At 31.5% G+C, this 72,089-nt stretch overlaps 4 protein-coding genes, 1 long non-coding RNA gene and 1 other non-coding gene across 6 annotated transcripts; 3 read left to right on the top strand and 3 right to left on the bottom strand.

Moving 5' to 3' along the window:
• Positions 1-4,754: 4,754 nt before the first annotated feature.
• LOC108485397 (F-box protein GID2-like) lies at positions 4,755-5,742 on the bottom strand. The gene has a single exon (XM_017789229.2). The coding sequence runs from the start codon at positions 5,518-5,520 to the stop codon at positions 5,029-5,031; it is 492 nt and encodes a 163-aa protein (XP_017644718.1). The 5' UTR covers positions 5,521-5,742; the 3' UTR covers positions 4,755-5,028.
• Positions 5,743-15,189: 9,447 nt separating this feature from the next.
• On the top strand, positions 15,190-15,296 carry LOC128294632 (small nucleolar RNA R71). Its single transcript, XR_008284940.1, has one exon. It is a non-coding gene; the product is annotated as a small nucleolar RNA R71 (small nucleolar RNA).
• Positions 15,297-18,475: 3,179 nt separating this feature from the next.
• On the top strand, positions 18,476-20,858 carry LOC128293919 (uncharacterized). The gene is made up of 2 exons (XR_008284056.1): positions 18,476-18,572; positions 20,648-20,858. It is a non-coding gene; the product is annotated as an uncharacterized LOC128293919 (long non-coding RNA).
• A 39,578-nt stretch (positions 20,859-60,436) lies between these two features.
• Positions 60,437-61,444, top strand: LOC108484863 (transcriptional regulator TAC1-like). The gene has a single exon (XM_017788753.2). The coding sequence runs from the start codon at positions 60,593-60,595 to the stop codon at positions 61,097-61,099; it is 507 nt and encodes a 168-aa protein (XP_017644242.1). The 5' UTR covers positions 60,437-60,592; the 3' UTR covers positions 61,100-61,444.
• Positions 61,445-61,509: 65 nt separating this feature from the next.
• Positions 61,510-63,869, bottom strand: LOC108484673 (putative cyclin-A3-1). Its single transcript, XM_017788548.2, has 7 exons — positions 63,252-63,869; positions 62,931-63,163; positions 62,770-62,845; positions 62,566-62,676; positions 62,324-62,473; positions 62,104-62,238; positions 61,510-62,014 (listed from the first exon to the last, which is right to left on the bottom strand). The coding sequence occupies exons 1-7, from the start codon at positions 63,603-63,605 to the stop codon at positions 61,901-61,903; spliced, it is 1,173 nt and encodes a 390-aa protein (XP_017644037.1). The 5' UTR covers positions 63,606-63,869; the 3' UTR covers positions 61,510-61,900.
• A 3,061-nt stretch (positions 63,870-66,930) lies between these two features.
• Positions 66,931-67,660, bottom strand: LOC108485649 (peamaclein). Its single transcript, XM_017789502.2, has 2 exons — positions 67,485-67,660; positions 66,931-67,268 (listed from the first exon to the last, which is right to left on the bottom strand). The coding sequence occupies exons 1-2, from the start codon at positions 67,564-67,566 to the stop codon at positions 67,084-67,086; spliced, it is 267 nt and encodes an 88-aa protein (XP_017644991.1). The 5' UTR covers positions 67,567-67,660; the 3' UTR covers positions 66,931-67,083.
• Between the last annotated feature and the right edge of the window lie 4,429 nt (positions 67,661-72,089).

The raw sequence follows: 72,089 nt of genomic DNA, 5'->3' as shown, positions 1-72,089 counted from the left end.
AAATACTTCAACAACTTCAAGCTCTCCATAAGGCAAATGGCCAATTGGATGCTTACACAATTAACCCTCATTTGGAATTTGACTAAAATTGAACTTTCCATTAGAGTTTACCATACACCAAAGAAGTAAAAGAAGTTGGAGGAGCATGCTAAACAATGACATATTTTTAGGGTTTGAATTCAATCTACAAGTTTCTACTTTATTTGTCATGAAAATATCCCTTTGGATCCTACAAGGAAATTGCCAAATATGTTCCCAATTCATGCATGTCCAAGCAGCCAGCCAGCCTCCACCAGTCTCCACAAACACAAAGGAATAAATACAAGTAATAGTGACAAAATTTTGGTTTCAAAGTTGATGGTTTAAGCATAGAATGGAAAAATTAGTCAAATTATAACAGTTGGTTTGATGGATAATGGCTATGCTTGACACCATTTTATGTGGAAAAAGCTTGGGACCTAACACCAATAAACCATGGAATTCCAAGCAAAGTTGGAGGGTTTTTTATTTATTTACTAAAGTAGTACATGAGTGAGGAGAAAAATCAATTTTTGAAAAATCGATTTACTTTAAAGAGAAAAGCAAAAACGATTTTTAAGAAATCGATTTTCTAATTTCTATGCATTGGTCAAATTGGTTGAAAATTTGGTTTTTTTAATACTGATGTTCTAATTTCTATGCATGACTCAAATAATATTAGAAAGAAAAATCAAGATGTATGTTTTATATTAATCATATTGTAAGAAAATGATTTCCTCTCCACTCATAAAATATGCACTACTTCGATAAACAATAAAAAGGATGGATTAGATTGATAATTCTTTTATTAGTTTTTGTTAATAATAAAATTTCATTCCTCTTTCTTTCTCATAAGAGAAGAAAAGAAGAAGAAGAGAAAGTAGCTAATAAAGATGAGTGCTTGATCAAAATAAGTTGAATTAAGTGAAAATTTTTTGAATTAATCGAGTTTATAAGTTCTATTTTATCATTTTAACTCATTTTGATTCTTTTAATCAAGTCGAGTGAAGTGAGATTCGAGTTGAATAAATTCGTTGAAGTCAAATAAAAAAAATTAAACCGGCTATATTGAAATCTTATTAACAATATGATTAGATTCCAAGTTAAAGAACATAAATACCATATGTAGTTGAAAACTCTTTTAAAATAAAACAAGAGAAAAAAAAGAAATAATTAGTATGATAAAATTTGATAATTTACTTCTTCTTAAGTCATAAAATTTATCATTTTAGATTTTAAAAAAATATAATTTAACATTTTTAAATATGTTTAATAATTTTATTTTTAACTACTCTATATTTATAAAAAAATTGGAAAAATATATATTTATAAATATTTTGATTTTTTTTAAATTTGGTTGGAATGGACCAATCTACACATTTTCAAAATTGTCAAGGACCCAACATGTATTTACATCAATTTGTTATACAAGTTATTCAAATTATTCGAGTTGTAAAATTCAACTCAACTCAAACTGGAAAAACTGAAATACTTTTTCGAGTGATTTAAAAAACCAAACAACTCAAATAACTTAATTTAATTAACTCGAAATTAAAAAAATATTTTTTTTCAAATCAAATTGAATTTTACTTACACCTAATAGTCAAAATGTTAAATTAAACTTGACACCAATGAGAGTCAAGATCCAAATTCAAGCTTAAATAAATAAGACAAAGCTCGTCTCCCATGAGTGTCAAGGTCTTAAGTCAGACTTGTCATCTGGCATTCTCCTTCCTCGTCCCCTCTTTAATCCCGAAAAATTTCAATAGTCAACCTCTATATTAAACTTGATAACTACGAGTGTTAACGTACTCTTATAAAAGAAATGTATTATATTTAATAACTTTTGTAAAACCTAAGTTAGGAAATAATAAAAATTCCCAATATTAAAGTTAAATATATATATATAATTATATCTCACCAATAAAATTATGAAAATATTTAAATGAGATTAGTAATATAACTTGTAATTATATTTTTAAAAACACAATAAATATCCTAAAATAAAATACTATTATTATATAAAGATAATTTTAAAACTTAAATCATGCACCAATATATTTGAAAAGTTATAGAGTAATTATTATTTATAACTACTTGAACTTTTACCCTCCTATTACACTTAATTTAAGGGACATATTAATTACCGTAATTACTCAAATATACTACAGATATGTAATTACTAGATAACTTTTAAATAAAACCTAAATTTTGAGTTTCAGTCAAAATTTACCTCCTTCTTTTTTTTAAGTATTCTTCGTTTTATATATATATATTGAAAATTCATGATTACGATCTTAATAAAATTATCTCCAATGTTTCAACGTCCATGTCCATATAATTATAACTTTAAAAGTTGAAACTCTTATTAACTAAGATGGGGATTGGGTGGGAGGTATCTATGCATGTGAGACCCAGAACCTGGCGTCGCGTCACACCATAAGGGCCACTCATCAGATGGGCGATTAGAGCCCATTTCAAGCAACAACATTGTTCAAGCTAAGCTTGGACCAATTCATACTCTACTAGATTTATAAATTATTATTTTCGTATTATCTTTTATTATTGTAATTGTGATAAATTAATAATTCATATTTAGTTTCCTTTTTTGGTGTTGTGTAAATGGTCTATGTAAGATTTCCAAAAACTTAAACATCAAACTTAAATCAATCTTGAAAGCCCTTTTCGTTTTTCAGCGAGCCGACCTTTGGATTGGCATCGTGGATGTTACGATTATGGCTTAGGATTTTCCCTTCCGCTTTGGCTCCTCTCTTGAGGGAGGTTCTTTGACAAAGACTTGTGTTTTTTCAAATTTGCTACAACTTGGTTTGCTCAAGTTTTCGAGTCTGAGCCGACTCATTTTTTCTACATAATGTGATAGATCTAATGTATTTATGGCTTCGAAGGATTTTCCAAGATGAACAAAATCGTCAATGGCAATACAACACACCAATTAACATTTATTTCTAGTGGCTGATGCCTTACGATGGAGTTGGAAGTCCATGATTTGGCTTGTTATTCCTAACGGTGACATTTTTTTCGACATTTTTCCCTAGGATCAAGTATTTCTTTAGGCTGTATTTCCAACATAATGGAGCTTTATGAGTCATTGTACGTCAACACGAGGTATATGTGGCATATCATGTATCATTATTTGGTTATTCCATTAGCAATGTCAATTTTTAATTGTACAAATGGATGAATTTTTTAATAGAAATAACTGATTTATTCTTTGATTTAACATAGATGGAATAAAATATAATTTGACCACTAATACAGAACCTCTATAATACTTTTACCGAGCTATTCTTTAGTAAACTTTGAAAAAAGAATTCTAAGTGGATTGCTTATATTTACATAGTCATGAATCCTAATAAAAAATGAAATAGAGGAATAAAGAAAGCAAACAAATTATTTTTCCCTTTCTTCTTAACGTATTCGTAGATTTGTCTTTTTCATATAAAAGAGTACAATACTAAGTATTAAACATGTAAAACAAGTTAGGTTAGCTTTAACTCAAGTCCACATGCTTTTCAACTTGATAGCTATAGCTTTTAAGGCTTGAGCTTTCTTGAAGCTATAAATCACATTCATTATTGATTCCAACTACGCAGGAGAAAATGACAAAATTAGGGGTCCTATTCCAATACCAACAATCTGGCCTATCAAACATGGGAACTCCCTCACATGCATCCCAACTAGCTATGACATTTTGGTGCCTAATATGGTGTTTAACTTTGTTGATTCAAGCAGCTACCCATAAATCCATAAAATCCCACTGTTTGTTGAGGGTTAATTTCTTTGAATGTACTTAAATTATGATCCAAATTTTAAATTAGTTTTTGAAGTTTAAAATGTGTTAATTGAGCCATAAAGTATCAATGTCACATTGATCAAGTATTTCTGATCATTTAGTCATTAACTTGAAATATGTTAATTGAATCTAATTGGTTAAAAATTAGATAACCAGGATCAAGGTGGCAAGTCAGAGGCTCCCAAAAATGATAATTTCTTATTTGATATCTTCAAAATTTGTAAAATTATTAATATGACGATAAAATTTATAATTCATTTTCACCTTGAAAATAACCTTTTTAAATTTTATCAAAATTATATATATTTTAACATGTTTAATTCGACCGCATATTTACAATATTATCCGTATATTTTAAATATGTTCCATGTCTAATCTGAAATGACATTTAATGTCTAAATTGGTTAAGATGACAAAAGGACCAGCGGTACATTGTGAACTCAATTAGAAAGTTTTAAAATTATTTAAAAAGTTTTAAAATTACAGGACCAATTTAAAATCCTGAGTAAATTAACCCCATTCTTAACTATTGCAATCTAACCACTTTTTATCTCTAGATTGAGAAAAAAAAAAAACAAACCCAGATTCTCACCCATGGAATGCAGCCAAAAAACCAAGCAGAAACCCTGAAACTGGTTTTTTGGAAACTGGCATCTAAAATGCAATGAAGAAAAAACAAAGTACTAAACCCCAAAATTATGGGGTCTCTTACAATCTGGTCATTGGAAAAGAAATGGCAGATAAAAATTTTTGCAGTATAATCATAACAAAAACTACCAATTGGAGCCTTGTTTTTCCTTTTTCTGCCTAAACAAGCTAATCTTCCCACATCAAATCCAATCAATACCCCCCATTCACTCTTTACCCCACAAACTCATAAATGTGTTGCAAAGAACACTTTGGAAACAACAATGGAACATAATTTTTATGGAACAATTGTTTCATTTCATAATTTAACATTAGCACAGAGTAACAGATATAGTGTTCACAAAAAACCCCAAAGCTTAAGTACAAAAATTCCATAAAAAAAGAGAGAATAAAATCCCAAACAAAAATAGAGGAAATCAAATACAACAACAAAAAACAAGCAAAACCCAAAGCTAGAAAAGTGAAATTAAAGTGATATATTTATATTTTGATCCATTTATTATATAAAACTATAATAGTAGTAATTAATTAATTAATTAGAATTAGAATTATCTGCCTCTGTTATTCATCTTCTCATAAAACTGAATAGAGAGAAGAGAGAGACATAGATTAACCTCATCTTTCCCCCACCGTGCCGGCGGTTTGGAGTTGATAATCTTGGGCGGAGACCAGGCGGAAGCAGAAGCGGCTTGTGGCTTGGAAAACGTCCAAAGGTAACGGGAGTGGAGCTGACGGAAGCCGCCGAGAGGCAAAACGACAGATCTAAGCTGTTGGGTTCCACAACCGATGTTAGCCCAGTGCCTGGTGCAGATCAGCTCCCAAAGCCGCTCGTCTTTGGCGGTTTGGCGCCATAGACGGCTTACACAAGAAGCCCTAGCCAAAGTCCTTGCATCGACGTGTTTGAAAACTTCGTACAAAAGATTTTCATCTAAATTCATCAACCCAGATTTTGTATCCTCAGGTTCTTCATCTTCTTCTTTGATTTTCTTCAATTTGTGGTCGGAGACGGTTGCCTGAGAATCCGGGGTCCTTCGTTTCATTGAAGGAAAGTTAAAAAAGGCTTTGATTTTTTTTTGGGGTTTTTTCTTTCTAAAATCGTTTGAGATTTGAGTTTCAGAATTGGAAATAACGAAGGAAAGAGAGGGTGGAGTGGGTGAGGGTAATTTGGGATGATTTTGTTGGGTATCGAAGAAGACAAAGAGGATAAATGAATGTGGTGTTGAGAGCTGCTGACAAAATGGGGTATTTGTTTAAATTTTAATGGGGAAACTTTAATAAATATCTTGATAAAAAAAAACTTTAATAAATATATAACAAACACGGTAGTAAAAAAAATTATGCTTTGAATTGGTTAACCCTCAATTTAGTTGGAATTTATATTATTACTAGTTTAAAACTAGTAAAATGTGAGTTGAAATACGTTAAAACACGTTTATTCTCCTGGCCAAGATTGAGGATAGGTTATAAATAGGGCTTGTAAAAAAAATGATGTTTTGTAATATTGATATTGCTTCAAGTTTTGTAAAGGGTTCTTAAAAAAAAAGGTTTTGGGAAGGGAGAATCATAGATTAGGAATAAGCTGTGGGTAGTTTTAAGTACTGTAAAAAAAATTTAATGTTTTGTAAGATTAATGTCGGTTAAAGTTTTGTGAATGGAGAGAATAGCACTGAAAAAGTTTTGTCACATTTGATAGTTTAACTCGATTTAATTTCAGATTTGTCGAGGTTCAATATAATTACTGAATATCTAAGGGTCTAAAATAAACATATAATAAATATATCTATTTTGAAAACTAAATTGAATTTATTTTAAGGTAGACTATAAAAATAGTCACTCAATTATGCACTTAGTTCTATTTTAGTTACCTAACTATTAATTTTGAAATTAAATATTTTAGTCATTCTTCCATTAGATGTTGTTAACTTAGCAATGAAAATCTAATGTGAGCTTTTTTAATGGTCTAATAACAAATTTAGCTCTCCAATGTTTACATAATTTATCAATTTATCCTAAATTAAAAAATTCAACAAATTCTATCAAAAAAAAAACTCAACCCTCACTCACACATGATAATACATACCCCCTAGCCCTTTCGTCAACCACCATACATGACAAATCACTATTTTCAACTCACCTTCACCATCATCATTTCATCTTCTCTAAACACCAAACAAACACTGAAGCTTCTATCATCTTACCACCCTTATTATCTTACCACCCTTCTTTCAACCCAAAATAAGTAGTCAAATTCGGTTGAAACGACTGTAAACCTCACAAACTCACAATCTCACCCTTTGTTGATGATGTCACCACTACCTCTTTCCTCTCAACTCCTACGCACCACTCCCACCAACCATTTACCTGAGACCTATCGTGCACCAAGCTTCACTCATCTTTCACCATCTAACTTCTGACCCCTAATCCAAAATCAACTCTAAAATACTTTAAAATCTCAACATCCACAACACCCTTAATACACGATAGTCACAAAACACCCAATAAACTAACAACCACCAAGATAAAAGAAGAAGAAGAAGAAGAATAGACAATAACAAAAAAAAAAGAAGTTTCTCTACTTTGAAGAGGATTACCGAGTTCTATCTAAGGAACTCATATTGGCTTGGTCTGGTTCAAGTGGTTCAAGTTCATCTCTCAATGATCTCAACAGTCAAAAGTTAGCTACTGACTAGGGAAGCAAGAGAAGGTTAGTATTTAGCGGAAAAGCAAGAGTTAGTCTCGGCGGTGCAACCATCAGAGAAGCAATAATAATTGGTGGCGATGACACAAAGTGAATAGTAGTTATAGGTTTTTTAGAAAAAGAGAGAGAAAGAGGTAGAAAAATGACATAGTAAGTAGAGAGGAGATCGTCGGTGGTGCTAGTAGCTAATTAGGTTGAGTTTAAGATGATGCGTCATGTATAGTGGTTGACAAAAGGGTCGAGAGTGTACTGCTAATAGTGAGACAGAGTTTAGTTATTTCTTGAGAAAATTTGTTGAATTTTTTTTAATTTAGAATCAAATTGATAAAATGTGTAAACATTGGACAGCTAAATTTGTTATTAGGCCAATAAAAAATCCCATGTTAGATTTCTATTACTTAGTTAACAATAACTAATGAAAAAGCGAGTAAATTTTTAATTCCGAAAAGTTTAGTGACTAAATAAAAAAATTAATAGTTGGGTGACTAAAATAGAATCAAGTGCATATTTGGGTAACTATTCTTATAGTTTACCATTTTTTATGCTTTGGTAAAACTCAAGCGAACTTATCATCTTCTAAACCACTCTCTGAGGTAGGATTGTGCACTATGTCAAACAATTGTAACTGTCCAAATTTGACCTTTTCATTTCATCTGAAGAATCATGGATCCTTTATTTTGATACTTCTAATTATGTGACATGTTCTTCTAATATATTTTTTTATCTTATACTCTATATTCTAGTATTTATACAATTACAATTGTAGATGACCCTTTAGTTATTGTTGTTGGAATAGGTTTAATACAATTCTTTAAATATCTTACCCTTCATTTTGATTCACATGTCCCAGCTTTGAAATGTAGTCCATTGTCTCTTGGTAAACTCATGTTTTACAATAATTATGAGGTTAATTTTTTGAGGTTGGTATGTTTGTTGTCTAAGTTAGTTTTGGCACTTTAGGCAAGTGACCCATAATATTTTTAAGGTTGGATTTTATCTTTTGACTATTAGTTAATTATTCTTGCTTATGCTAGTTTGATTATGTGAATTGGTTGATTAAGTGTTGATGCATGAAAGGTTATGATTCAGTAATGTTTGAATGTGTTTAGATGGTTCAATTTGATAATTATATTTTGAGGTAAGTTTGGGTTTAATTTAGTAAGGTTTTACACACTTAGAAGTGAAATTTTTTAACCATTTGGTCAGTGAGTCTTGAGACCGCTAGAACAAATTTCATTTAAATTTTGCATTCAAGTGCATGAGGTCTCGAGACATAGTTGTATAGTCTCGAGACATGTTCCTAAATCTCGAGACAAGTGGTCATTATTTCGAGACAATTGTTCCTAAGTTTCGAGACAGAATAACATCAAAGCTAAATAGATTTTTCCTTGCTCCAAATCTCGAGATAGGAACCCCTGTCTCGAGACATTCAAACACCGAAGCAAAAATAGGAGAACGGGGGAGACTGGTGTCACATCTCGAAAATCGGGCTAGATGAAATTGGAATAGTGGACCAAGAGATTGTCACTTTCTGCCCTTTTATTATAAACTCGTAAATTTATTTTAAGGATGAGTAATTGGCTTAATGGTTAAGAAGTAGTGTAATTTTTATTGAGACCTAAGTTCAAATCCTTTTGTGTGTGAAAATCTTTTTTTTCTAAATTTTTGCTCACTTCCTTAGGTGTGTCATCCAAGTCTATAGAAACCCTAGGTCTAAATATCAATTTTTATAACAGAAATCAACCTTTTCATTTTATTCTTTTCTCCTTGTCGCCCAACCTTTCTTCCCCTCAATTTATCTCTGATTTTCTTTCATCATTCCTTTCCTTTTTCCTACCACTGTTGTCGCCACCCCTATATTCCTTTTTTTTTTTTTGCATTTTTCACGAATCCGTTATCACATAATTGAATTGGAAAGGGCAAGTTTATTAAGGTCAATATGATTTAACTCTTTTTTATTCCTTTCATTCTCTATTTCCTTATGCTGACGGAATAAGTAATCTTATGAATTAACTTTTGGCAAAGGTTCAGATCTGAATCTCTTAGATCTTTAGTGAAGAAGGTGGTCATCTGCATCTTTCGAGCGATCAAATAGAGCAAGTGAAATTGGTTAGTTTTTATTCCCTTGTTTAAGTCGAACTCTATATAATATCCTAGGATTGTTGTGATGGTCGCTAAACTAACTAAAAATGTGACTTAAGGCAAGCGCACCTATCGAATAGTAGTATAGTTATGGTGAGACCGGAAATATCGTATCCACGAGGACTAAAAGTATAGTAATTACTATCTTTTTATTATCTAGCCTAAAAATTAAAAGAATGTTTACCTAAAACTAATTATCTAATTAGTTAAGATTACGACAAAGATTAAGGTTGGAAAATACTTTTGAAAAACCAATTGAGAAGACAATACCTAAGAAAGAATCCATCTAGACTTCACTTATTACCTTTGAATTAGACGATTTATTCACTTGGAATTAGACGATTTATTCACTTGACTTATTCCATAGAAATCTCTGATTTATGTTAATATCCCTTTCGAGACTAAAAACAACTTACTCTAGGTTGATTAATTGAAATCTCTTTCTAATTAAAACTCTATAGTCGCATTAACTTGATCTATAGATTCTCTTATTAGATTTGACTCTAATCCGGCAGATTGATGTCATCCTATCTCTAGGATTGCATGCAACTCCGCTTAATTATGAATGATCTACTCTTAAACAGGGACTTTTCCTCCACTGAATAAGCACATCAAAAACCTGAATTAATATCCTGGAATATTAAAACAAGGATTAAAACTCACAATTAAGAATAAGAACAAATATTTATCATATAAATCAAAAAGTAATAAGATTCGTCTTAGGTTTCATCTCCCTTATGTATTTAGGGAGTTTAGTTCATGATAATAATGGAAAACATCTCAAAGTATGGAAAACAACAAAACATAAAGAAACCCAAAGAACTTCTAGGAAATTGGATGGAAATCTTCGGTCTTGATGTAGATCCTGCCTCCGAGGTGATTCCGATGGTTGTTCTTGATTGCTTCCCTGCCTTCTACTCTGCGTGTCCCCCTTAATCCTCTTCTAGGGTGTTTATATAGGCTTTCGAATGCCCAAAATTAGCTTTTTTTGAGTAGAACTAGACTTGGGCTAGACAGGGACACGACCGTGTGGCACGCTCGTATGGCACGCTCGTGTGAAGGTGCTCAGGCCGTGTGCAATTCTGACTTGGATTAATGTCGACACGTCCATGACACACGGGCGTGTGGTATACCCGTGTGTCACACACAAGCGTATGGATCACCCGTGTGGAAGTGCCTAGGCCGTGTGTCATGCTGAATTAGTCCTATTTTATCTGTTTTTGGCCCGTTTCTCACTCTTTTTGCTAGCATAAGCTCTCTTGAGTATAAAACATGAAATTAAAGGATTAGGAGCATCAAATTCAAAGAAACCAAGGAAAAATCATCCATAAATATGCCAAGCATAGGGTAAAAATATGTATATATTATGGTTTATCAAATATCCACACACTTAAGCATTTGCTTACCCTCAAGTAAAATCCTCAACTCACAAATAAAATAATCCTTCTTAACTTATAATTTTCATCAATAATGTTCGAAATAATCCACAAGTAATCATACATTAAGAGCTTAACTAAAAGAACATTAAGGTTTCAAACAATCCAAATTGAACATTTCAATCATAAAATCGTAGGTATCCCCTTTTATCTAAGTAATTACATTTAATTCCAATCAACAAAGGTTGACATCCTCACTAAAGATTCACTTAAATCACTCAAAGTGTTTAAGGTTCAATAATTAAGCACTTAATAGTCAAACATGAAAAGTTATTACCATAGGCTTGCATGAAAATCAAATCTCCACCACTATAATGAGATGATACACAAATCAAACGGTCTTTAACCGGGTTGTAATAGGGCTCCGGTTAAAGGTGTGGACAAAGGCTAAAAAAAAGGGGTTAGAATTGAGATTAATTTAATAAATTACCAAACTTAGAAAAAATAAAGCTAATTACTGAATTACAAACAAGTGCCAGAATTAACATTATCCAAAACTAATAAATGGAGCTTTTCTCTCAATACGATAACTTATCCAAGCTCTTTAGAACAATATGTAATTTGAATGAATATACGATTTTTTTTTAAGAATAAGAACACTAATGGGAAATACATAATAAGAAATAATTCAGTAACTGAAATGAATGAACATAATTAGGTAATTAATCAAATTAAGTCTCGATAAAAAGGGAAAAATTCTTAATAAATCAAAAAGGGATAAGTTGTGGGTTTAAATTAAGGGGTAAAGTCGAGAATTAATAGTTAAGGCTCAAAGGGGTTCACTAGGGGTCAATTATGTGGGTAGGCTTTTTATGGGGTAAATAGGTTGGAACCTAAGTGCCTTTATCATTTTAGTACATTAGATCAAAGGTGTGGTTTCGACATGTATAATCGATGCAAGTTCTAAAATAGCAAATCAATGTTGACATTCTCATAAAAACAATCAGTGAGCAAGAAAGATTTATGCTTTAAAAGGCTCAAAATCTCACGAAATTTATGGGTATTTGATATCAATCCTGTAGATTCAAAACTTCAAGATCATACATCGATTAGGGGGAACAACCTAGAAATTTTAATTCTCAAAAGTCGACTTATCATGCTTGATCCTCTAGTGTCTTAAAGTTTAAACAATCAATGCACAGTTGCCTATGATTTAATTCAAAACATATCAATAAAAATCATAAATCAATCAAGATTCACTTTAATAATGATATGAAAAAATTATTTGAGAACAAGATAAAAATTCAGAGATTTTCTAATAATCACATAAATAACCTCCCCACACTTAAGATGTACATTGTCCTTAATGTGTAGAGTAGATAATAGCAATATAAGCATAATATCAAAAGAGAGTAAGAGAAGCGAAATTGTACTGAATTTGGATGTAATCCTTGGAAGAGCGCAAGCAAGAATTGTAGAGAAAACAGAATAAAAGGCATGATTCTGAGTTACTAATAAGAAAATAAACACCACTGTGGAAGAGAATTAAGGGATTACTTGATAATCATTATAAAGAAAAACATGGTTCAGAATAGAAAATATAAGTCTTCAAAAATAAATAAGACACAAAATAGAATGGACTTAAATGTCTTCATCATCAGATGTCTTGTGGGTCGACAGTGCCGAAGGAGAGATGTGGAGGTAGTGGCAATCTGTCAAAGAGTGGCATCAATGTTGTTGAACCGCTCAAAGCACTGCTGCTCAAAGTGAGTGAATCGCTTGGATAAATCTGTCAAAGTGGCAGCAGGAGGTCGGTGACTCGATGGTAGCGGTGGGGGTGGCTCCTCACAAGGGGGAGAAAAATTTGAGAGGAAGAAGACAAAATAGAAATTAGGTTTAGAGGTTTTAAAGGGGACACGATCATGTAAGGCTCGTGTTGGGCCACACGGCCGTGTCATACACCCGTGTGGTTTGATTATTGCCTGTGTTAGTTGTGAAATTTTTATGACTATGTGCCACACGGCCTAGGGACAAGCCCATGTGTCTAGGCCGTGTGGTTCTCACGGTCTTGCGATCTTCGTTGTTCGCTTCTCCCACGCCTGTGTGGTATCTCACACCCCATGTGTCCAAACACGGGCCGTGTGCCTTGCATGTGTAACTCTCTGACTTGTTTGGAAATTGAAAATTTTTTGCTCCAGTTTTCACACGGCCTAGGACACGCCCGTGTGTCCAGGCCGTGTGCTTCACACGGTCGTGTCACACGCCCGTGTGGATTTATCGCAAGCCATGTGGCTTGATATTTGGGAATTTTGTAGCCCTGTTTCCACACGGCCAAGGACACGCCCGTGTGTCCAGACCGTATGGGTTCCTGTTCCTGCATAAAAAATAATAAAAATAGCTAAAATAGACTAGTTAGTAGTGTTAGTGCTCGAGTTACCTCCCGAGAAGCGCTTATTTAGAGTCTAAGCTCGACTTACCTCTCATTTGCATAGTTACGGCAGATCACAGAGTCGAGACTCCTCCTTCTTACTATCAATTCTATTATCCACATAAAGTCTAAGTCAAGTAATATTTACTTTAAAAGTGTAGAATTGAGAATGATTTACCTCGACTGTACCATATAGAAAAACATTCAGTACCGTGAAAGGAGTCGCTCCATTTGTATTAAGCTCTAAAGTAACAATTCAGGGGTCCTTTTCATCTAACAATACTTTATCCCCAACCTTAAATTGCTTTGTTTCATCCTTATGCTCATCATGGTGTTGCTTAGATTCACCGCGTGCTTTTGGCTTCTCCTTGGCATGTGTTCTCCATTTGTTTAGTTCATCAATTTATAATCTTCGTTCCTCGTGGGTCACTCTATTTTTGGGGTATGGATTAGAATGAAGCTCCATCACGTTCTTCCTAGGGGTTTCCTGACAAGAAGTTTGAGCCATAATATTTCTCTAGTTAACAGAATTTTAACAATCGTCTCGATTACTAGATATATTAGCAGAATCACGAGCTTGAAGTGTAATCATGTCATCTCCTACACGAAGTATCAATTCACCTGTACCAACATCTATGATAGTTTTAGCAGTTGCTATAAAGGGCCCTCCTAAAATTAAAGGTACGTCACTATCCTCATCCATGTCTAGAACAACAAAGTCAACTTGGAATATAAATTTATCAATTTTGACAAGCACGTCTTTAATAATACCCCTAAGAATTTTAATTGTTTTATCTGCTAATTGAATGCTCATCCTAGTTTGTTTGGGCTTCCTAAGACTAAGTTGCTTAAACATTTTATAGGGCATGACATTAATACTCGCCCCTAAATCAGCTAACACATTATTAACATTTAAACTACCAATTAAGTAAGGAATCATAAAACTCTCTGGATCTTTTAACTTGTTGGGTAGCTTATTCTGTAGAATGACTGAGCAAACTGTGTTTAGTTCCACATGCGACGCATCATCTAACTTTTTTTTATTAGCTAAGAGCTCCTTTAAAAATTGCACTGCGTTTGGCATCTGCGAAAGAGCTTCAATAAATGGTAAGTTAATATACAATTTTTTTAATAATTTAAGGAATTTACCGAATTGTTCGTCCATGTGGTCTCTCCTTGTCACTTTAAGGTATGATACACGAGGTTTATATTCCTTGCTTACCGGCTTCTGTGTACCATTGCTTGTATCAACATTACCCTTATTTTTCATATTGTCTTGCCTCGGTTTTGGTTCAGCTTCAACTAACCTTTCATCATTATGCCAGTAATGGCATGAAGTTGCTCCATTGGGTTAGTTTTAATGTTACTTGGTAGGCCACCTTATGGTCGTTCAGAGATTAGCTTAGCGAGGTGTCCTATTTGAGTTTCGAGCCCTTGAATCGACGCTTGTTGATTCTTAAGCATTGTTTCAGTATTCTAAAAACTAGTTTCCGACACCGAGATAAATTTTGTAAGCATCTCTTCAAGGTTCGATTTCTTCTCTTATTGGTAAAGTGGTTGTTGAAAGCTTAGGGGATGTTGTGGCCTTTGATTTCCTTGACCACCCCACGAGAAATTGGGATGGTTCCTCTAACCTGCATTATAAGTGTTACTATATTGGTTATTTTGAGGTCTAGAGTTATTACCCATGTAGTTGACTTGTTCCTCCTCGGTGCTAGGGTTGAAGGATAGATATTCTGTGTTGTGTACTCCTCCTCCATTTGAATCACACCTTATCACTGGATGTACCTAAGTAGAACCATACAAACCATCAATCTTTTTATTTAAAAGTTCTACCTGGTTAGACAACATGGTGATCGCGTTGAGGTTGAAAACACCGGTTGCTTTTGTCGGCTTCGTTCGCGTGACTTGCCACTGATAGTTATTTAGTGACATCTCTTCAATAAATTCCTAAGCCGCTTTACGTGTTTTGTTGTTTAAAGTTTCACCGGCGGCTGCATCGATAAGTTACCTTGTTGAGGGGTTCACACCATTGTAAAAAGTCTGAACCAGAAGCCATAAAGGTAACCCATGGTGAGGGCACCTTCGCAATAAGTCATTGTATCTCTCCCATGCATCATAAAGAGTTTCTAGATCCATCTGCACAAAAGAAGAAATATCATTCCTTAATTTAGCTATTTTAGCCGGTGGAAAATATTTAAGCAAAAATTTTTCGGTCATTTGTTCCTAAGTAGTGATTGACCCTCTTGGTAACGAGTTTAACCATTGTTTAGCCTTATTTCTCAATGAAAAGGGAAGTAACCGAAGGCGAATGGCATCGTCAGAAATGCCATTGATCTTAAAGGTGTCGCAGAATTTCAGAAAATTTTCCACATGAGTGTTTGGATCCTCGTCTCGCAAACCATCAAATTGAACAAGTTAAAGTAGGTTTAGCATAATCATACATAGTACGAGGAGCAAGATTCTGATTTACTGGATTTGCAGCAACCACAGGAGGTAGCGGATTATTCTGATTTTCAGCCATCTCCTCGGTTATGGTGTGAATATCGTCTTCTTGCCTTCTCTTCTATATATTGTAGGCTTCGCATTATTTCTTTTCGGTTTCTACGAGCTGTGCTTTCAATCTCACTATCAAAAAGTAGAGAACCTGGCGGGTTTCTTCTAGTCATAAACTATAAAAACCTATCAGAAGTAAATAAAAGAAAATTTAGTCAAAAAGTAGAGAACCTGGCGGGTTTCTTCTAGTCATAAACTATAAAAACCTATCAGAAGTAAATAAAAGAAAATTTAGTAATATAAGCAAAACAAAATTAAATTGCAATAAAAAAAATGGCTAAAGTAATAAAAATTAAGCGTTCCTAATATCTTAGTCCCTGGCAACGGCGCCAAAAACTTGATGGTCGCTAAACTAATTAAAAATTTAACTTAAGGCAAGCGCACTTATCGAATAGTAGTATAATTATGGTGAGATCGAAAATATCGTATCCTCGAGGACTAAAAGTACTAGTAATTACTATATTTTTATTATCTAACCTAAAAATTAAGAGAATGTTTACCTAAAACTAATTATCTAATTAGCTAAGATTACGACAGAGATTAAGGTTGGAAAATACTTTTGAAAAATCGATTGAGAAGACAATACCCAAGAAAAAATCTACCCAGACTTTACTTATTACCTTTGAATTAGACGATTTATTCACTTGACTTATTCCGTAGAAATCCCTGATTTATGTTAATATCCCTTTCGAGACTAAAAACAACTGACTCTAGGTTGATTAATTGAAATCTCTTTCTAATTAAAACCCCTATAGTCACATTAACTCGATCTATAGATTCCTTTATTAGATTTGACTCTAATCCGGCAAATTTATGTCATCCTATCTCTAGGATTACATGCAACCCTGCTTAATTATGAATGATCTACTCTTAAACAGGGACTTTTCCTCCACTGAATAAGCACATCAAAAACCTGAATTAATATCCTAAAATATTAAAGCAATGATTAAAACTCACAATTAAGAATAAGAACAAATATTTATCATATAAATCAAAAAGTAATAAGATTCGTCTTAGGTTTCATCTCCCTTAGGTATTTATGGAGTTTAGTTCATGATAATTGTAACACCCCCTACCCGTATTCCGAGCCTAGAATAGGGTACAAGGCATTACCAAACTTAATATGATCAATCATGTAAAAAAATCAGCCATAAATTTTTTTCTAAATTAAAAACTTTCATACATATGTTTAACATCACTTATATGGGCCTACAGGGCCCAAAACATACATTTAGGGTGGTTCGGAACCAAACCGTAAACATATGAAACTTTTGCAACACTTAAAAAATTTTCACACTTTGGAGAGTCACACGCTCATGTTTTCAACCCGTGTAACTCTCTGTTTATAACTTCATCACCCTTGTCAGTCGTACACTTCATATAAATAACAAGAAATGTGTATGGGCTTAATTCTCATTCAGTTTCTCATATATATATATATATACACAATTTCACGTTATGTAATCGTACAACATATATCAGCTATATCTCTGTAAGCTAAATATATTTTCGTAACAACTTATCTTGATTTCAGACTATTTCATATTTAAGCTTAAATAACCAAAGTATTTGAAATATCATCTTTATGCAAATAGTACACATGAGGTATATAATTCTATAATTATGAATAAACACATTTATCAAACATTTTCCATATTCATATATCAATGTCTCATGTCTCCATATATCAATAACTGTCATTTTCATGAATTCCGAATTCAATTTCATAATTATTTGTCTCGTGTTCAATTTATTCCATATAGGAATTTTATTCATTAAAACATTTGAATCATCAATACATATGGACAGTACATTCAAGATGAACAATTATATAATCACAAATGAATTCATTTATCAATCTACTCGTATCTTATCAACTCGTACTTCCTTGTATCACATAATTCCATGTAACACTTACCAAACTTTGTCAAATTAGTGAACGTCTTACGGAATTGAGTACTTCGTTTTCTCGATGCCATAGTTCAACTATGGTCTTACACATCTTCACATAATGATGTTATAGCCCAGCTATGGTCTTACACATATTCATATATCGATGCCATAGCCTAGCTATGGTCTTACACGAATCACATATCTCACTGATGTCATATCCCAGATATGGTCTTATACAGTAGCATATATCACACCGATGCCATATACCAGATATGGTCTTATACGGAAATCACTTGTCACTTGTCACTTGTAGCTGAAGCTACCACTATTCACTGATCAGGTAGCCGGAGCTACCACTTTTCACTGATCAGGTAACAGAACCTACCACTTTTCACTGATCAGGTAGCTGAAGCTACCACTTTTTACTTGTCATTTTTCATTGATCAGATAAGTGTAGCCGAAGCTATCACTTATCACTTTCACTTTTCCTTGATCAGATAAGTGTAGCCGAAGCTATCACTTATTGTAACGACCCGAATTTTACCGTTACCGAAAAAGTGTATTTTCGGGTATCCGTTTCTGAAAAATGGATTCATAAATATTTATTAAAAATATTTACGAAGTCAATTGAGTGGTTAATTAGAGTTTAATTAAGTAATTTTAGTTTAATTAAGAGTAATTAGGAAAACTGACTAAATTGAATAAAGGATGAAAGTTGAATTGTAGATTAAAAGAAAATGAAGAGGACCAAAATGGCAATTATGCCATTTGTCCTAAGTGAGTGACATAAACATAAAAATCTGAGATTTTTATGTGTTAAAATATATATTAAATTATTATTATATTATAGTATATTATATTATATATTATACTATATAAATAAGTAAAGAAACATAAGAAACAGAATGAAAGCAAACGAAACAGAGAAGAAACAGGGGAGAAAGAAAGAAAGAAAAAGAAAAAGGAAAATTTGGGTTTCAAGGCTCAAAGTTTAATTTGGTAAGTCAATTAAGTCATTTCTTCTTAAATTTTGATGTTTTAGAAGCTTTGGAACAAGACTTTGATGAAATTAAGTTGATATTTTGAGAGTTTATAGATTTTCAAGTATAGTTCATGTTGAATAGAATAGTGAATTAAGGGTTTAATTGAGTAAATTTCAAGCTAGAATTGATAATAGGATCAAATTGTAAAGTAAGTTATAAGTTTTATGTTGAAGGGACTAAATTGATGAAATTTTGAAATTAGGAAAGTATGCTGGAAATTTAATATTTTGTACTAAATTGAATTTAGTTAGAATTAAATTGAAATTAAAGTAAATCAACATTTTGTACTAAGACTATTTTGAACAGCAGCAGTAGTCTAAGTTTGAAAAATCACCAAAAATTGTATAAATTGAATTAGAGGATGAATAAAATATGAAATTAAATATTATTGAGTCTAGTTTCTTATAGAAGAAACGATATAAGCAATTGAATTGTAAATTATGAGATATAATGAATTTTGTGAGACAAGGTCAGAATGAATTCGGGTTCCCCTGTTCTGACTTTGGAAAATCACCAAAAATTGAATAAAAATAATTAGAGGCTTAAAGTTATATGTTTAGAATCCCTAATGAGTCTATTTTCATTACAAATCAACAAGAATGTTATCCGAGTTCTGTACTGTGAGATAATTAATTTTTAGTGAAGAAGGGACGAAACTATCAGACAACAGAATAGGGGTGAATTTAAAGAATAAACTGTACTTAATGGCTGAACCAAAAATTCTGAAAATTTTATTGTAAGAATATTTGTGAGTCTAGTTTCAGGAAAAATTAGCGGATCTTAATTTAGAATTCTATAAATCAAGATATGAATTAGTAATGTATTAATGATTATGAATTGTATTAATTTCGTAGTCAATGTGGTACCGAAATCTTGGCTAAGAAAGGACAAGACAAAGTCAACGGAGTTAGCTCAAAATTACGGTTTGTATTTCTATAATCCGAACCTAATACTTAATTGTTGAATTTATTTCTTAATATGTATATTAAGTGTTTTGAAGTAAGAATTATTGTGTTTTGCAAATGAAATGGATTGATATAGTATGTGATTAATTTATTGAATTTATATTGATTGAATTACGTATATATATATAGATATATATATTGAATATTGAATATATATTGATTATTTGAATTGAATTGAAATATAAATTGTTTGAAAATTTTAAATATGAGATTTGTGATATTTGGATATTTGTTATTGAAAAGTGAATTGAATTGTATTGAATTATGAATTTATGTGATTAATTAAAATGTGTATTGATTAAAAAATTGAAAGTGAATTGAATACCCTATTAATGATGTCGGGCTGAGTCGGATATAATTGGCATGCCATAGGATTGGAAGTGTTCAGGATTCTTCGACCTCGAGTCGATGAGACACTGGGTGTCACTATATTTCTTCGATAGATTCGATGAGGTCTTGGGTACCAACTTTACTTGGCTAGGCCGATGAGACACTGGGTGTCAAATATTGCTTGAACTATCCGATGAGGCAATTTGGGTGCCATATTGGTGTGTTTGGTTGGATCCGTGTATCCGCCAAGGTCCGAGTCTTGTTAATAGGGGTAAATAAGTGAAAAGATAAGTCGAGTGAATTTGATTGATTGAGCTATTGGAATGAAATGAGAAATTGAATTGAGAATTGAAATTGAGATATGAGATTGAAAACATGAACCAAAAGGTTCATGAAATGAGTGAAGTTCAAATGGATGATGATTGATGATAGAATGAATTAAAATGGTATATTGTTAAGAAGTAAAGTGTGAAAACAAGTGAATTGTGAATATATTGTATAGAATTTATACGGTAAGTAAATGAAAAGAATTGAACAAATATGTTATTGTGTTTGTTATATGACTTGTATAGAATTTATATGGTAAGTAATTGAAATTTTATCTATAAAACAAATAAATGAATACTTAAAATTGTTATTGTGATTTTAAGTTTAATTGTTATATTATTAAGTGTTCGGATTATGGAAATACCACTGAGTATACCATACTCAGCGTACGGTTTGTTTCCGTGCGCAGGTTTAGTAAAGATAGAACGTTGAATCAGCATCCTAGTTCGATCCCGAATTCATTAAGGTAAAGTGTGTTAATTATTGGTAATGGCATGTACCTAGGACGTTTTATGAGAGTCATTTAGGTTGTAGATATACTCATGAAATGAGTAAATTATGGTTGGCAACGGTATGTAGTATGAATTTGAAATTTACTAAAAATTTGTAGTGATTCTAAATTAGTCCCGAATTGAATTTACTGTTCATATTGGACCGCGAGGGCCCATTAAAGGGACGACATCTTAAAACTAGGATGTGTGTAAATATTTATTTTAATTAATGACCGAAATTGGACTGTACTGACTGGTAATGTCTCGTAACCCTGTTCCGATGACGGTATAGGGTTAGGGGGCGTTACACTTATCACTTGTTGCCATGGTCCAACCATGGTCTTTTCCTTCAATTCATCTTGTCACTGAACTAAAATGCTCAATTTGATCATTTATTCAATTTTCATGCTTTTACATTATTCACGATTTTATCATCAATACATATGAAATAACACATCATGAAATTCATAAAATTAACAAATAACCACTAAAATTTAGCCATATAAACTCACAAGTTCAATTTTTGTATTATAACGATAATCATAATTTCATAATAAATATACCAAATAAAACATTATATCAATTCTAATCCAACACTTATCGATTAGAATCGGGCATGTGATCAATTTATACACGAGTCATTCATATATTTTTGTATATTTTCCTGCTCCTCCTCTCCATCCACATCCTTAGTATAAACAACACACTTGTAGGTAACATTATCCATAATTTTCACTATCTACTTATGTGAATATTCAAGCTGTCCATCTGTGTCATAGTCGCTAAATTATTTTTATCTTGAGATACAGAAGTCCAAATTAAGATCCATAAATTTTCCCAGAAACTAGACTTATATTTATTCTTACCATAAAAATTTCATAATTTTTGGTTGGGCCAATTAATACAGTTTATTCATTGAAGTCTCCCCTGTTCTGCTGTCTAACAGTTCCGACCCTTCTTCACTAAAAATTAATTATCTTCTTGTACAAGATTCGAATGATGTCCTCGTTTGTTTCTATTGAAAATAGACTCATTCAGGATTCTAAACATATAAATTTAAGCCTCTAATTATTTTTACCCAATTTTTGATGATTTTATAAATTCAGAACAAGGGAACCCGAAATCATTCTGACCTTGTCTCACAAAAGTTATTGTATCTCATGATTTACAATTCCATTGCTTACATAATTCTTTTATAAGAAACTAGACTCAATAAGGTTTAATTTCATATTTTATTCATCCTCTAATTCGATTTCTAAATTTTTTTGTGATTTTTCAAAGTTAAACTACTGCTACTGCCCAAAACAGTTTTAGTGCAAAATGTTGATTTCCATTTTACCCCAAATTTCACAATTCATACAATTCACTCCTTGCTCAATTAACCCTTCAATTAAGATAATTTTCTCAATTAATACTTTTTATAGACATTATAAGTTATTTCATAACTATTGAAATTCATAATTTTCACATAAAACTCTAACTTCAAGCTCTTTTACAATTAGGTCCCAAACATTCACTTTCTATTCAATCCTTTCAATAAAATCAGAACATAAACAATTTACAGCTATAATTCCATGCCAAATCATCATATACTTCCAGCACTCATCCATAACAACTTTAAAAATTAGACATGGAATCAAACACTAATGAAATAGTAAGTTGGACCCAATTGTAAAAGTCCAAAAACATAAAAATTTCAAGGAGAAAGCAAGAATTAAACTTACATGAAGCTAGAGTATGAAAACCAGCTTGAACCCTCCTCCATGGCTGTTTTTCAGCTGATGAATATGAAGAGAAATGAAGAGAATTCTAGATATTCCAATTTAGTCCCATTTTTATTTAGCCAATTTTGTCAATTTTCTAATTTTGCCCTTATTTCACCCATTTCCTGATTTTTCTCAACTATTGCCACCCAAAATATCTCCTTTGGGCTTATTTGCACTTTAGGTCCTTACTCATTTGACAATTGAGCTATTTAATCCTTTTAGCAACTTTTACACCCTTTTCAATTTAGTCCTTTTTATTTAATTAACCACCCAAACGTCAAAATTTTCTGACTAAATTTTATTACTATCTCACCAACACTCCATAAATATTTCTAAAAATATTTATGTCTCGATTTATGAAGAGGTCTAGATACCTCATTCTCGACCCAATTTACCTAATTAATTCTTTTAAATTACCAAATTCACTAATTCAAAAATGCTTTTATATTCACATTTGACTCATAGGTATTAATTTATTAAATTTTCAACTCACCCGTCAAATTTAATGATCTCAAATCTCTATTCCCGATACCACTGAAAATTAGGCTGTTACAATAATAATGGAAAACATCTCAAAGTATGGAAAACAACAAAACATAAAGAAACCCAAAGAACTTCTAGGAAATTTGATGGAAATCTTCAGTCTTGATGTAGATCCTGCCTCCGAGGTGATTTCGATGGTTGTTTTTGAGTACTTCCCTGCCTTCTACTCTGCGTGTCCCCCTTAATCCTCTTCTAGGGTGTTTATATAGGCTTTCGAATGCCCAAAATAGCCCAAAATTAGCTTTTTCCGAGTAGAACTAGACTTGGGCTCGACAGGGACACAGCTGTGTGCTACGCCCTTGTGAAGGTGCTCAGGCCGTGTGCAATTCTAACTTGGATTAATGTCAACACGGCCATGACACACGGGCGTGTGGTATACCCGTGTGTCACACACGGACGTGTGAATCACCCGTGTGGAAGTGCCTAGGCCGTATGTCATGTTGAATTAGGCACATTTTATCCATTTTTGGTCTGTTTCTCGCACTTTTTACTATCCTAAGCTCTCTTGAGTATAAAACATGAAATTAAAGGATTAGGAGCATCAAATTCAAAGAAACCAAGGAAAAATCATCCATAAATATGCCAAGCATGGGGTAAAAATATGTATATACTATGGTTTATCATGTTGCTAAACAATTTGGACTTAGTGTTAGGTACAGATCTAAACTAGTTGTAGTTAGATTTGGGGCTTTGAAGCGACAAATAACATCAGTTCTTCGGAGTGTGGATTTTTTATTGTGTGTTCTAGCTAAAAGATGGAAAATCAAGTGTGGATATTAGACCACACGACTTGCCCACATGGGCGTGCATCGTACACAGGCAGATGGCACGGTCGTGTGCCACTGTTTCGTTAGGGTTAAAGTAGGGCCACTATAATAGCCTGTTTTTATTAAAATCAGAACAGTGGTTTTGAGACCATAAATTCGAAGTCAAAAAATTAGTTTAATATTATTTTATGGTCTACAGTATGATAGAAATATCGTATAAAAATTTCGTTAAAAAATTTTACCGTTTACATGCCTAATTTGATAAAAAAGACTAAATTACATAAAGTGAAAAGGTTGTGTTCTAATAGCTAAAGGTATTAAATAGCTATGGAATCTTAAATTGGAGGTCCTTATATAGTAATTAGCCATTAAGGTTGATTAGTGGTTAAGTATGAGTAGTCATCATTGGAAATTGAATAAATTATTAAGGTTAATTTTGGTAATTAATAATTAAAGTTATAATAAATAAAATAAAATAAACTATTATCATCATCTTCCACCAATAAAAAAAGAAGAAGAAAACCTAGCCATGAAAGCTTGAATTTGGGCAAGCTTATGTTGCTCAATTAGGTATGTATTTTTGTCCTTTTTTTAAGATTTCTATGTTTCCGGGATCGTAGTATCTTAATCTAGCTAAATCAGGGATTAATTTATAAAATTATTAAAGTATTAGTGTTTTTCTATTGATGAACATGTTTTAGTTTTGAAGTTTGATGATAGAAAATGAATGGTTGTTGTTAGATAAACAATTTTTGTAAAAAGATTTTTTTAGTGAAATTATCAATTAGTGGCTAAATTGAAAAAGGTGATAAATTTATGGTAAAAATTGTAAATTTTTGACATATTTGGGCTGCTATTAATATGTATAAAAATCAGCTAGGCTTAGGTGAGGATTAAATTGCATGAAATTCATTTTTCGAGCCTAAAGACTAAATTACAAAGAAATTAAAAGTATAGGGCGAAATGGTAAATTTTGACAAAATTCCATGTTAGATTAAATTGAATGAGAATTATATTGAAATGAGTTAAATTCATTCGTATAAATCCTGTCAAACCTCTTACAGAGTTAGATTGAGGCAAAGAGAAAATATCTAATTAGTTGCATTCGTATCTACGTACACTTGTCGAGATAAGTTTGTATAATTAAATTGTACATTTTTATGTTTTAAATTGAATTATTTGCTTGTGAATTGTATAATTGCCATGAATAAATATCGATTGTATATTTGACAATTATCGAGCCTCGTTTGAACCTTACAAATCCGTAAGATACAAATAACATGTCATTAAGGTCACCGATTTCAGCTCTTATGAGCTTCCCGATACTCAGCTGGCATGAGCTTCCTGTTATTCAACTAGGAGGAGTTTACCGTTTACAGCTCGTATGAGCATACATGTACATAAATTGACGGATTACAGCTCAGCACACTTCGTGTGTACTACCTGTGTATCCAACGATACTCTAAATGGTTCAACGGGCACATTTCTGTTACGAGATTATATAAGTTCGATATGAACTATTACTGATATTTACATGAAATACTGGAAATGTGATTACCTGATGAATTCATCCGTGTGTGTTGGATCTTATATGTGATTTTCATGGCTAATATGTTGGTGATCATGTGTTTAGGCTTTTGGCCAAATTGGTTGAGATATGCTATGTTTACTTATCTATTTTATGGATATATGGTAGGTTAAATTATGTGTTATACAAACTTACTAAGCTTAAATGCTTACTCTGAGTTATTTTTTCTGTGTTTTATAGTAATTTGGAAGCTCATTTAGTTTGGAAGCTTGTTGGAGCTATATCACACTATCCATCGGCTCTTTTGGTACTTTCAAATATTTGAGTTAGGTTATAATAGCATTATAAGTTAATTTGGCCAATGTTGGTATATAATTGTTTTGTTGAGATTAGCCACTTATATGGCTTGTATTTGGTATATTTTGAAGTATATATATATATATATGTGGCCTTACCATACCCGATGTGTATTAAATATGGTAGAATGATAGAAAGTAAAACGTGGTTTGAATATGCATATATGTATTTGGTCATTTAGGTAAGTTTGGATACTTGGTTGACATGTTTTTAAGTTGTCATTTAAAGTGCCTAAGGGCATATTGGTTATATGTGGTGATATTTCTTGTTTAAGACTTGATTTTGGCTTGTTTTAAATGCCTTGTTATGGTTTGTTGATATGCAAAAATATTAAGTTATGCTGGTGTCAAATTGGGTGAGAAATGTGGCTTGGAAAATAATCTATTTTCATCCACACGAGTAGAGACACGAGCATGTGTCTTAACCGTGTGTGACACAGGGCCAGGTGACACGACTGTGTGTCCTCTATATCTTTTAAATTGTGCAAGTCAATATGCTCACACAATCTAGCACACGGGCGTGTGGCTTGGCTGTGTGGCCCAAGTCAAGGAGTTACACAAGTACAGGTACGGGCTGGGACATAGCCGTGTGTCTCTATTTCGAATGTCCACACGGTCTAAGACACGAACGTGTCTCTTGGTCGTGTGAATCAACGGCCTAGCCACACAGCCGTGTGACCCCTACAGCTTTGAAAAATTTTAATGTTTTTTGAAATATTCTTTGAGTACCTGATTTAGTCTCGACTTGTTTTTAATGCATATTATGGGCCTCGAGGGCTTGCATAAAGGAAAATATGTTTGATTTCTATTGGTTTCTGACATGAATGTTATATAATATGAAATGTCTTTTTAATTGATCTATAAACTCTAGTAATACTCTGTAACTCTGTTCTGACGATGGATATGGGTTAGGGGTGTTACAGCAACATAGCATAGGGTGTGCAAGTCAATATGCTCATACGATCTAACACACGGGCATGTGGCTTGGCTGTGTGGCCCAAGTCAGGGAGTTACACAGGTACGGACACGGGCTGGGAAACAACCGTGTGTCTCTATTTCGAATATCTACACGGTCTAAGACACGGGCGTGTCTCTTGGTTGTGTGAATCAACGGCCTAGCCACACGGCCGTGTAACCCCTGCAACTTTGAAAAATTTTAATGTTTTCTGAAATATTCTTTGAGTACCTAATTTAGTCTCGACTTGTTTTTAATGCATATTATGGGCCTCGAGGGCTCGTATAAAGGACAATATTTTTTTTTTATTTCTATTGGTTTCTGACATTAATGTTATATAATATGAAATGTCTGTTTAATTGATCTATAAACTCTAGTAACGCTCCATAACTCTGTTCCGATGATGGATATGGGTTAGGGGTGTTACAGCCACATAACCTAAGGTAGGTTACACGGCTTGACACACAGCTTTGTGACCATTGTTGGAAAAAAAAGATCGTTTTGTACACGGTCACAGTAAGTTACACAATTGTGTACCTTAGTAACACAGTTTATACCTCCTCACACGATTGTGTGACCCCCATTTCACTATTTTTTTTATTTTGTAATATGTTTTGATTTAGTCCATGTAGGATTCCCTATATGTTAGAGCCCTTGTATGTATGATTGAGATTTTATTAATTGGTTGTATGATCGTGATTGATATGAAATTGCTTGTATGTAAACATGTTTTGGCTGCTACTGTTAATAGTGTTTTCATGAAAATCATGTCTTTGAAATTGTTAAATCGAAGCATGTTGACTATGCAATTGATATTGTTACTATTATTGTATTGACTAGCATGTTGTGCTAAATGATTGATATGATACTGTTACTGTTACCATATTGTTTAGCATGGTATGCTACATGAGTGGTATGTCATTATGCATTACATGAGTTAAGGTTTCTGGGATGACGATGGAGCTCCGTAAAGTACTGAAGGTAGTTAAAGTTCGCATTATTGTTGTTAATGTATTGTACTGAAGTACTGAGGAGGTTGGACGATTTATTCGCATTATTGACAACTTTTATCTGCAAAAAATCGTTATGTGTTCACAACTATTGGCAGTGTATTATCTTGCTTTACTGGTGGTTTGACCACAACATTAGCGGCAATGTTTGCATTTATACTGACAGTTTATCTGCATTATTGTTACTGGTGGTATATGCACATCAAGCGTTAGCTCGCATTGTATGGAGTTTATGAGTTATGGAGAACTCGTGGTGTGTAACAGACAGATGGGTAGGATTATTTCACCAATTCATTGAGCATGCCATATACAAATATTGTTGTGCCTTGATAAACTGTATGAGTTGTATACTATGACTTTTGTTTTTTTGACTGTTTGTACGTTTACTTTGTTTAGACTCACACTGAGCTTTCCTAAGCTCACCCCTTTAGTTTCCTACTTCTCAAGAAATACTCAAAACTAGGATCGAACTTGGCATGCGAATGATTCTCGAACATCAGACTATTTTTACAATAAATAATTTCTCTTTATAAGTTTGCTACTAGTTTTTGGATTATAATTTATTGGACTGTAATTTATTAGACTGGACTGTGGTTTTGTGATTTTGTTTTGGGGAAGTATTTTATGCATACATAATATATTTGAATAGTTCGGACTTAAAAATTGGTAAATGCATGCTATTTGGACTAAGTAAAATCTAAAATGGTTTATTTCCGTTATAATATGTGTGTTCTTGGTTTTAAGAAAAGAGTCGTTGACAATATGATTTTACAAAGACATTTACCTTTATTAAAATAATAAATTCTAAAGATGGAATTATCTATAAAATGAACGTTTTAGCCTAACCAAATAAACAATTGTGTTTTCCAAAGATTAGATGAGTTAGGAGATTTCTTTGAAAAGCGTTTAGAGTTTGTTAGCCATTCTGGTGGCTAATGTAGCCTTCATGATTCAATCATAACATTTAGGCTAGGTTGGAGAGGTTACAATTGGTCTCGAGACCTTGTTTGGATACATAAATGACCTTGTCTAGAGACACGACATGTAGCGTCTCGAGACATGTTAACATCGAAGCTAAAAATCCCTAAGTTATTTATGACTTGTCTCGAGACATGAAAACATTTGTCTCAAGACATGGAGACCCCTATCCAGAGACATAAATTTGAAATTTGACATTTGAGTTTAGATTTGAGTCCTAACTTTGAAATTAACATATATAACCCCCGTAAAGTGATAAAATGAAATCAGTAAGTGTATAACTGCATACATATGAATTATTTTGATGATTGAATTAAATGTATTTGTGTTATAATAGCTTGATTTGCTTCGGCGATGTAATGTGACATCACACTCTTGGGTCTGACAATCGAGTTGGGTATGGGGTGTTACATAGTTACTTAAAAAAGAAATACAAAACTAGCCAAAATTTTCAAACTTTTCACAATATGGTTCAAGAACAATCTTAATAATTGATAATGACAGTGAATATTTTAGTCTATTTTGAGTAATTATCTCGAGTATTAGGGAATTGTTCACCAATGTTCTTGTATTGACTCACTACAACAAAATGGAGTTTCAGAAAGAAAAAATGAACACTTTCTAGAAGTAGTTCTTGCTATTATGTTCACCATGAATGTATCTTAATACTTGTGGGAAATGCTATTTTAACAATTATATTCCTCATAAATAGACTACTTAGCCAAATCTTGCAATTTAAATCCCCTTTATCTATTTTTGCAACCAAAATTTCACATCTCAACACTCTTTACCAATAATCATTCTCTCAAAACCTTTAGATGTACCACATTTGTTCACATTCATTCTTAACATTGTTCCAAACTTTATCCTCAAGCCATAAAAACAATCTTCTTTGGATATTCTATAACCAAAAAAGGTATCAAATCTTTTCACATAAAACAAAATAGTCTTTGTTACTAGTGGTGTCACTTTTTTTAAAGAAATGTCATATTATTACCACACTTCTCTTCAAGGAAAAGTAGTAACAAAGAAGCTCATTTGTGGGAGTGAGACACTATTATTGAAAGAATGCCGCCATAGCGACCATTCATAGTTGAGGTTCCAACTTTAGTCCCAATACCCCAACCACTGCAAACAACTTTGGTCCCAACACCACAACTGTTTATCTCGTCTCGTGCATCTCAAAAATATGTAAAATTGAAGACCAAGACTTATTTGCAAGTGTACTGAATCAAGTAATAGTATACTTTATTAGAACAAAATAATTTTCCAAAGTCTTTCTAAAATCGTACCCTTGGGAAGAATTATTTGTTAAATCCTTTGCTAATTTGAATACTCTGACACTAGTAAAACAAAGTACCAACCTAGTAGAATTGAGAGCTATCTATGCTATAAAAAAAAAACCATTTTCATGAAATCAAACCTAAACACTTAGATAACTCTAATGCTAATAATCAAACTCTCAACTAACAATTTCACTAACAAGTTTTGATAATGATTGATTGATCCATTTAATAACTATGGAACAATATACTAAATTGATTCGATTTATGGTTAATAACACTAGGTCCTTTTGATCACTCAACTCACCTTGAATCTTAAAGTTTGTCACTAAATCACATCTCTCCCTATTAATTCAACATATACCAAGTCTCTTAATTTAAGGATACTCAACAAGGTTAAATTGATCTATTCTTGACTAAGGTCAGTCTTTGTTTTTCTTAATCTAAATGCGTACCTTAAGTTAAATTATATTAATAAATTCAATGGCCGTTAATATTTTTTTAATAAGGGTATAGGATGAGATTGCTTGGAATTGAAGCTAGACTCTCATGCCTTACAACCTAAAACTCTTACCACTAAACTAAGAGGTTGTCGATGATTGTTAAAATATTAATCTATAAAAATATAAAATTATATAAAATTACTTTGATTTTATATTTTACACTAATATAAATGATAAAATATAACATTTTAAAAATAATATAAAGACCAGTTTGAAAACAAATATCTACAATATTTATGCAATAATTAATTTTTTTCTCATAAGAATGATGGACTTAAATCCTTATAATTTTGCGCACATTAAGAGTTGCATATTTCAACACCAATTATAAATTCATAAATATCTCACAAACTATGGTAAATATCTTATATTATGAAAAATATTTACATTTTAATATACTATTTTTTACCAAATTATTGGAAAGACAACATTAATTAAATTACTACATTTCTTAATATTATCATAATCCAGATCGTTATACTTAAAAAAAATAACTATTCTTTTAAAAATCATAATAATACCCTCATTTACTAATGTCTTAATCGTTGATTTAAATATATATTAAAATTTTTTATTGGCCTAATGGTCGGGATGTTCACCATCACAAGTGTGATTCGAATTTAAAACTCAATTAGGTTAATGTCCTCTTTTTATATAATTCACCAAAAAATCATTTATTGTCTTAGATTTGTCAATCTTTAGTAGACTCGACTTGATCCATTTTTTATTAAAAAATAAATTTAAATAAATTCTTTTATTTTTAAATAGAAAAGCTAACTATTTGAGTTCAAATATATTTAAAATCTAGCCTCCATTCGGGCCATGAAGATTTTTAACTTTGACTCTAAAAAATTTTTATTTTCATTTTGATCTTTCCCCAAATAAATTTCCTAATTTCGCTATGGGTATTTTTTTTTTTTAATAATTGTAGTGTCTTTATTTGTTGTACAATTTGAAACTAGTCCTTCAAGTGAGGAGTGGATATAAGTAAAACCCTTTTAATAATGAGAATTTCAGAATCCAAACTTTAATTAGAGGAAGCAAAGTCATATCAATTCTTAATCAAAGTCAAGCACATGTAAAAGTAGAAGGTAAAAAGCAATTTTCATGGTTAGGAGTAAACCACGACTTTGATTTATTTATTTTTATTTTTTTGTGTAATGGATGGAACTTTGTTTTGTTGCCAAGATTCGGAGCATAATATTTTGAGAAATCCCCCATGAAAATGATGTTTTTGTCTCTCACTAACATTACCTTATACCCGACCGGATCTTCATCCGGTCCAAATATACTCTTATGGTTTTCAATCTCCAAATATAGAACAAGTCATGGCTTGGTGCTTCATCTCATTACAGATTTTGACTAATAAATTATAATAATAAAGAAAACAAACAAAGATTTAATTATAATTTATATGTTATTGTCTAAAAAGAAAAGGAGCTACCAACTTGTAATGTATAGAAATGCCGTTGTATGAGAACAAACAAAGATTGTGGTTGCTTTGCAATTTGATGCTGACTCCATGTATTGGGCTACAATGGACCTTGGGTTGATGATGGTTGATTGACCATTCCGACTATGAAAACCTGTCTACAAGCCCTGCCCTAGCCAATGAAAGTTCACTCATATTTGGGCTATATAATGGGGCCGAACTTCGACAAAGTTAATAAGGATTTTCCTAGTGAATTAAAGTTGTTTTAGTTTCATATTGTTTAAAGCTTGGATGATTGGATTTTGAGGCATATTGATTTCTTTGTGTAGAGTGATTTTAAATTCAAATCATTTTGAGTTTTAGTCCTTATAGATACATGTGATTTCAAGTTATTTGTTTGGGTGATGTTGAGTTTATGTTATTTTAGGTTCAAATTGTTTTTAGTTTGGATTAAACAAGTCAAAGTTGTTGACTTTTTATGATCAAATAAGTTGCACTAGGTTTAGGTTCGAGTTAGTCAAGTTGGATTATTGGATTTGGATTAGAATTGGCAATTCTAGATACTAGTATATGTTAAATGAAATTTAGAAGTGTTCATGGGTCAAGCCTAGTTCGAGCAAGGCTTAAGTATAACATTAATATATTTTATGATTGTCCAAGTCTGACTTGACTTGATATGAGTCTAAAATTTTACCGAAGTCCGTTTATATTTGTAAATGATTAACCTAATTGTTTATATCATTTATTAAAATTTATATATAAACAACTTCACATTTTTTTAATTTTTTTTATACAATGCCTATAACTATCCATTACCCTTTCTTAACCCTTAAACAAAAGGATAAATGCGCTTCAACACGCTCGAATCCATGTTCTCTTGCGCTAGTAACAATATCAATGCCAATTGAATTAAAACTGAATCGACCATTTTTTAATGTTTATATGATATAGTATTATATATTACTATACTATCAAGAACTCTTCTCCATATATCTTTTTGGAATCACGAGGGTTCGCCTTTTATAATATAGCCTTTTGGTGAGGCTATTCTCCCGATGAAATTACAAATCACAAGATTCAATGGTTCTTGAAAGATGATAGATCAAGTGTATAACAAGTCTCAACAATTTTTTTTCTTTGAAAAATACGTTCTAAATATCTAATTTTAAATTACATAATTATCCCTCTTTCAATCTTTAAGAACATAGCTGATTTGACAAAAACGTAACTATCTTCAATGCTGAATATAGCGTTGGGATAGCTTTTATACACTGTTATAGATGCATTTTTCTTGCATTTTTTCCTTAAACGACAGCTAGGTCAAATGAAAATTCTGTGAACTCGTTGAAAATGAAAGCAATCCAGCCATGAAATGTTCTTAGTTTTACATTAACCTCTCACCAACTTTTACTCCCACAGGAAGAAAAGTTATTAAAAAGTGGCTGTCGTTGGCTACTCTTTCAAAACTTTTGATTACGGTTAGTTTTGAGTTTGGATCAATTTTATGTTTAAGTTGTTCCGAGTTCTAATAGTTTGAAGTCCAGTCATTTGAATTCAATGCTTGAGGTTTTTGGATATGTAGAGTTATCGCAGATTCAAATCATTTTGAGTTCTCATTATTGCGGGTTTGTGTTATTTCAGATCACTTGTTTGGGTCATTTTGGGTTCCAACTATTTTCAATTTAGGTTGTTTTGTATTCAACTTAAACGGATTTCAAGTTATTGACTTTTTTATGACCAAATAGATAAGATCAAGTTTGGATTCAAATTGATCGAGTCAAATTTTGTAGTTTATATCAAATTTGATAATTCTAGATACTAATATATGTTTTATGTATTTAGACAAAATATACTCATAATTATGTTTAAATGTATGTATTAAATCCATGAGGTGGATACAACTAGTTTAAGGGGAAAAAAACACACATGCACAAATTTTGGAGTCTCAAAAACACCATGGAGATTTCATCTTCTTGAATAAATTACAAGTTTCTTTAATTTTTTTTACCCTACTTCCGAGACTACTCCGCTTTACAGCTCTCTACCCAGGGATAGCACCAAGGGGGCAGGCAGGGCCCTAGCCCACCCCAAATGACAAATTATTATTTTAGTCCCTTGAAGTTTTTCGAAGTATAAGTTAATTTAAAAATAAAAATACATTTTGGCTCTTCGAAGATGAAATTTTTTTAGTTCAATCCTTTTAAAATTCTAAAATAACTATCATAAATGATAAAATTATACTTTAACCTCTTTAAAAGTTTATAATTTAATTTTAATCCTTCAAAGATAAATTTTTGACTTCGGTCTCTGTATCTACCCTCTCATATGTGTGTCCAAACTCTCAACCCAAAACTTATATAGATAATAATCTCGTGAAGTTGAAATGAAGATGTAGAACAGCTAACGGTATGGTAGCACATTCATGTTCAATATGGAAATAAGAAAGTAAGACTTAAAAAGTAAGAAGAGCTAGCTAGCAATAGCATGCTATATATTTGACTACCAAGGCTATATTGATTCCATTCACTGCCAAACATCAATAAAAACATGATCTTATACCATATAATTTTCTTGCATGTTTTCCTTCAACAAAGACCAGGAACAATAGTGTTCATTAGATAAATTAAAGATAAAAAATAAAAAATAAAAACATGTATTATTAATCATGCAATACTCATTCAGTAATAACAAGTATGGCGTATGTTTAACATAAAATCATAAGAAATTTAAGGTTGATGAATCTAAATCGTTAATAAATGATATTGTGACCGACCCCACTTCTACTAGGTCCAGAATAAGCCCGAGAAACCTTCAATGTCTTCACTGTAGTAGGAGTAAATGGATGCTTGAGAGGCCTAGAAGCCTCCACCTCCATTATATGTGAGAGTATGAGAACAATAATGGCGACCATGAAAATGATACGTTGAACATTCTTCATCGTTTTCCTTTGATTAATCACTGCTAGCTCTTGTGGTTGCTACTGCTAAATCGGTGCTTGGGCTAGTTTGTTACAATTGCTCTCTTGGGGGGTATAAATAGGGGTAGAAGGCAACAAAAAGGACTTGTCCTTTTCTGCCTCTTGTTTGAATTATTGAAGAATACTTGAATTTTTATGTATTATTATATTAATATTAAGAAAGAATGTCTAACATTCTTTTGATTTTTTCATGCAACTTGGCGATTTCATATGTAACGAAACTTCAACTCAAATCTTCTTCTCCATATTAAATTATAGCTTCATCGTCAAATTTTGCTTTTTAAGGTCTATTTAGTTTTAATCCCTCTATTATACGTTGAAATTTAGGATTTAATCCTTTTATTTAATTTGATATAAATCTAATTTTATAATGTTATTAATAAATTTAAATTGATAATATTGTTAGTTCTTGTAGTTAAAGTGATTATGTGATTTTTTTTAAAATATGTAAATTTATTATTGTATAAAATTAAAAAGAGTTTACGTTATCACTTTAATTGTAGCAACTAATAGAGTTTTTAATTTAGACCTACTAATAACATTATAAAAGTAAAGTAATCAAATTATGCCAAATTAAGGTAAATAGGTTGTTGGTAAAGGTTAAGGCCCTGGATCTTGAAGGCTTGGGTTTGAGTCCCACCATTTGCGTTTGTAATGTGTGGGTCTTTTTCCATCTTGTACATATGCTTTGTATAATAACTTTTGGGTCTAGTGATAAGATACATTGCACTCCTAAAGAACAATCATAGATCCTAAACATATATTACAGGATTAAAACCATAATTAGGTCTCTTTTTAATATAAGATAAATAGGTTGAAGAATTATTCCCCCATCCACCAAGCAGCCACCCAAGATTATGGCTAAACCTCATAGATTTTGTTTCACATTTTTAATATTGCATCAATCTTCTCACATTACACTTTGGGTAAAGATCAAATTTTACAATAAAATAATATCTGGTTATGGATTTGAGCCCGTGACCACCAAGGCAAGATGTCAACTGCCGATGCTGCCTATAGCTATAGTTTTGGTATAATGGTATATCATTACGTGTGAAACCGCATGTATGAGCCATGTTTTCCAATCCGGCAACTACGGCATATGGTCGGCTCAGCCGAGGGAGTGGTCCAATCATTCTCTGATAGTCTCCGAAGGTTTATTTAATGTGGGACTGTTGCTATGGCAGCTCACAAGCCCTGTTGAGAATGTTGAAATCTATTGTTTATTGAGACGCATGATTCGTGATCTACTTTATATTAGATTTTAGCATCGAATTAACTGAGATTGGAAAATAGTGGCTTACATTTAACAACCTCATGAGTCACGATGGAGGAATAGTAGGTTGAGGCAACATGCAAAATAATGTTGGTGACGTGTATAAATAGTTACTCAATTATTAGTGTGTTTTTATTTGTCATCTAGGTTTAAAATTTTTTCTTTAGTTATTGACGTTGTCGAAATTTAATATTTTGGTTATTCATCCGTTAAATCACTAACGAAGTGTTGACATGGCCCTTTTTTTATTGGCATAATAACAAATTTAACTCTCCAATATTTACATATTCTATCAATTTGGTTGTAATTCTAAAAAAATCAACAAATTTAACCCTCAATTTTACACATTATGTCAATTTAGCGTTGATTTTTAAAAATTCTAAAACAAATATCAAGAAAATTTTAACAATAAAACAATATTTTTTAAAAAATCAAGACTAAATTGGCATAATGTGTAAAGTTGAGGGCTAAATTTTGATTTTAAATTTTTAAGAATCAAGTATGACTGTATATATACATGAGTATGAGATATGGATTTTCTCATCGAAATTGATCTGCTAAGAATGAATGTAACTTGAGATTGTTTATGAATTTACAATGACATTTTGACATGTTGTGAATTAGGAGTAAGGATATGAAATTTGAAACTTATATATAAGAAGCTTATGCTTTGTGTTGACATTAATATGAGAAACTTTGAGTACATGAATTTGTTATGATACACGTCATTAATATGTTATATGTGCTTAATTAGGATGAAGTGATCTTGTAAATTTAGTAGAATAGTTAGGATACATTTAGTATGTCAATAAAAGTTGTTTAATGTTGTACGGATTATATGAAGATTCGGAGCTTGATATACTATCCCGGTTTGGCATTCCTACGTGGACCAAAGGGAACATTCTCTTTTGAGAACTTTGGTTGTGTTTAGTTGGAGCACTTCGAGTGTAATATCTTTGGTTGTGCTTGGTTGAACGCGCATATAATGTATTGTATGTATATATATGGTTGTGTTTGGGTGGATCCTCCAATGTCCTAGTCCCATTTTATTAAGATTACGGAGGGTCTAAGATTTTAAATCCATAAAATGAGAAGAATGACAAAATTACGTGTGTGTGTATATATATATATATATATGCAAAAGGGGAAGTGTAATCTTATAAGATTCATATTCTATGCTTTAATGTGTTTAATAGTTCTTGCTCAAGTAAAAAAAAAAAAAAAATCTGTTTGGAATCTCTTTATTGATATAGATTGTTATATTTGAATTGCTTGCTATTTCACCTTTAATATTCCTATGTTATTCATTTATGTCAATCTTGCCCATTGGATAAATTATGAACTTGGCTGGCTCCCTCAAGGGCCAAGGTAAGTATGGTATTTTTTATTTGGACTTATTAAGTATTTATACTTATCCTTTGTTGTTTCTATGCATAGATTTTGTTCAATTTGTGAAGCCTCACTCAACCTCCAGATTACTACACCATCTTCAAGACTATAAGAATATGAAACTAGGGTATATTTAGATGTGGCATGCACATAAGGAGTTTATTATGCTATGATTGTATATATATTAGCTTCATGTTACTTTGATCTTTGTGTTTGATGTTATTTATGATTGAGCTTGGAAGCTCTACCTAATGTTTGACTACTCTATCCTCTTTTGATCACTAGTGGGTATCCATGCCTACTCTTCTATTGTTTTTGATGATTATGAATTGAAGTGTTTTAAGATGGTTCTAAAGTCATTAAGAATTCTTTTGAGGAGTTCATTAAGAAATTTCTATGTTTGAAGTAAGTTGAGAATGGATTTTCAATGTTGCCAAGCACCATTGAGTCTTACTTTGTGCTTGCATGTTAACGAGATGTACTTTTGAGACTGTTTTGGTGTGTTTTCATCTTGTTTTTAGGGTCTCCTGCTTTAAGTATCGAGACTTGCATGTTTTTTAACATAATATTTGCTCCAAGAATCTAAAATCTCGAAATACATACCTTATGTTTTAAGATATAAAACATCTAACCTAAAAAGTTACAGTAAAATAATTAAATCTCGAGACATACAAATTAAATTTACATTCTACAAGCTAGATCAGATTGTGACAACTTAATTAACAAATTTATTTATTTGTATTTATCCTATTAATTTACTTCACATATCTTATTCCAAATTAACTATTGAAATATTATAAAATAAATCTAGTGTAGAAATAATGTTTGTGACACGCATTTTTGTCATATAATATATTAATTAAGACAACCTATTGACAAGTGCCACTCCAACTTGCCAGGATTATCCAAGTATTAGTGAAGCCAATCCATCATCCATGTAAATCAGGTTGATTTGATTAGCCTATAGGGTTGATTTTTCGTGATATATGTGGGAAAGATACTCTCCGTACGTATCCATGTGACAATTGAATGTGAGTTTATGGTTCCATGTGATATTGGTGATTCTATAGGGTGGACTTTGAACTTTGAAGCAAGCATTCATTTTCCTCACTTGGCCCTTTCATAAGATGATGATCAGTCCATGTGTTTACTTGGGCCATTGTCAAACATTCCACAATAAAATCTTTATGTTATATGCCATAAATGCACATATATCATGTTTTTCTCTCTCTTTTTTTCATTATTAAATATAAAGATAACACAATTTTAAATAATAATATAGGTTTTTAAAAAATAAAAATACAGTAATATTGTTAATTGAGTCTTAATTTGATTGGTACTGGTATTGTTGCCAGTATGCCAGTGTAGGAGGACATAGGTTCGAGTGCATTAAAACGCATTACCCTTCAATTTAAAGGTTGAGAAAAGCAATGAGTAGTTTTAGCCATTGTATCAAAAATAGAAAATATGATGAGAACCTATAATAAGATTAACAGGGACTAAATTCATCAAAATGCATAGCATAGGAACTTTAAATCCTATTATGGTCGATACCATTAATTTTATATGAGGGTGAAAAATGTTTATTCAACTTTAGCATCAATTTACACAATATTTGGCTATGAATAAACCCTATATGTGATATATATTGACAGCCAATATTGATTATAAAGAGATTTTGAAGAACCTGAATTTGCTACTCTATAATATTATTACATATTCAATGTGAAGAAGAACAACTTTTTTAATGTCCATTTTTCTTGAATTTTGTTGAATTCTCTATAAAACGAGACAGCAAAAAAAATTGAAATGCTTCGCTAATAAATCCTAGTGGTCGGCCATAAATTCAAAATAATTATTAATATATTCTCAAGTAAAAGGGGGTATGTTTGAAAATTTTGAACAAGCTCGTGCGTTTGTTTGAAAATGTCCCATAGTTGAATTTGTTTAATGTTTTACTTTGGAAAAAAGCTTATGATATAGACAGCTAACCATTTCTCAAACCAATTTGTAGAATATGAAATAGAGAATTACGATATGAGAAATTATAATTCTTTATAATATTACCTTGATAATTATATTTTTGTTCAATTACTTTATCTTATCTAAACAAATTTTAAATTATGTACTAAAATTGTTATTGTGTTGTTAACTATCAAGGTATAAATTTATATACGGACAATATATTAAACAGGCTAATTTATGATTTTGGTTCTTCTACTATACTTAAATTTAGAATTTGATCCATGTGCTTCAATTTGGCTTAATTTGATTTTGTTATTTATATAATATCATTAGTTAGTAATTAAAATGTTTATGTTGATTTTGTTCTAAAAAACGCTCATTCTAACACAAATAAAAATCATGTTGGCATGGTTAGTTAAAATGGGTACTGAATAATGACATCATAAAAATAGAAATATAAATTTATGCTAAATTGAAGTTTAGTGTCTAAATCTCAAATTTGAGCTTAGTGAAAGGACTAAAATCAAAATTGGACCTATTAAATACAATCTTTATAAATTGACAAATGATAAAAACGGCCAGCGATTTCATTTGAGCTTATACACATAAATTAACTAAACCCATAATCTCAAAATAAATAAATAAATAAAAAGTAAAGCCCAAACACTTGCAAAGCTCAGACATGTTCGTATCCACCGTCTTGTACTCGGAGAAAGACAGTTCAACAAAGTCCAATTTTTCATCAAAAGTCAACAACAAATGCATCAAAAAACTCACTCTAGCATTAAATGTTATACAATATTCTTTTTTTTAATGAAAGGTCCAATTCTTGCATTATTCCCTCTACTATGTTGAAATTTGAAGTTCAATTTCTCCTCTTTAATTTGACATTTCATCTACTTTTATAGTATTGTTGAACAGGTAAACTCCTTTTGCAGAAATTTTCGAAGTGTCATCCGCTAAGCAATTGGTTAAACCTCTCAACAATGTCAAGGTATTGTCTTTGTCTTCTAAATTTAATTGAGAGTAGAAGTGCTCATGGGCCCGATCAAGTTTGGGTTGGGCCCATACAAGGTTTTTAGATCAATTTTTCAAGCCTAGGCCAGCTCAGCTTGAAAAATGGGCTTACTTTTTTACCTAAGCTTGTCCCAATTTAAGAAAGGTAAACCAGAGCCCGACCCAATCCTATCATATTTGATTTTTTTATATTAGTTTTATTTAAATTTAAAAAAAACATAATACACTGAATGCAATAAAAACACTAAAATAAAAGTATTCTAACACATCAAAAATACATTAAAAAGTATTTATATTAAAAACACTACCATAAATTTAACAAATATTTTTATTATATTAAAATAAAATAAAAATAATAATAATAATAATAAATTATTGTATTAAATATAAATTTTTTAAATTTATATTTTGGGTTGGGTTATTAGTTGGGAAAGTTTTTTTTACGTTTTGGATAATGGATTTAATTGTTATTGGGTTAACGATTTAATATAAATATAAATGTGTATATAACTATTATTTAACATATATAATTAATATAATATTTTTTATAACATAATATATTCGAGTCGGGCCAAGCTCAGGCCAAAAACATCTTACCCACGACTCGACCCTTTTAGAAAAATAGGCCTTAAATTTTACCCAAGCCTATTTTTCGAGTATTGTATTTTGTCCAAACCCTTCCATTTTTTAAGCGGACCTTCAGGCCTAGTTGGGTGGCCTATCACATAAGCAAGTCTAACTGAGAGTTGTGTACAGTTCACGAAAGGCAAGTGTCTCGATTGGTGGATATTCTACGTAACATAATTATATTGCGAGCAAACTCGAACCACCAACCTAGGGCATATAGACAACATACTTACAAGTACGGTACCACTTAAGCCACCTAGCAAACAACACTTTGAAAATTTCTCCCACAACAAGTATTATTAGTTTATGCAAATTGATGACACTATTAGTTATTTCCATTAAGGTAATAATATGATTTTTTTTTGTTTACACTATAAGGGTCAATTACATGTAAGTCTAATGCTTGAAGGTTTTTTTTTTTAAAGAAAAGGAATAGTCGATTGAGTTTTATCTCGATTGGCATAGACGTTGTTGCCAATACAGGAAGACGTGTGTTCGAGTATGCTGAAGCGCATTATCCTTCTATTTATGGGTTGGGGAGGGACTTTGGGTAGTTCTAGGTATTGTGTCAAAAAGATCCATAAGATATGATCAAAACCTATAATGAGATTATTCAAAAGAAAAAGGAATAACTCACATTATCACTTAAATTGTATCAATTTGAACCTATTAATAACATTTTAAAAGTAAAAGTATCAAATTATATCAAAAGTTAAAGAAAGAGGATCAAAACAGAAATTAGACCAAAACTGCAAAATATAAAAATTCAATCAACCCAACCGCGTACCAGATGTGTAAACACACGCGTCATGTACGAAAAAAAAGGCGTGTGAAACCAACCATGCAAACCAAAAAGGCTTATACACTTCGTTTACTAAAATGTTAGCTTAGCCTTAAATTTTCTTCCCAATTTAGAAATTTTCTTGCATTATTTTATCTGTGATTTCATGTAATATAATCCAACAGTACCGGATTTGTAAAGTCAAATTCCAACAACACTCAAATTTCAAAGTAAAGCCCCTCTTTTTTTCTTATACCAAAATGCGTTAGAATTCATAGTCTGCTTGTAAAGGTCCCCACTTTCACAAAGCTCTTCACCGTCCTGGCTTGGAGAAGATCCCTTATATATAGTAGCAATACCATTTGCAATAATTCAACAATTACACAATTTCAAAACAAATCAATAGAGATACAATCATGTCGATGAAGAAGAACAGCTCAACATCATATTCATCAATCAACCGTGTTCTTTTGGTGCTGGTTCTTTCGGTGTTGTTGGTTTCATCGGAGTTCGCTGCCGTCAATGGCCGACCCCTTCGATCGATGTCGGGCAATGCCGGTATTAAACAAAGTGGAGGTGATGATGGAGTGGTTGTGTCAGCAAACAAGTCTAGGACTAGTCGTGTTTCGTTCAGGGGTTTGGCTGTTATATTAGCCTCAGGGCCAAGCGGAAAGGGACGTGGACATTGATTTTTTAAGCATATATTTCACATGCACAGATTTGTAAGCTGTAGCTTCTTTTTTTGCTCTTTATCTAGGACATCATTTATTCTTTTAGAAGAGATGTCATGAAATTATACTTGTAATTTTTATGTTTAAAAATGTAGAAATCATTTACTTCTTTAATCACGATTTCCTTTTAAGCTTGTATGGTTGAAGTCCCTGAATTCATGTGTGTAGAAATGGGAATGGTGTTGCTGGCAGTTTAAGCTGAAATGGGGGCTCAATTTTGATAGTGAAATCTATTTGATAAAATGATGTTTTAAGAGAAAGAAAACTGCAAATGAGGTATCGGTAGTTAGTGGTTGCAATGAAGCAGGATGGATTGACATGCTCTATTTCATCACTTAACTCACTTCACTACGAAAGCATTATCTTAAAAATCACTTTATCTTTATATATATTGGATGCATCTACCTCATTCTGTTCTTATTTAAATCAATTCAATATCTATCTACTTCGTAATTTATTGTATATTATTTCGACTTAAATCATTGATGTAAACTTAATAAAGAAAATTCTATCCTGTTCCCAGCGAGAAAGCAAGAAGTCAAGTATTTGTATCTGAAAGGAGAGGCCGCAAGAGATATACAAATTGAATTATTTTATCTACCCCAAACCACCATTGAAGTCAAAAGGAAAATCAGGAAAAGAAAAAAGATGGAAGATTAGCAAATATTATGTCATCACCTCTTAGCTTTGACGTCGCCAATGTATATTTGACTGCTTTCATCCTTTGACAATGTATTATTTTAGACTTGTTAGTGTTTAGTATTGTTAATCAGAAAAAAAAATAGTTGTTAATTATTAGATTAAAAAGAAAATCGGTCCTTTATATTAAAATTTTTATCTATTTTTATTTTTAAAAATTAGTGTGACTAAAAAAATAACTAAACCGTTACACGTAACACCATGTGTACCTCATTTTAACGTATAGAACCAATTTTTAACAAAAGGGTCAGTTTACTCTTTCTAATGCACAAAGACTAATTTACCTATTTTTTGAATAAAAAATAAAATACAATATGACTTATAGTACAAAAGCTTCTATAGTACTTTTACCACAAAAAAGAATTATTTGTTATCTATATAATAATTGCATATAAAAAGAATCTCCTTTTGCAAAATCCTATTTGTTTTTTAACATTATAAGAAAATGGTTAAATTTTATTTTGATCTCTTTACTATGCTTAAATTGGGATTTAATCATTATATTTTAATTTTATCATAATATGGTTCCTATATTTATATTATACATTAAGTACTTGATTGAATTGGTATAATGAGTCAATTAGGCATCAACTCAATTAGGCAATTACAAAAATATACTTACTTTACAAAGTTATATTATTTTGAAATTTTTTTTCATTTTATATCTATTATATAAAAAAAGAATACATAATAAGATTTAAATCCAAATTATTATAATTTTAAATTTTATAACTTACCATTCAACCAAAACCTTAATTATTATTTATAACAATTTTATAAACATTTTTATTATATAATTTTATTTTTACTCATAACATGAATAAATTATGATATAGTTTAATAATATTATTAATTAATTTGGTTAACTATTTCAATTTTTAAAGGTTGTAGAAGCTACATGGAAGGGCCTATTGAGGCTTTGGCTTTAGGCATTACGCTTTTCTCTAATGCCAAGATTCCATAATATTAATTCCTACAAACCTTGGGGTATGAGATTTGGGCATGGAGACCCTACTTGTTGTTTCTGCTAATGTAGTATTACAATTATATTAATAGTTTAATCAGAATTAATTATTATAAATATTAAAGAATTAAAAAAACTTATGCATGAATTATATATAGTAAAATTCGAGTTCGAATATTCAAAATTCTTAAAACGTAAGCTATATACTAACATAAGCAAAACCTCATTCAACTGTAAATGTTACACCTATAGGTAATAAGGTAAAAAGTGTTGGCAAAGCCCATGGCAGCAGCACCTTGATAACTTGTCCTATCAAATCCCAAATGGAGCATTTTTGGATCCTTCTTGCAAGGTCCTCGGAGATAAGCTTCAAATCAAGCTCAAGGGACTTGACCAATGCTTGATCATAGGAGTAATTATTTTGGTATAGTTTTGGTATTAGTCTCTATACTTTGTATAACTTTAAAATATCAATTTTAGTTTTTTTTAATTTTAAAATTTTAATTTTGATCAAACGGTAATTATTAAATTTATTAAGTTTTACTATTTTAAATTTTAATATAGAAAGCATCTTATTACATGTGTAATGCCATATCAAATAATGAATTTAATAGTTGTCATTTGCATCAAGACTAAAATTCTAAATTTTAAAAAGTAAAGAAACTAAGAATGATTTAATTAAAAATAAAGACTAAAATCTACAATTTTATACATAATACAAAAATTAATTGTTACTATTTAAACCGAGACTTAAACTTCAAATTTCTAAAAATACAAAAATTAAATGCAGAGCAGGAACACAGTTATTTTAGCCAAAACAAAGGCGCAATTCGGGGTTAAGTAGACATAGTGTTGGGAGGCAAATATTGGTTAGAAGTGAAAGCCAAAAATGCTGTCAAACCCAATTAAAGAAGCAAGTTTTGTCTCTCATGTCATCAAACACGTCTTAAAAGGGTAAACATTGCACTGCTAATGCACGCCTAAGGAAACAAAATGAAAAGAAACCCACTAATGAGTAACAGTAAAAAATTTATACTAAACTACCATTATAATATTATGTATATGTAACACGCCTGAGACATTTGTTTTCATGCCAAAGTCCCCCATGTAATGTAATTTTAAAATAAAGAAATGAAGTCCCAAAAAGGGGGTCTGATAAATGTGCATTGCTTTCAGCAGACATTAAGAAGTTCTTGGTTTGAGATTTTAAAATTTCTGGGGAAAATACAAAAAAAGGGGTGTGGGCCTGTGGGGTAAGGGGTAAAGATGTGAAGAAATGATTAGGCCAATTGGAATCTCTAAAGCTTTGGCCTTCATTCACAGTGTCATCTGATCCATGTCCGTACTGCTTTTAGATGGTCAACAAAGATGGAAAACATATTTGGTTCTCGATGCAACGGCCATATGGGTGGGTTTTTCTCTCTCTCAGTGCAAAAATCTATGCATTCGCCATGCCTTTGCGTACCGTCAGCTCTACCAAATGGATTCCCATTTAAGGCAGAGAGGTTCTCCCTATTAAATTCTCAGTTTTCTGATCGTAGCTTCAATGCAGATTGATTGATTGATTGCATCACTTCCTCTACTTTAATTCTCGCTTCTCCATAACAAAAATGATGGCCTTTTTTTTATATATACATATAAAATAATTAAATTTAAATAAAAAAACCAATCTAATATTATTAGTTTGAAGTTATATTCATTCTGCAATCTGTAGAGATCACTTTTGGGTTTGTGTCATTCCTTCTAATAAGGACGGAATTAGAAATTTTTTGGACGAATACGAATTAAGTATATTTTTATAAAGGTTAAAATATAATTTCAATAGTTAAGTGGTATATTTTTCTCAAAATTAGCATAGCAGTACGAGTAATAGAAGAACCTTTCATTGTTAGCTAACAATACAACCAAGATTCATAATTAAATACGTTAAGTATATGTTTTGATATCAATTGTCTGCAATGGAAGTGTTTAATTACAGTAGCTATTACGATTTGACACAACGAAGATTGTGCAAACAAAATAAAGAACACTAAAGATTTGTTTACGCAGATAATTTCTTTAGTCTATGAAGTCTAATTTAGTGAGTAATTTCATTATATTTAATTCACAATACAACAATTGATTCACAATCTATCACTTCACGAGTGTAAAGATCATACTTTTGTACTTAAAGACTAGAACACTCACATCCAAATCCTCCTCTTAATAAATTGGACAATAAACACTCAACAATGTTTACAATTTAGTTTGCATTCTCTCACAAAGTAGTTCCACAATGAACAAGATTAGAATGCACCTCATAATCTCTCATACAAAACTTAAACAAGCCTCAAAGCATATTTTAATTTCTATTTGCTAATATAAAATCTTAGTGAATACAAAATAACTCCTTGAAAATAGCTATTACATCATTAATAATAAAAGCATAATCAATTGAAGATATGATTTCTAAAACAAAACGTTGTATTGAATAATCTTCCACATTCCAATAGTTGATTGATTCACTCAAATTTAATTCAATCTTCAAACTCTAATGATTGATTTCCATAAATGAACCAAAATATCTTCAGTATATCAACACATAATCAAGTCTAAATATTTCTTCATTAAATCGTCAATTCAAATATGATAAGTAATTAAACTACTTTAATGTCAACATGCAATGGGCACTACCGAGTGTCACTCAGCAACAACCAATTCATCTTACCTCAACAACTTATATCTATATAATTCTTTTAAAGAATTAAACAAATTCAAATTTTACCTTATATTAACTTGAAATTTTATAATTTTTTTTACAAATTTAAATTTAAAGGATCAAAAGTTAGATTTACTATTTTAGAGAGTGGGCTTATAGAGCTCAAAATTGAATTTTCTTTCTAAGAATATAATATTCCTTACAATTCTACTGAAATTTAATGGTGTAAGTGGTTCTTCTGTACACACGAAAATAACATAATTGCATGACTTTACATAGTCATTAATGTTTATACTATCAATCTTCAATTTTTATCTTACCATTGCAATAGCACCACTGGTTGGTAAGAATTTCTGTAACTTAAAATATATATAGACGCATACATGTATATACCAAATAGTAATGGTTGCATCAGTTTGATTTTGAAAATTAGATGAAATTTTGATTAATATTTATGAAATCGTACAAGTTCAATATGTTCATATATACTAAAATCATCAATTTAATTAGCTTAATTATGTAATTAGAAACATACAGTCCAATAATCCTTGTATTAGTGTCTACAAGTTCCTTCATTGCCTATAAAAGAAAACGAAAGACTCTCCAAAATTCTCTGTAAAAGTATTCAACGAGGAAGAAGAACAAATAGTAGATATAATAAAACAAACAGATACCAACAAATTCTTTTAATGGTAGCACAAGAGATTATAAAGATTATTCTCTGGTACTACCAAATCTCTGAACCCTACTAAAAGTGACCTCTCAAGCTTTTGATATTATGAGGTACTGCAAAAATTTAAAAGTTGAATAAAAAAGCCAAAAGTTTCTTCATTTACATTACACATATATTGCAGTATAGACAAATACAAAGATGATAGTCATGAAAATCCAACAAAATTTTTGAAAAACATGGATGCAAAATGCAATTCATGATAACCCCAGAAAAGTTCAAACAAAACCCAACATTATGAAAGCTTTAAAATTCATGCTCCTCCCATGGCTTTCAACGATTGTGAAGTGGATCAGCAGCATTTGGAACCTTCCTCTTGCTTGAAAAGAACACACCAAATGAACCCCTCAAACTTTGTGGCTGCTGCTGCTTGTCCATAGGTATCTTCTCATTGGAAACTGGTGAATGAGCATTGGTGGTGGTGCCAACAAGTAATGGCTCATCTTTAGGATCAGCTGAGATTAACATAGAAGAAAGCAACATTACCACCATTAGTATCCGCAACAGCCTCAACATGCCGTTGGCACCTAGAGAAATCCTGAGTTTTTTTTTTCTTTTTCTTCTATGGTGGATAAACGAAAGAGAGAAGAACCCTACCTCTTCAAATGTAAGAACAAAATGCAAATAAATGGGTCCAAAAAGCACCAAAAAGATAAGTGGACTGGTTTGGAAAATGTAAGAAAAAGGTGAAGAAAGTTGATGTAAATGGTATTGAGTATACCCTGCAAACAAGGGACACACTTCACGAAGAACCATTTTTTTTTTTTTTTGCTTTTTTCTTCTTTTATAATATAATATATTGTGTTTTCCAAAGACTTTCTTCTTTTTCTCTTCACAATCTGTTTTTTTCTTTATGGCATTCAGTCCCTGAAACAAGGGTAATTTTACATGTCCAAAATTATACTAATGGCTCATAGATAGTACTATAGTGGGCATAGATATTGGCTCTTGTGCTTTTAACTTTGTCTGGGTTTTATTTGTATGGTTTGGCAAGTAGTCGATTTTCGCTTTTATAGCTGCTGCTCCTGCTTTCGAGTATCTGAATTCTGAACTTATCAGCTATAAGCTACGCCTATTCTTCTTTCAAGGAACTCTTTTTCCTTTTGCATATAAAAAGCCTTTAAGCTAAGCAAAGTCCAAAGAACACACACATACATATACATATATATATATACATAAATACATATATATACATAAAGCTTGTGTGGTATAAACAAATATTTGCTTAAAGCACACGTTCTGAATTGTCTTATCATGCAATTAAACAGCTACTGCTTGTTCCCGATATAGCCTTGGAATATTTTTATATTTGGCATCCCAGTTTTGAATGTTTAAATATTTAATTTTGCTAAGGGTTAATATGTGTATGATTTTTATTTTATTTTTTGCATTTAATTGGTAGTTGAATTTATATTTTGTCACATATATTGTCTCAATTTGTTATTTAAAAGTTAACATCTCCTGAATTTGTAATATTTTATAGAAACAAATAACTTTATACATAAGAAATAGTAAATTAACATAGTATTACAAATTAGGTAATATATTTATCGCATAAGATTTTGAAAATAATAGAACCTAATAAATTTAACAACCGTGATTTAGTCAAAACTACAATTTCAAATTTCAAAAGTATAAAAACTAAAATAACTAAATTAAAGTATAATGAGTAAATTCATAATTTACTCATAATATAGAGACTAATAACAAATTTAACCTTTCAACAATAGTTATATTCATAACAACTTCAATTTACAACAATTGTTGTAAAAAAATAACTATATTCAGAACAACTCTTACTTAAAGTAATGTTCTCCAAGAATAGACATTATTTGGGATAGGCTTTATAAAACATCATCGTCATATAACAACTCACTTGAAATAAAATCATCTAAAAAGACACATTTTTCGAGTGATGTTCCAAGAAAAAGGTTATCACACAATACTACTTTATTAAAGAAGTAAAGATAATCCCAAAAAATATTTGAATTTTTGGGTTGTCTTCACCATTGAGATATGAAAGAAATTTGGTTTGGTAGGTCATATACCAAGGTAGTTAAAAGATTTTTTGTTAATCTTTCTCTATAAATTGAGTACTTCTCCTTTCCTTTTAAAAATATAGTGCACTTTTTGTTCACTATTCAAAGCAATTTTATATTAGTTATCTTAAACAAAATTTCTGGCTTCGTCGCTAGCTTTAATCTTATTCTTGTTGAAAAGTCAATTAAAGGGTGAGTTGAAAGTCAAAAATGGGAGGTGCAAGTGGCACCGAAAGGAAAAATGGTAGGCAAGTTATTTAAAATTGAATGGGATAATTGCAATTTTGGTCCCTAATTTTTTAGGCCATTTGCAAGTTAGTCCCTGAACCTCAACTATAAATAGGCCTAACCATTTCTCATTTCAACCATTCCAACCAATATTTCTCTCTTAGTTTTCTCTCTTCTCCCATTTGAGAATTCTTAAGGAATTCTATTTGTTTGTATTATTTTGAAGATAATAAAGTTATCATCTGGTGTTAGTGCTGAGGGGCGTAGGTATAATTTACGAACCTCGTTAAAACTCTTGTGTTTTTCTTGTCCTATTTTTCTTTCAATATTTGAGGGTATAATAGCAGTATTTAATTGTGCTATTAAATTACTATAGAAGGAATATTCTGACTAAGGAAAGACTTGGTATTTAAAAGATCCATGTGATCCACCTCTCTTCCCTGGGAATTGAACTTTGTGTGATTTTTTAGTACAATAATTTACACGCTTCCGACTCTATTGGAACTACAAGTGGTATCAGAGCCGAAGGTTAATCGTAGTATGCTCTGTGGTTGCAGTTTAAACTGATCTTCCATATCAGAAAAGATTTCCTTAGGTATATTGAAAGATTATGGAGAAAACGGTCGGTGTAGGAGCTTCAACATCGTCCATGTGGACAAGACCGACAATTGCAAATGCAAGATTGGCCGTAGATATCTTTGATGGCACGGGCCATTTTAGTATGTGGCAAAGTGAGGTTCTAGATGCCCTTTTTTCAGCAGGGTCTAGACATTGCCATTGATGAAGAGAAACCAGATGATGTACAGGAGAAAGATTGAAAGGCGATCAATCGATTGGCATGTGGCACAATTCGATCATGCCTTTCTCGAGAGCAGAGGTTTGCTTTTTCAAAGGAAACTTCTGCAAATAAGTTGTGGGTGGCACTTGAAGAAAAAATTTTGAAGAAAAAACAGTCAAAATAAGCTCCACTTGAAGAAAAGACTGTTTCGCTTCACTTACGTCCCAAGTACCACAATGAATGATCACATCACCAAATTTAATCAGTTAGTCACTGATTTGCTAAATATGGATGAGACATTCAAATATGAAGATTTGGCTTTGATGCTATTGGGGTCACTTCTTGAAGAGTTTGAGTTCCTAGAAACTACTCTACTTCATGGGAGGAATGATATATCTCTGAGCGAAGTCTGTGCGGTCTTATACAGTTATGAACAGAGAAAGAAGGACAAACAGAAAAACTTAATCAGAGATACAGAAGCTTTAGTAGTCCGAGGTCGTTCATACACTCGGAAGAAAACTCGAAAGGAGATCAAAGTCAAAGTCCGGACTCGGAAAGATGAATGTGCCTTTTATCATGAGAAAGGCCATTGGAAGAAAAATTGTCCAAAGTGAAGAATAAGGAAAAGTCAGTAGATGCTTGTGTTGCAAAGCATGATACCAGTGACTTTGAACTATCACTGGTTGCATCATCATCGCCGTTCCATTCAGATGAGTGGATATTGGATTCGGGTTGTACCTATCATATGTCTCCTAACCGAGAATGGGTCTCTGATTTAGTAGAACTAAATGGAGGAGTTGTTTATATGGGCAATGACAATGCCTGTAAAACTGTTGGGATAGGTTCAATCCAATTAAAGAATCAAGATGGATCAACCAGAGTTCTGACTGATGTTCGGTACGTGCCCAGCTGAAGAAAAATCTCATCTCATTGGGAGCCTTGGAATCCAATGGTTCAATTGTTACTATGAGAGATGGGATTTTGAAAGTGACATCTGGCGCACTTGTGATATTGAAGGGCATCAGGAAAAATAACTTGTATTACTACCAAGGTAGTACAGTTATTGGAGCAGTCGCTGCAGCTTCCGGTAACAAAGAATTGGACTCAATGCAGTTGTGGCATATGAAGTTGGGACATACCAGCGAAAAATCCTTGCAAATTCTGACAAAGCAAGGATTGTTGAAAGGTGTAAAGGCTTGCAAATTAAAATTTTGCGAGCATTGTGTTCTAGGAAAACAAAATAGAGTGAAATTCGGCACTGCTATCCATAATACAAAAGGTATTTTGGAATATGTTCACTCAGATGTGTGGGGGACTTCCAAAACACCTTCGTTGGGAGGAAAACACTACTTTGTTACTTTTGTTGATAACTTTTCCAGAAGAGTTTGGGTGTATGCCATGAGAACTAAGGATGAAGTGCTTGGAGTTTTTTCTTAAATGGAAAACTATGATCGAAAACCAGACTGGCAAGAAAATCAAGCGATTTAGGACGGACAATGGAGGGGAATATAAAAGTGATCCGTTCTTCGATGTGTGCCAAGAGTATGGTATTGTTCGACACTTCACAGTTAGGGATACACCGCAGCAGAATGGAGTGACAGAGCGTATGAATCGAACATTGCTGGAGAAAGTTCGATGTATGTTGTCCAATGCTGGGTTGGGCAAGCAATTTTGGGCTGAGGCTATGACATTCGCTGACCATCTTGTTAATCGTTTGCCATCATCTGCATTAGAAAGAAAAACTCCTATGGAGGTATGGTCTGGAAAACCAGCTACAGATTATGATTCCTTACATATGTTTGGATCCACTACATATTACCATGTGAAGAAGTCAAAGTTAGATCCGAGGGCAAAGAAAGCTCTCTTTATGGGAATCACTTCTGGAGTGAAGGGATTTCGTCTTTGGTGCTTAAGCACAAAGAAAATGATCTGTAACAGAGATGTTACCTTTGATAAATCTGCCACATTGAAAAAGGTAGCAGATAAAGATATTCAGACGAGCGATACTCCACAGCAGGTGGAGTGTACTCCAAAATAGGTGGAGTTTGAGCAGATGAGAATTTGCCCAGTTAATAAGTCTAATTCTCCAGCCACAATGGAGGAATTAGAGGTTGAAGAGGTTCTGACCCAAGAACCGTTAAGTACACCAGAATCAGTTGCAGTTGCAAGGCCACGGAGAGAAATTCGTAAACCTGCTCGATTTACTGATATGGTGGCCTACGCCCTTCCCGTTGTTGATAATGATATTCCTGTCACTTATCAAGAAGTAATGCAAAGCTTAGAAAGTGACAAATGGAAATGCGCCATGGATGAAGAAATGTAGTCTCTCCGGAAGAACAATACTTGGGAGTTGGTGCAATTACCGAAAGGTAAAAGGGCAATCGAATGCAAGTGGGTATTCGCAAAGAAAGATGGATCTCCTAGCAAGAAAGATATTCGCTACAAGGCAAGATTGGTAGCTAAAGGTTACACTCAGAAGGAGGGAATTGACTACAATGATGTATTTTCCCCTGTTGTGAAGCATTCTTCCATCAGAATTGTAATACCCTGAAAATCTTTACAGTAATATATTATCCTTGATATAATAAAATAAGGAAATAAAGTGATAAAAAGGGAAGTTTTGAGTTATGGCAACATTGGGAAGTAAATTATGATATCTTGATTCAGGAAAGGACTAAATTGTAAAAGTTAGAAAAGTTTTGTTGCCTAAGAGTAAATACTCAAGACTTAAAGGGTTAAAGTGTAAATATGAAAAGTTGAAGGACCAATAGTGTAAATATTTTAAGGGTAGAATGATCTAGAAACTAAGGAAAATGGATGAATTAGGACCAAATTGAATAAGTGAAGAACTATGAGGACTAAATTACAATTTTACCAAATTAAATGATGACTCAAGGATGGAATTCTAAAAGATCATGAAGGGCAAAATGGTCAATTAGTAAGAGAGAGAATTCTAGAATGTAATGATTATGTTAATGATATTTTAAATTAATTAATTAGATAAATATTATTTTATTAATATTTTATGAGATATTTAATATTATTTTATTATTATTTATTTAGTATATAAGGAAAGAAAGATGAAGAATTTTCATCATCTTTCCTTTCCATGCAAACTAACGTGAGAGAAAGAGAGGAAGAAAGAAAGTTTTACTTTCTTTACAATTTGGTCCTTTACCAAAAATTCACCATTTTCACCCAAAAATCAAATGAATTTCCATAGCTACCAAGAGAGAAAATGTTAAGGAGAACATGGGGAGTTAGAATATCAAGTTGGATTCAAGAAATAGAAGCTGGAGGAGAGAAAATCAAGTTAAAGATTGGTATCAAGAGAATAAGGTAAGTACATCAAGATTTCAATATGTTTTTAAGTTTGTTATTGTTGATAAATCATGGAAATAATGTTATAGTAGAGTTTTATTACATAAGGTCCTATGTTCTTGATATGTTAGTGAAGAGAAAATAAGAGAAAGTGATGAGAAATGGTGTAGAAAAAGAAAATAAGGGTGTTATAACATGGTAATTAATATCTTGCACTAAAACAGTTATGGACAGCAGCAGTAGTCTAACTTTGAAAAATCACCATAAATTTTATAAATTGAATTAGAAGATGAAAAAATATGGAATTAAATCTTAATGAGTCTAGTTTCTCATAGAAGAAACAGTGTAAGCAATGAATTTGTAAATTTTGATATATAATGAATTTTGTGAGACAAGGTCAGAATGAATTCAGGTTCCCTTGTTCAGACTTTGAAAATAATAAAAAATGAAGAAAAATAATTATAGGCTTAAATTTATATTTATAGAATCCTGAATGAGTCTAGTTTTATTATAAAAACTAGAACATCATTTGAATTCTGTAAAAGGAGATAACTAATTTTAGTGAAGAAGGGTCAGAACTGTCAGACAGCAGAACAGGGGTGACTTTAATGAATAAACTGTACTAATTGGCTAAACCAAAAATTCTGAAAATTTTATGATAAGAATACATGTGAGTCTAGTTTCAGGAAAAATTAACGGATCTTAATTTCGAGTTCTGTAGCTTAATATATAAATAATTTAGTGACTATGACGCAAATGGACAGTTTTGAATGTACATATAAGTAAATAGTGAAATTATTGATAATGTTACTTGTTGTATGTTATATAAATTAAGGATGTGGAATGGAGAGGAGGAGGAGGAAAATATGTATGAATATTCATCTAGCATGGCTAATTTGCATGTTTTAGGCTCAGGGACTAAATTGAATAAAAGTAAAATTTTATGGGCAATTTTGTAAAAATGTCAGAAATGACTAAATTGCATGAAATAGATTATTTTATTATTTAAATTACAAAAATTTAACGAAATTATCAATTTAGTTCAAGATCGGGGGAAAACATGTTTTAGGGATTAAATTGAAAAGTGTTGAAATTATGAAAAATTTTGATATTTTATAGAATTCATGGACTGTTATCAATATATATGAGAATAATAGTTGGAAATAAGGATTAAATTGCAAGAATTTTACTTTCCGTCCCTAAGGATGAAATCGTCATTAATTAAAGTTTAGGGCAAAATGGTAATTTTGCCTAGAGCATTAATTAAATGTATTAGAATATGAAATGAATGAAAATGATGATCAAATTTATTTATAAAGATCCGGATGACACAAATACGAGACTTGATCATGGAAAGAAAATATATCGAATAATGAAATAATAAACACGAGCAATCAATGAGGTAAGTTCGTGTAACTTGAATTATATTCGAAATGCTTGAGGTTGTATGTTATTGATGTGAATATGATTTGAATGTTCATTGTATGAAAATTTATAAAACATTGATATATTTGATAAAATGGGAAGAAATCCGGTTGAATGAAAGGAAAATTCGATGGATCTCGAAAAAGAATTGACGGTAAAAGGATCTAGCCGGACGGGTGATCCTATCTGATATAGCCCTCCGAAGAATATGTGTAAAATGGATTTAGCCGGACGGGTAATCCGAATTAGGTCTGAATTTAGCTTTGACTGTAATTGGATCCAAGCTCATTAGAGTAATTGTCGTTGCGGGATTTAGCTTTGACCGGTAATCCCGACAATACTCTATGAGTTTATATTGCGAGGATTTAGCCTGACCGGTAATCCCGCTGCAAGGATAAGGTTCATGGAGTGTGCTCCCGATATAAAATGTGTAAGACCATGGTTGAAAGATACCATGGCAACTCGATATAAAATGTGTAAGACCATGGTTGAAAGATACCATGGCAACTGATATGAAATGTGTAAGACCATGGTTGAAAGATACCATGGCAACCTGATATGAAATGAACAAGACCATGGTTGAAAGATACCATGGCAACATGATGAAAATGAGTAAGACCATAGTTGAAAGACACTATGGCATCATGTCAAAGATAAATAAGACCGTGGATGGGAGACACTCTAGCATCTGTTGAACAATTGATATTCGTGTAATATGTATCGGATGACGAATGGTTATATGAAATAATTATGAAGATAGATAAACGAAATAAGTATAAGTACATGAAATATAATTTATGTTAAGTTTGATATAAGCTATTACCGGAATAAATATACATAAAATATATGGAAATGATGGAGCATGAAATATTGATATAATGAAATGAATGATATATGCTTATGAAGAAAGCGGTAAGAGCATGATATGTTTCATGACATGTACATATATGATTATCTTTGATATGTTGATACAAGGAAATTATGTAATTGAGACTATTATTAAACTCAAGTGCGATATGTCGAGAAAATAGATATATCAGTGTTGAATTTATATGAGATATGTGCAAGTATACTAACAATGTTGCTGTTTGATGCTTATACAACTGTCAAACTGTTGATTGAATGGTAATATATTTATTTATATGATGCATTGAATCGGTAAGTATTTAAATTTTTTTTAGTGATCTGTAAATGGTAGTAATGCTCCGAAACCCTGTTCTGGCAGCGGATACGGGTTAGGGGTGTTACATGAATTTTGTTGGCCTTGGTAGCACAGTTGAATTTGGAGCTAGCTCAACTTGATGTTAAGACGGCTTTCTTGCATGGTGAGTTAGAAGAGGAGATCTATATGACTCAACCGAAGGATACACAAATGCTGGTGGTGGAAATTGGGTTTGTAAGCTGAACAAATTGCTATATGGATTGAAGCAATCCCCAAGGCAGTGGTACAAGCGATTTGATAGCTTTATGAGAAGGCAGAAGTACACAAGAAGCAAATATGACAATTGTGTGTATTTGCAGAAGCTGCATGATGGATCTTTCATTTATCTACTCTTGTATGTTGATGATATGTTAATCGCTTCGAAGAGCCAAAAAGAGATAGATAAGCTGAAGGCTCAGTGTAATCAAGAGTTCGAGATGAAAGATCTAGGTGAGGCCAAGAAAATTCTCGGCATGGAGATAAGTAGAGATAGAGAGAGAGAGGCAAGCTTTGTTTAAATCGAAGCAATATCTGAAAAGGTATTACAATGTTTTGGTGTAAATGAAAACACAAAACATGTAAGTACCCCACTTGCTTCTCATTTGAAACTCGGCTCAATTATCTCCAAAGACCGAAGATGAAAGAGAATATATGGCGAAAGTTCCATATGCTAATGCAGTTGGGAGTTTGATGTATGCGATGGTGTGTCTGTGACCGACATTTCACAAGTTGTTGGAGTTGTGAGGTATATGCATGATCTCGAAAAGGACATTGGCAAGTCAGAAATAGATTCTACGGTATCTTGAAAAACCGTAGACGTTGGTTTAATTTTTGAGCGGGATGAAGCACTTGGTCGGTTTGCGATTGGATATGTTGATTCCGACTTTCTTTGGTGATTTAGATAAACGTCGTTCAACTACGGGTATTTGTTTACTCTTGCGAAAGCCCCGGTGAGTTGGAAGTCTACCTTACGATCTGATGGTGTCTACTACGAAGCGGAATATATGGCGATTCTGAAAGGCATTAAGGAGGCTATTTGGCTTAATGATTGTTGAAAGACTTGGGAGTTGTTCAAAGTCACATTAATCTATATTGTGACAGTCAGAGCGCTATTTATTTAGCGAAAAATCAAGTCTATCATTCAAGAACCAAGCATATCGACGTAAGATATCACTTTGTGCGGGAAGTCTTTGAAAAAGGAAAAATTCTACTTCAGAAGATTCCGACCGCAGATAATCCCGCAGATATGATGACCAAGGTGGTAACAACAATCAAGTTTAATCATTGTTTGAACTTGATTAACATCCTGAAAATTTGAGCACCTTCAGGTGTATGGTGCTCGAGAGCGCATTTAGAGGCACTACAAAAGATAGCTTTATCGAATTTGGGGAGTTGAAGGAAGTATGTGAAGATGTGATTATCCTAATCAAATCTTCAAGGTGGAGATTGTTGAAAAGTCAATTAAAGGGTGAGTTGAAAAGTCAAAAATGGGAGGTGTAAGTGGCACCGAAAGGAAAAATGGTAGGCAAGTTGTTTAAAATTGAATGGGATAATTGCAATTTTGGTCCCTAAATTTTTAGGCCATTTGCAAGTTAGTCCCTGAACCTCAACTATAAATAGGCCTAACCATTTCTCATTTCAACCATTCCAACCAATCTTTCTCTCTTAGTTTTCTCTCTTCTCCCATTTGAGAATTCTTAAGAAATTCTATTTGTTTGTATTATTTTAGAGATAATAAAGTTATCATCTGGTGTTAGTGCCCGAGGACGTAGGTATAATGTACCAAACCTCGTTAAAACTCTTGTGTTTTTTCTTGTCCTATTTTTCTTTCAATATTTCAAGGTATAATAGCAGTATTTAATTGTGCTATTAAATTACTATGAAGGAATATTTTGACTAAGGAAAGACTTGGTATTTAAGAGATCCATGTGATCCACCTCTCTTCCCTGGGAATTGAACTTTGTGTGATTTTTTAGTACAATAATTTACACGCTTCCGACCCTATTGGAACTACAATTCTATCTTACTAATCACCACCTTTAGTTGCATTCTTTTGCTTTTTTGTATAATATCCACTTTACGGCTCATGAAAATTAATTCTTTCAAGGTTTTTGGTTGCTTCTCTTAATAATGTCGTCTCGAAGGTTCGAGCTAAGTTTTCTCACTAGGACTGCAAATGTGTTTTACTACAACAACCAATACTTATTGGTATCTGTCGTTGCATTCACTGTTATAAAGTTTTCTCTAGTCTTCTTTTCTATTATTTTTCAGTATATTCCGTCTCATTTGTTTGCAACGCTTATTCTCTCTATGAAAAACTTTAAACTAATGACAAAACTAATGAGACAGTAATGACCTAGACTCTCTTAAATGAAAAATTACTTTTAAATCTTTTTGAAAATGATATAAATTAATATAATAATTCAATTTAAACTCCTAAAACTTTTTCTTCCTTTTCCTATCTACAAATAAAGAAAATCTACTTTATTACAGTATTAACAAGACACATCATTGTTATATAAAATAAAAAAAATAGTGAAGGATTTATAAATAAATAATAATTAATTACAAATAAATGTTAAAATATTGAAACTTAAACTCAAGACTTTAAACCCTAAATCAAATGCCCTAAACCCTTAAATCCAATATCATAAATTCAAAAGTTATTAATTAATTAATTAATTATAATAATTATAATTAATGTTTAATTATATTTAAATAAAAATATTAATAATTACTGATAAGTTCTCTATATTTTTATTTAATTTAATGATAATGTTATATTATTATTCACTAATAAAATATAAAACTTATGCCTTCACAGTGCATATTTTTTATTTTTAAAAAGAAAACATGATTGAACATTATTGTTACAGTTAAAGGCAACTTTAAACCTGAAAAATCGTTGCAATGATGATAAAGACAACCTTAGCCATGCTTTAGGTAAACTTTTGAGAATATTAAAATTAGGAACTAAATTAATGATACATTGTTTACAATAAAATACTCTAAAAATAAATATAATATAATAATGTTGTAAATATAAATATTTATTAATGTTGAAAAAATATATATAATAATATTTTTTTAATGTGGCATGATACTAGGAGTGGAAATAACAATCAAAGCTGCTAACCCAAAGGGCACAATCATGCAGCCCAAGAAGCCAATCCCTATCAACTTAATCCAATTGCTAGAAAGGAAGTGCAGTAACCACATGGAAAACAACTACATAGGAATGACCGAACTGCTGTTTCTTTATGGAAAGACAAAGAACATGGAAACATATGATAAAAAAGAAAAAAATAACCCAGCTTAGTGTTACAACTATCAATCACAATCAACCCAAAACAAAGCCACATGATTGAGACCAAAGAACATTGACTTATTTCATTAATATGTTTATAATGTCATGATTTTACACCAATTATACATGTGTTGTCATAAGTAGGAAACAATGGTGAATATAACTAAACCTTGCATTTGAACAAATCGTACAATGCTTGCATTGATATCGATCTGGACTATGCAGTATGGCTCCCAATCAACCAAAATGATGTGTTGAAAGTTATGGACTGATGTGGATGGATAAGTGTAGTGTGAACTGCAGACAGCTTGAAAGACGAACAATCTCTATAATGGCAGGCAATTCGTACAAGTTTTAAGATTGTGATACCATTGTATTGTAATTGTTATCGTGACACATCGATCATTGAGTTGCTAGGAATCTAAATGTTTATAAGACATAAGCAGTGTCTCAAGCAAGCAATACCGGTAAGTAATAAATGGATCCATTCTCTCATCTATTGCTGCACTAGTTAGTTGTTTCTAGTTGATCCTATAGTTCATCTAATTCTTACTAGGTTTTCATTTTTCGGTATCAAAAAGTAGTAGAAATGTCAGTTAATTACCTGATTAACGAAGGGCACGATGATGGATGCTATGAAGGCAACGCAATGGAGTGGCTGGACTTGAGTCTTGGCAAGCACGGGGATATTGCTGCGTCGAAAAGTGGATTACGATCAAATTATGCCTCTAACAAGATCTTCTCGTGCAACTTCTGCAGACGAAAGTTCTATAGTTCGCAAGCACTTGGTGGCCACCAGAATGCACACAAAAGGGAGAGGGGTCGATGCCAGTCAGAAAGGATGATGCCAATGGTTGGTTTGCCAATGACACGATCACTTGGTCTTCAGCCCCATTCACTAGTGTGTCAACTGAACAAAAAACAGAGACATTCAGTTGCACGATTCAACAATTCAAACAAAGAGATTATGAAGGCATGGATAGGATCAATTGACGGCAAAACAACATCAAAGTGGATAGAAAGTTATCATGTGGATTTCCAACCATATAAACCACCACCAGAGTCGCTAAAAGTTGACTTGGAACTTCGACTTTAATCTCTCTATTCCTATATAGGATCAAATTAAAAGCACTTCTAATGTACTAATCTGCTTATAATGATTGGCAAATTGGCAGAATCATTTCATACTTAGCACAGCACAGGCCAACTGATTCTCAACCAGAAATCACTACCTGAAAAAGAAAATTTAGCAGTTAATGGAACACGCGCACGAAGAAGCATAATTCAGGTCACAGATCTTTCTACAACAGTTTCATTCCAGCCACATCGCATTGCAGATTACCATGTAGCAAAAACAAGATAGCCTCTTTGTTCTTTGTACAAATGAAGAGTTGATATTACAGTATAAACATCCATGAAAAATCAGAGAGCTTGAACACCATGAACACATGTTGCATCTAGGTTAAGTCCTGATATAATTTATCAACTAAATTGAAAGGCAAAAACTTCTACAAATAGGTATGAGCTTTGATTATTTAATGCTACCAAGTAGTGAAATCAACTTGTCAACAATATTTTACATCATTCAACCGTAATGCTTGAAAAATCAATTGTAATCAATCAATATTTTACATCATTCAACAATATTGACATAGCAAAAAGAACCACTTGTAATCAATCAGTCATAATTAAATATGGTTGTTCCGAAAATCACTAATACACTGAAGTTCTATCCATGTTAGTTGGTAGCACACTACCACCAGCAATGACATATACATCTTCAAGCAACCACATGCATCATAGGTGCTGCATCAGCAAGAGTCCCATCTTGTTCTCATATACATTTCACCCACGTTCAAGCCTTGAATTACAAAAATCACAGACCATAAATCATGTGTCAAACTTCCACCACTTGAACATCTTCAACATCAATAATCTCAACTTCTTGAACATCTTTGAAATAAGAAGCTGGAATCTCCAGTGAAGCTGGAATTATTGCCACATATTTGAACTGTTTCAAGAGAAATCAACATTATTTCAATACAACAAGACTATATAAATTATAACCACATCAATGGCTAGTGTTACATGAACACGCACCTTATGTTGCTTGTATTTTTCTCTAACTGCATGAAGTGAATCTCCTCTTCTACTCAAATACAATTCATGTAAGATAAGGACACACTCTTTTAGATCAGATGCTTTGTAACCCGAGTTTCGTTGCAAGGCAGAGCTCTATAGAACACAAATGACAAGTTAATATTTGCTAACCATAAACAAAAATCAAAGATAAAAAATTGTGATGAGGACAAAACCATACCCAAGGATGACACTTCGGTTTAATTATAAACATTGTAAGAAAGATAACAGAAGCAGCAACCATGGAAGGTAAAAATTTTACACATCCATAATCCAACAAACTCAACTCTGCAAGATAACACCCAAGGAACTCTAGCTGCAAGCTTGAAGCCTATAAAGGATCAAAAGAAACCATACATTCAATAACACAAAAAATAATAGAATTTTAGAATCAATGCAAAAATGTATAGGCACATTTCTTACTTTGTAATCTTCTTGTGCAACTCTAGTGAATCTCCTCAAAAATGTTTTAACTGTAGGATTGCCCAATTCAAACTTCAAGGACTTAAGTATATTTGCTTCCATTTTGACCACCTTCATGTATACCCAAAACAATGTTTAATGAAATGAAGCAAAGTCATACACAAATGAAAGGAGATAAACAAGTGGAATGAAGGTAAGGGTTACCTCATCTTTAGTATATGTATTATCAGTTATATAGCAAAAATCTTCTACATTTGGAGGAGTGATTTCCTCATACTTTCTGCTTAAAAAGGACAAAATGTAAGAACAAACAGATTTACAATGATTTCAAACAAAACAACCCATCAAAGAAATTAGAATCTTACGAGGCAATAAGCATTGAAGATACACCCAATAATTGAAGCCTTTGTCTATTGAGAGGATTTAAAGATAAGAATCTATCAATGTATGAAACAGTCATATATAAAGTATCTGAAACAAGCTTGTATTCCTCTGCAACTTCAACTAACCAATCCACTAAAACACCCCTCATACTCATACTAACATCCTTTTGCACCTTCTCGATATAATCAGGTAAAGGTCTTCTCTTTGGATCAACCTAATGTCAATCACGTAATAAAAAAATTAACCCTTTAGTCATTTCAGCAGATTAAATAGATATAATAAGTGAGAAACAGGGGAAATACCTCCATTTGATGAAGATATCCATAAATATCAGAAGCGTAATACCCACACATTTGTGGGTCACTAGACATAGCATCAAAATCCTCCTTTTTTTCATCTCCACCTTCCAAAAGAACCCGTCTTACCACTTTAGACTTTGCTTTCACCTTCCCTTTACATTGCAATTTCTGGGTTGTTGTTGTTGGTTTCTTCCCTTGAACCTTACTCACCGACCCATCAACGTTACTAGAAAGCTCACCTAAAACAACCCTTTTCTTATTGTTCACATTCTCATCTGTTATCCCAGCCAATTCAGCTGTTCTCTTCTTAGCAACAGTAGACCTTGTTAGTCTCACACAATTCTCCTGACCCGCCATTGCTTCTTTGCTTCAGGTTTTACCCTTTTGGGTGCAAAGAGAGAAAGGGGTTGGAGAGAAGAGAAGAGAAGAGAGAGATGGAGTGAAAGGAAAGGGGAGAGAAGGGGGTGAATAAAAGGGGGGTGAAATAAAAAGCGCCATTTTGGGCTTTTGTTTTCAAAACATGGGGGATTGGCGGTATACTTGGGAGGTAACTCTCTGCTCATATTTTGGGTTCTTTTAGTGTACTTTTTTCAAGTTTTTGGGAGGGTTTTTGCGGCCTCCATAAATTTCAATCCTCCTTTTTGCGGTTTCAAATTTTGAAAACCAGAGATAAAAATTATATTTTTTTGGTGGATTGGGGGGGATTTTGGGAATAGGGAGCGCGGGTTGGCTCCTTCACTCTCTCTTATCTATTTCTATTGGTTAAAATCTCCATAGGTCCCTTTACTTTTTACAATTTTAGAATTTAGTCTTTCTACTTTTTAATTTTCAAAATTTAAGTCCAATTATTAACGCTGTTAAAATTATCTTATTAAAATCATATTTATTACAAATATCTTTTTTTTTTAGTTTTATTACTACCAAGTGAATATCTTTCTTTTACTTTTAGAATGTTATACCAACAAATTTAAAAACAAAAATTAACATCGTTAACAATCAAATTTGAAAGTTGAAATCGAAAACTAGAGAAATTATGATTATATCATAATTTAATTATAAAATTATTTTAGTGGTAATCATCTATCATGATAGATGAAAATTTTTAGTGAGTAATTCTTAACTATGTCATTCAATTAATTAATGGTCTCGAGACTTTCATAACATTAATGAATCACATACTTAGATTTTTCTTAAAAAAATTTGTTATTACCTATTTCGATGATAATTTGGCAAATAAGAGTTCGCGTATAATGATCACGAAGATAATTTTTTGTAATGCCCATATTCTTGTTTTAACAAATTCTGATAAGATTTTTAAAGTTGAGTGTGATACTTTTAGTGTAGATATCAGTACAATCCTCATATACAATAATAAATCAGTAGCCTACTTCAATAAAAATTTTAATGTAATGCATTTGAACTACTTGACCTGTGATAAAGAATTGTATGCCTTTAAGGGCATTGGAAGCTTGGCAACATTACCTATTGTCAATGGAAATTGTGGTTCACATTGACTATTAATCCTTTCCTTATGTGATAAGGTATAGTGGTTGACATGTTATCAGAGAGGTATACATTGCATGTTAAACTTTTTAAGATTTGAGTATATCAAGGATTTTGCATGCTATTGATTCCCATTTTTCAAATATTTTTTAAGCATGTGAACATGGTGCATTTGATAAGTTTTATAAGCACAAAAGATATATATATATATATATATATATATATTGAAACAATAAACTTTTGTGAATTGTTAGTTTGATAGGCTTGTAGTTGTGGGTTTATGAGTCATGTTGGTGCCACAAAGACTTATGACATCTTACATTAGCATTATGTGCAAACTTGTTGAGAAATATCGCTCTAATTGCATATCCTATTGATGTACGAAGTTATTATATCATAGCTAGCAAATTTAACAAAGTGTAAGAAAATGGGCACTTCTTTGACATGAGATTTGAAAACAAAAAACAAAACAAACACATGAGGATTTTTTATGCAGCTCGATTTTTCTCTATCTAATGAGCCTAGTTCAGTGAGAAATACTCACTATCTTCAATACTTACAACAAGTGATTCTAATCTATTCCACACCCATGACAATTTCCTCACCTTTGCACTTTGAAGAATGATACTCTCACCACTAAATTCACCACACGACACCAAATGTTTTACTAACAATATGTACTTATACAATAAGGTTCCTCACTTAGAACATGTTTAAAATCTCAATTCTCTCCATACATGAACCTATACAATAAATTGTGTACATTATAATAATAGAGAATGAAACAAAGGTGGACTCCTGACAACTAATCTCATAGAGTTTCAATCTAATCTAACTTCCTTGATTTAAGGGATTACATAAGAGTAATCTGATTCAATCTAATCTCTAAATATGTTTCCCCAAATGATATGATACTTATTAATAAATTAGATATCATCCATCTACTCAGCATAGTCCATTTACATGGTTATCAAGATTTTGATATCTCTTTTTCAAGCCATAATGGGCAAAGAAATTAAATCGTGGGAAAATTGGTTTATATTTGTTGAATTCACTTATAAATGTTATGTTCATTATTCCACTGGTTTTGGTCATTTAAATTTCCTTGTGGTTTTATTTCACTTACTCCTTTAGATTTTTTTTTTTACCTTTGAATGAGATTGTTCATCTAGATAGCGAAAGAAAGTTATTTTGGGGAAGGAAATTCATAAGAAATTTTGAATTTATTTTTTTTAAATGAATGAATTCATTGCACACATTGTAAATAAAGGGCGAAGAAAATCTTGTTCGAGTTTAAAGATTGGGTATGGGTACAAGTAAGAAAAAAAAGTTTTCATCCAAAAAAAAATTGATGCGAAAGGTAAATGAGTGTTCGAAATATTTAAGAAAATTAAGGATAGTGTTTATCGTATTATTCCACCTATTGGAATATGCCAAAACCAATCATAAGATAATTATAATACATACTTTTATCTTATTTTATTAATAAAGACATTTTTATTATTATGTTCAATCTATATTTTTATATATTAAATAAATTAAATAATAACAACATCCTAAAATAATGTGACTATTCTTAAATTGTCCTTAATCAAATATTATTCTGGATCAGGACAACAATAGTACATTGATATGCCCAGTCAAACGCATAAAGAAATTACATATTTATTTTACTTTAAAATAATAAAAAATTAATTATTATTTAAATTAAGATAATTTTAACATGTTTTAGTAATCAATATAATTGTATCTTTAATTATTTTTAATACAAATATAATGCTAATAAATTATCATTATTATTTATCATAAATGTTACTTTTTATTTATAATATTTTATTTTGGTATAATATTAATTTTACTAAAATTTAATTTTTACTATAATTATGCACATATTTTATTTTAATCTTCTTGATGATCAATTTTTGAGTCACAAACATATATTTTTAAAATAAGTGGCGGAATATTTTAAAATTTTGAACTAACAAAAATTTTAACTTATTTAAAAATAATATGATGATTACATTCTAATTTTTTTTACTTTTTAAATTATTTTACGATAATTATTATAATTAAAAATATAATATTTTAAAAATTAATTAAATATTAAATAAGTAAAATCATGCGTAATACATATCACATTATAAACTAATATATATAAATAACCAACAACAACAGCATATTCATAAATCATATATCTAAGGACCCAATTTATTCATTTAGTATATTTTACATAGTTAAGATTAAGGGTCCTCCCACAACATCATTTGTTAAATCTTTATAAGGGTATAAAGGCAAAATAAATACATACAAGTAATTATGGGGAAAAAAACATCTAAGGGCACTTGGATTTGCCCTTAGAGTTCTTCATGTCCCTATAACAAGGGCATTCATCTTTATGCCCAAATGTCCCAGATGGAACACAATGACATTTCTCACAACAAATCCCACAATATTTCAAACACCTGTCTTGAACCCCTGCCTTTGAGCACCTCACCGCACACTTTGAGTCACAAAAATCTGCAATACCATATAGTCCATGAACCAACAAAGCTACACATATATAATTCAACACGAATCCCAATATTTGGTTTACTGACCATGGGTGTTCACTGTTCACCCTATAGCTCAAGTTGCAGGTTTGAGTCGTGGTGCGTATGTGACGGTGATGGTATGTGAATTATACTAATATATATATATAAATCAACCTAAAGTTTAACTTTGTTTTTCACTTACCCGAACCGGCAATCGACACCTCGAAGAAACAAGAGCTGAGAGCAAGAGAAACAAGCAAGAAAAGCACCAATACCATCTTCATTTTTCTTGATCTTTGTTTATAAATAAGCACAAAGAGATACAAAGAAAAAATGGTAATATATATTGGCAATGGAAAAGAGCTTGGGGGAGGAGCTTGCTTATATAGCCAAGGTGGAGAGGTAGTGGTAGGTAAAAAAAGAGAGTAATGGAAATCGTTTATGAAAAGTACTTAGTAACAACAAGAAATTAGTGAATTACAGACTGTTTCGTAGGTTTTTTGGTTTGGTGGGGTTGCTTTATGGCTTTAGCTACATTACCTCTTCGGTTACATGACTATAATGTTCAAAGGAACATCATGTACCAAGTTTATTGCATGTATTAATGGCTTTTAAGTTATTGCCAACTCAAATTGTCTCATGAATTTTGCATTCATTCGTTTTAAATGTGAGTTAAAAAAAAAAACTAAAATATGAGAAGAGTGGATTTGATTGGTTTATAAATATATATAATTATAGATTTTGATTATATATGCTCATTTTGACTCAATCTTTAGAATTACTCATAACTTCTCTCCAACCCATAAATAAGAGGATAATGTGCTTCAGCACACTCATACTCACGTCCTCATGCATTGGCAACAATACCCATACTAATTCTGCTAAGATTCAATCGGCCGAGTGGTATATTTTTCTTATATTACTAAAATATCTTTTTATATACAACATAGGCTATATTATTATAAGAATATTTTTATTTTTCATAATTTTATATAAAATCAATTACGAAGAGATTTGAACCTTTGAGACAATAAATTTTAAATATTTAACTAATGCATCATTTAATTTTTATATTAATTTTAATAAATATATTTGTTACACAAAATTTTCCCTCAATATACCATTATTTAGTATACTTATATATTTTAAAATTAATATATTAAGAAACTATATATACCAACCCATTAAGATTTGTTGGTACTTATTTCGATTTGGTGACATTCATTTATAATTGGCCATTTACGTGACACGAGTAAAAGAGCTTTCTAGGTTGATTATATTAAAGCGATTACGTGAAGCTTAAATTTGCCTTCAGATCAGCATTTTTTACTTGAAGCTTCATGTTCTTTCCTCTCCTTATATTTCCCAAAAAACAAACAAACTTTCCTTTAAATTTAATAAAATTAAAACTTGCCATAGGGAAAATCGGTGAAAAAAGAATAAATCTTTGTGACTAGTTAAAGTAATAATACATATAGATATGGGCAATTAAGCTAGCAACTTGGTTGTTGTTTACTCATCTATGTTCATTCATTTTTCTCTTTTCTTTTAAATCAGTGATTAATTTTTTGTGTTCTGTCGGTTCATTAAGTAAGTAATGTATCATAAGTTTTAAAGTAACTTCATACCTAAGATGAAGATCGAACTTTCAACCACTGATTAGGATAAAAAATAATTTTGCTATTTGCAATATTATAGAAAGATAAAAAGGAAATAAAATTAAAAGAAAAGTTACCTGTACTATTTATAGGGTATATATAATATTGGCTATTCATGAATGCTGCGATGGCATGGAAGGGAAATGGTTGGACGAGAAATGTGCTCTCTTGGGATTCATTAGGAAATGTTGGGACCAGTTTATTTAATTATAAGACTTTTTACATTTTGTGCAAAATTCCAAAACAATTAATTTATTAGGTAAATTTAATGTGGTTAAGCTTTAGTATATGTATGTATTAACATATACGTAGACGATATGTTGTTTGTTGGGAGCAATAATTACATCATTTAGTCTACAAAGAACTTACTAAATAAAAGCTATCACATGAAATTTTTGGGTGCTGTAAATGTTATACCAAGAAATATTCTACGTTTGAATTTTATTATGCTGAGAAAATATAGGATAAATTTTCTAAAAGTGACAATAGTATTTTTAAAATACAATGAACTTAAAAATAAAAGGATAAAGAAAGAAATACATCATTAGAGTGAGCGTCTGTTTTTATGCTTGGTGGAGCAATAACTAAACGTGTATAACAAGATCCACAATGGAATTCGAGTTCGATATTCTTAATAAAGCTATAAAAGAAATTTTCAAATTTTTATTTAATAGGAACATCTCATGATGATATCTATTACAATAAAACATATTAATCATAATACTTGTGTACAATTCTCGAGTTTAGAGATTACATTCAAGTGTTTTGTATTTTCACTTTTGTATGATTTATCTTTCACCTTTAGTAAAATGAGTGAGGAGATTATATATTAAATATATTTGGGTGAGGTTACAGTTATTCGAGTATTATTATAGATTGAGTTTAAATCATTATTTGTAACATAAAATTTAATATTGGATCTGCGTATTATCTCGCAGACGTAAATTAAAGTTGAATTGTATTAGCATTTTTTGTGTAATGTTCTCTCGTTTTATCTTTGTGTGTCAAACTGTGTGATAAAATATGTGTCCACTTATCACACCTTATTACTAGACTATTAATTCCAGTTACATAGCTATAAGCAGGGGGAATTTCAAGATGCAGGCAGGAGCCTTGGTCCCCAAAAATAGAAAATTTGCTATGTAGGCTCGTTAAGAAATGTTTAAATTATAAATTAGTGTATGGTCAAATTGCATTTTGATATCCTAAAATGAAAAAAAAAATCTACTAAATTCCTTCATAAAATAATAAAATCATGATAAAATTATATTTTAATTTCTCAAAAATTTATAATTCAACTCTATTCTTAAAAAGAATTTTGGATTCGCCCAGCCATTAAGCCATAGCTATAGACCATGCATGGTTGCAACCAAAGAAAGGAAATAAATGATTTTTTTATGTACAATTCGGCTAGGGAAAATTAATTATGCTATTGTAATTTCTATTTTTTTTTGATAAATTATAATAATAGGGTAAAGTTTGAATAACAAATATGATTAATGTGACTTAAGTTCAAGTCATATCTAAAACGATAAACATCCTTAACCATCAAGCTATCATATGAAATTCCGTGATTTCCACATTTAATGTGTAAAATGATAAAAGATGAACATATCAAGCATAAATGTATATCTAATTATTATTAGCTTGAATCTTGGAATAGTTATAACACGTAGAAGGGAAGCATACCTAAATAAAGGCTCCAACAAAGGAATTGATAGCGTGTAAAGCTAAACAAGAGTTCCCTTTTGTGCTTGATCATGTTAAATCGATGATTCATATCACCTCATGCGCATGGAATTGGAAATTGAATTATTGAAAATTGAAACTAATCCTTTAATTGAGTTGAGTGTAACTCTTATTGCAATAAGATTTAGATTAGAAATTTATTATTTAAAATTTAGTTTAAGTTGAAATATTGAATTTTGTTATAAGAGTATAAGTTGGATTCAATTATTTACCAGCTCGAGTATAAGCTCGTTTCATATGTAATTTTTTTATATAACAAAATTTAAGAGTTAAGGTTTTAAGTGTATAGTTATTAAAGATATAATAATGATATGATATATTATTGTTATACTATACATTGATGATAGCAATGATAATGATCGTAAAGAAATAAAAAGGAAAAATAAAAGCACACAGATTTTACATGTAAAACCCTTATCGGAAAAAATCACGGGTAGAGAAAGAGAAATTCACTGATGATGAAAAACGAAAATACAAGAGGTTTTCGGCTACACACTTTTAAGGATTAAACAATTCTGTTATAATAATGTCTAATAGAAGAAGTATAATCATATACGGATTCAACTTGTATTGCATGGTCCGTGGATAGGGATCTATAGCAAGCTAGGGTCTCAATCTTTTGCCCCCGCAAATCCCTTATTTTGCCTATCTATTTTATTTCTTTAACAAGTAAGTTGCACCTCAAACTTCTTAAGTCAGATCAAACGGGATACGGGTCACACAACTCTAACAATTATAAATAAAAAATATATTATTAGTTACTCAAATTTTAAGAACTTGCAAGTACAAATTGAGAACTATTTACCTAGGACACCAAACCAACAGAACCACCTTAACTCTAGGAGAAGACTCATCCACACAGGAAACCATCATATATCTCAAGAATCTTTTGGATCTTGTGGCCCATAATAGGTTTGGGTAAGATATACAATTTGGGCTCACAACTTAAAGTTTGGTTTTATGGGCTCTAAAATAAACCCATTTAACTCAATCAAATCCAACTCCTAAATACTAGTATTTATGTGACTTGGACTCCCGTTTGAGTTGTAGCTAAATATTAAATATTAAAATAATACAAAAATCAGGTTTGAATATTAATATTAATTATTATAATTTAAATAATTTTATTATATATATTATTAATTTATTTTATTTTAATGTTAAAATTTATTAATATTCAATTTTTATAATATTATAATGATTTGTACTCTACTTTAAATAACGAAGGTAAGTTAATTGCAGAATAAAATCGTAACTTGCATGAAAATTTGTGTAATGTTTGATTACCTTTAATTAATTTAAGCTTAATCTTCCTATTTTTTCTTTTATTTTAATAAAATATTTTATTTGTAGAATCATAAACAAAGCTTTCAAAAATTAACTCAGTTAACTGTAATTAT

Source organism: Gossypium arboreum, chromosome 6 (genome assembly GCF_025698485.1).
Source record: "Gossypium arboreum isolate Shixiya-1 chromosome 6, ASM2569848v2, whole genome shotgun sequence".
In the NCBI taxonomy this organism is placed as follows: Eukaryota; Viridiplantae; Streptophyta; class Magnoliopsida; order Malvales; family Malvaceae; genus Gossypium; species Gossypium arboreum.
The sequence above is the reverse complement of the archived record's forward strand: the minus strand, read 5'-3'. Positions and strand labels throughout refer to the sequence as shown.

What these genes read in the sequence shown, in the direction of transcription:
- LOC108485397 (XM_017789229.2), bottom strand. Translation starts at nt 5,520, where the DNA reads ATGAAACGAAGGACCCCGGATTCTCAGGCAACCGTCTCCGACCACAAA.
- LOC108485649 (XM_017789502.2), bottom strand. Translation starts at nt 67,566, where the DNA reads ATGAAGATGGTATTGGTGCTTTTCTTGCTTGTTTCTCTTGCTCTCAGC. An exon ending in GGTGTCGATTGCCGGTTCGG is followed by an intron (nt 67,269 to 67,484) that starts GTAAGTGAAAAA and finishes ATGGTATTGCAG; the next exon opens with ATTTTTGTGACTCAAAGTGT.
- LOC108484863 (XM_017788753.2), top strand. Translation starts at nt 60,593, where the DNA reads ATGTCAGTTAATTACCTGATTAACGAAGGGCACGATGATGGATGCTAT.
- LOC108484673 (XM_017788548.2), bottom strand. Translation starts at nt 63,605, where the DNA reads ATGGCGGGTCAGGAGAATTGTGTGAGACTAACAAGGTCTACTGTTGCT. An exon ending in TCTTCAATGCTTATTGCCTC is followed by an intron (nt 62,846 to 62,930) that starts GTAAGATTCTAA and finishes CTTTTTAAGCAG; the next exon opens with AAAGTATGAGGAAATCACTC. An exon ending in AACCGAAGTGTCATCCTTGG is followed by an intron (nt 62,239 to 62,323) that starts GTATGGTTTTGT and finishes TGTGTTCTATAG; the next exon opens with AGCTCTGCCTTGCAACGAAA.